This window comes from Calliphora vicina, chromosome 3, assembly GCF_958450345.1.
Source record: "Calliphora vicina chromosome 3, idCalVici1.1, whole genome shotgun sequence".
Lineage (NCBI taxonomy): Eukaryota > Metazoa > Arthropoda > Insecta > Diptera > Calliphoridae > Calliphora > Calliphora vicina.
In genome coordinates this window covers 90,554,949-90,627,037 of record NC_088782.1, presented here as the reverse complement: position 1 = coordinate 90,627,037, position 72,089 = coordinate 90,554,949, and positions in this window count along the sequence as shown.

Below are 72,089 nucleotides of genomic sequence, written 5' to 3'. Positions count from 1 at the left end.
TAAGGATGCAAAACTAATGCAGAAGATTCATACAACGAAAAATATTTAACCCAAATAGACCAATAACAAGTTATTAGCCTATTTGGTATTAAAAAAAACTCGTGAATGTTCTGGGCTGTCACAGAATTCGATCGAAAGTTGAATTATTATAGTATGTATTTTTCATTTTCATAAAGAGTAAAACGAAATTATTTTTAATAAAACCACCTTCCGTTGAATTGAATTTTGTTAAATATTATTGAGTTTTCTTCAAGTTTTAATTAACATCTTTACTTAATTTTTGATTTAAAATCAATGATATTTTGTAGCTTTTTAACCAAGTATTTAAATTTTTAAACTTGTTTATTTTATCAAACTCATATACATATTTCCCGAATTCCTGGGATTTTGTTTTAAAGAAAATTTTAAAAATATCGGAAAATTAAAAACCCTAATTATATAAAAAAATTATATTTATATTTCTTATATAATTATGTTTGAAAATGCGTAGTATATAAAATTTTGGTAAATTAAATCCATTTGACTTTTATTCACCATTTATCTATCTAGTTATAAATTAATACGGAATTAAGATGAAATTTTAAAATAACAAAAAAAAGAGAAACAATAAAATAAAAATAAATTTATACGTAGGCCCAGCCAGTCTATTGAAACAATGACTTTCGTTATCGTTTAATTTGTAGTATTTGTATTTGTCGTAGGAATTTCTTTCACTCCATAATGTATTAAAATGTTTTTATTGTAATTTATTACACAAAACACATCGTATTTTTAACACACTTAATTTAAATGCTTTCAACAGTCGCATCCAACATTGAATCCCATTCATCAGAGATACCAAGGTCCATTTATTTCTATTTTGATTATTAAAAGAAATTTTGTTTTAAAAATTTAATAAAAATAGACATCCAATGAGAAAATCTAATAAAATATGTGTGCAGGGATGAGCACTAAAATAGCACCTTGTCGTTTGTACTATTATTAATTATTTATTTTAAAATGTTCAGTAGAAGCAAAAAACAATTTTTTTTCAATACATTACAATGAAACAACTCTACGGATACAACTGTATTTTTTGGCGAAAAAGTAGAGAAAATGATAGCAGATTTTTACAGTGGGTAGATATGACCACTGCACATCGATTTCTTGCAAAAAGTGAAAATTTAAAAATTTTGAGTTGACGCTCTTTAAAGGAACCAGTGCGATATGTACATACATTTTTTTGCTTAGTATCAAGTTGTAATGAATTAACGATGTCAAATATTTTGAAATATTTTTGAAAAAATAAATTGCTAATTCTATGCTCAAAACTGTAGGTTGAGTAGGCTTCTTCTGTGCATGTTGCCACAGTAGAGTGTGGCTGTTGTTTATGTGTTGAAGGTGTGCACTCCTATTGTGCGATAGAAAAGCATCACCTGTTCTTAATTCTACTTTAAGTGATTCCAACGAAATATTTAAGATGTTTTTTCCACGAACACACACACGCATACACAAAACTCCATGTGAGATACCCTAAAAAATATATAAAATAAAATGTATACAAAAGTTACAAAAAAAAATAATGAAAAAATAAAAAAGCAAATAAAAGATAGAAAAATTTGAAAATCCTCAAAAACAAATAACTAACTGCACACTTCGTGGTTGTATCTTAAAATGCATTCATATCTAAAATACAAATCTTGCTCATACATATAAATTTGAAGAGCTACAAATGTGCTCTTTTGTGTTTGTGGATAAAATTTTAATAAAAAAAAAATAAAAGAAAAGGAACAAAACAACACATGAATCTACAAAAAAAAGAGAAGAAATAAATTTATTTAAGATACTTATCGGTTTGAAGTCAATGAAAACAAAAAAAATAGGGAAAGGCAACAAACAGTAAAAGTATAATTCTTTTTGATTCTCGTACTCTCTACCAAACGTTTAAAAATCCACAGAATGTTCACCTCTACATAAATTCGTACCCAGTAGACATTGTGGGTTGTTAAGTCGTTTTAACGTTAAACTCTTTTCGAAGTGATAATCTGATCGCCATCAATCAACTCAAAATAAAAAGGGAAATTTTTGATTTAGCTTTAATAATGGTTATTTCTTTAAATGTCCCAAAATCACTTCATAGTGATTTTAAACAAATTACTTTAACATATCCTAGAATTACATATTTAACTTCAATAAGGTTAGGACAAAACATATCGTAGTTTAAAAAACATTTTACATTACAACAAAAAATTATTTAAAAAAGAACAATAAGAACGATTTTTTTTAAATCAAGGTATTTATAGACGGCAATACTGAGTATTAATATTTATCAAAAACTCAAGCAAATTTGTATTAGATTTTCAAAAAATACGAATGATGTTTTGAATTACGGTCGGTATTTAAAATTTATTTAAAACAATTCAAAAACTTTTTATTTTGGGTATGTATCGGGTATGTATGTATTTTTAAATATAAATAAGGCAAACACAAATGTCAAGAAAACATAAAATTAAAATAAAATTTTTCAGAAAAATATCAATCAACAGAGAAATAAAATATTTGTAATACTATAGTGTAAACAAGAAATGTTTTTTAGAGACGATTTTTTGAAATACCGAATGATTTCAATAATATTTTAAATTTGAAAAGTGTTAATACTCAGTATTACCGTCTATAAACATTTTAAATATCGGAAATCTATGCACTTATTATATTTTCATTCTAAGTACTTAAGGCCGTATTCATAAACAAATTTTAAATTTAAACAACGCACAGTGGTATGAGAAAAACAAGAGGGAAATAAACCTGTAACTTCTAATCCCTTAGTCCGATTTGAATGAAAGAGGCAGTGTAGTCGAGTTTATGTTTTGAATTTGGACCTCATGAGCCCACTAGGAGCGGGACCAGGGGTCTCCAAAGTAGGACACCTCGGGTATGTTCAATTTTAAAAATGATCCTATTTCTTCGTTTGTGTTCCGAAAAAAATTACACATATAGAATCTTCTCGCCGAGCACTACATAAAATCTCGTCGTAGCTAGCTGTAATCGAAAGACTGTCATTATCTTTAATTATTTGTCGAATTTCAGAAACAATACAGTTATTGTAAGTGATTATTACTTTTTTATATTTGGAATTATGAAAAATTTAAACCAATTTAAATATGTAAATACATTTATTTATTGATTGTACTCATATTAATCTTATCTCATATTAAATAGCTACGAAGAGTTTATGTGAAGTTACAAAATATTTGGGTATGAAATCTCATATATAATGAAACTACAACGAACGACATATACTGTACCTATTAATATAAAATATATAATTTTTTTTGTAACTAAATATTTACTGGGGACTAGAGAAAAATGTTGCCCGATTTTTACAATACTTTTCAGTATAATTTCAGAGTACCTAGAACTAATTTGCGCAAAATTTGATTGAACATATTTATGACGCTTAAACAGTATTCCGGGGGGACATTTGTGTGGGGGCTAGGTGAAATCATGGACCGATATTGCCAAATACGAGAGTATTTGTGTACAATATACAGTTTTTAATATTCAGACAATTAACACGCATTTTGGATGCTATTTCTATAACAAATTCGACAAAAAACTTTTTTTTTAACAATATATGACCATCGAAGGCAAAATATTATATTTTTGTTAAAAATTGGTAAAATATGCATTTTGAAGACAAATATAACAAAATATGCATTATCAATAAAATATGCAAAAATATGCCCTAACAAACCGATGCCATTTTACTGCAAAATGTGTGATTCGGATAAATAATTAGTCTACATAGTATTTGGACGTTCGAGAAAAAACACCCATTTGCATATAAATCCGCCCCCTACACATAAGTATATATCTACCCAGTAGATCTAGGATACTGGGTTACACTTAACTATCATTTAGGGAGACAACTAGTTACATACATAAATAGCTACGGGACTAGTTATTTTAACATGTGCGTGTCCTACCATAGATTATAAATAGACTGTGTAATAGCTAGTCAGAAGTAGTCAACGCATTGGATTCACATATCACTTACATAGAGTTAGTTATCTTACTAGAACCTATCTGGTAACATGATCACCTACATAACTAGTTTTTTTTAACATGTACTGCTGCTAATTGACCTCAAATCGTCAGTTACAAAGACATCTTATGGACAGTCCAATAACCGACTGATTGTAAAGAAATCTTCCTCCGACAATATATTACTTCTGGTGGGTAATATAACTACTTTCTAAAGTGAATTATAAACGTTTAAAGTGGCTACACTCTAGATTACTTAGATACACTTAAGTGGCAATTCACTTCACGCTAGTTTTCCTGGAATGTATAAAAATACTACAAAGAGCATATATGTACGTGTCAAATGTCAAGTGAATAGACATTAGTGACAATAAGTGCGTGTAAGGGATACATTGTCTATTTGATTAACTTCTGGGTATCTATGTATCTATTTAATTGTGTCTGTGTGTATATTTTATTATGGATACTCGTGTATCGCCAGCAATTATTTTATACAAAAATACAATGGAGTTAATTTTTCGTTAACCTGTCGACACCGTTGTTTCTTTTTTTACATCATTATCATCACATTGTGCTAATTTGAATCACTATCTTGACTTTGAAAATATATCGGTTTCAAATACAGAAAATAATTATAAACTTCGTTATATGTTAGAAATGTTACAAATTATAAATGTACCAAAAAATCTACGAATTAATTTTAAGGCAGATACAGATAATGTTGCTCAAAACTACAGACACTTAGTTTATAAAAACGGAAACAGAAATTAAATACTGTTCTAATATTTTAAATTTTTCCTGAAGATGTGTTAGGTCATCTAAGTTCAACTAACTAAATAAAATTAATAAATAAATTATTTTACAACATATATACATATGGTCAATTCACAAGGTCTCATATCAGTCTTATTGTCATAATGTCCTAATATATCACAACTCGGCGGCGCGGCTTAACCGACTCTTAGGCATTCGGCACAGGTGTCTTATGGTTGGTTAAGATAACACAATAAACATAACATACAGAGTAGTATTATTTTAGGACATTTTTTCCTTGAAAAGCAGTCAAAACCATTGTGAAATATTAGGACATTATGACAATATGACATGATAAGAGACCTTGTGAATTGACCAAATGTATTACATATGTATCTTAACTTTTTTTGGAAAGGTATTGCTACGAATTTGCATTAGCGATTTGAATTTAACGGTATGTAGCAACTGTCAGCAACATCCATCATGTTTATAGTAGAAGATGAGTCTAATTTGAAGTATCGTTAAATAAAGGCATCAATTGCATTGTCAGTGTATACTTGTACATTATAAAGTGTGTGTGTATTTCTGCGAATTTATAAACGTATATAAAAGCACTGAGTAACTATGTAACGTATCCGGTTTATTTAACGGAAATAGACCTTAGTTTTTAATAGGTAAAAACGTAACAAATTGGTGTCAGAAGTGGGATTGCAAAATAATAAGCATGAGTTTGAAGAGCTTAAAGTAGAACAACTCAAGAGACAATACTGCAAGTTAATTTACAAAAGTTCAAAATTGGGAATAACTGTTGTATGGGAAAATACGAAAAGCGATTTAACGAATGGACCTAATGCCTGTAAAATGGACCTAATGCATCTAGCTGTCTAAAACCATCTTCACAGAATTGCCTTTCTAATGAATGGATGGTTGGATGGATGGTTTCAGAGTCTATAACGGACATAGGTATAAAAATTGTTTGTGTTTCATATACATATACATATATATGTATAGATAAATCTATCTTTAAGATTTATTTTCTGTTTAAATGTAAAAATAAACATAATTTTTTGGTGTGATTTGAAATGTAGGTTTATAAAAAATACACATATTCTAATACAGTATGTGTAAATTTGAAATATAAAATAATAATGTTTCTCTTGTTTGAGGGCTCATATATTTTCAAGTGTAAGTAGATCTTGTGATAACTGAAAGATGACGAAGAGGGCAAGTAGGACAAAGAAGAAGAAAACATAGAGGAAAGAACAAATTTGAAATATGTATTCCCAGCATTCATATACTTAAATATAAATACATAGACATAATTATTTATGTCACTTCATTTTCACCGTGTTTTGTGTTTTTGTCTTGTATTTTGTTCTTGGTAATTTTTTTAATTTTAGTTTGGTTTAGCTCGTATATTTTTATGTTCAACAATTTATTTAAGCCTAATGGTCAAATATGTACTTTGAAAATTTAGCGTTCTTGTTGTTGGCTTCTTTTCTCCTTAATGTTTTTTCTTCATTCCCTTGATCTTTAGCTTGTAAAACAAGATGTGATGAATACTCGAAGCAAAGCAAACATTAAAGAATGCATGTCGTTTGCATCCAAAAGTCATTTTTAACAATTGGACACGAGATTTAAGATAAAAAGCAAAGACGTCGTCCATCCATCGTCGACTATAGCTAAAAAAGAAAGATACTCGTACTTGTAACCGATAACAATCAGAGTTAGTTTGTGAACAAGCGACCGACATTCATTCCATGAATGTTTCTTGTGTATTTGTTTTTTTTTTCATCATTTACTTATTATGTATTTTGTCGTTGTTGTTGCTGTGTATTTGTAGTTGGCTTGTTATATTGTGGTTTTATTGGCGTTATAACATCCCAACAGTTAAGCAAGCAGTCAATGTATCCCTTATAGACAGTAATTGTCACCAATGTCTGATTACTTGGCTGACTCTAATTTATATGACATATAAGTATGTGATCTTTGTAGTGCATAGAGGAATCAATTGGTTACTTTGTACATTCCATTTTTTTGTCACTTAAGTCACTCTAAGTAAACTAGAGTGTAGTTACTTTAAACGGTTATTTTGTACTGCACTTTTATGTGAGTAATTCGTACAAATTATGTTGATATAATTCTCATACAATTTATTTTCCTATAGCTTAAGTGTACTGATATCCCATGTTCCACATCGTGAAGTCAATTGCCACTTTAGTGTCTCTAAGTAACCTAGAGTGCCACTTTAGTGTCTCTAAGTAACCTAGAGTGTAGTCACATTAAACGTTTATTTTGTATTGCACTTTAGAAAGTAGTTATTTTATCCACCAGAAGTAATCTATTACAGAGTTGACGAAGGAGTTTGTTTACAAGCAATCGGGTTTTGGACTGTCTATGAGATCAAATAAATAGTTATGTAGCTGACCAAGTAACCAGTTAGGTAGCTAGTAGGGTATTCAAATTATTCGAGTTTTCTCTTGTTCGAATAAGACGAATAAGAGATTTTAAATTGTTCGAATAATTCGATCACACGTTTAAAATTAATCGAATTATTCGAATAATTTAAATTTTTTTAAAAAAGTTGTCGGTTTTTTAAAATTTGATTGTTAAAGAAAAACAAAAAATTACATTAAAGTTAACAATTCAAGTATTGATAAGGTTAAAAAACATTCAAAAATAAAGTCCATCATTAAATTTGCATCAGAAATATTCTGATTAGATTCCCTTCCGAACAATCTACAAAACAATTGACTAGTAAAGTCTTTAGTTTCCGTTTTGGAGCTATGTTTTAAACAATTTGAGCTAATTGGACATGATCCTGAATTCAAGTACAATATAAACGTATTAAGAACTTTTTAATGGCGTTAATTAATTCGGGTTTTAAGATGAGTAACTAATTCTTTAGTAAATGAATTATTCACATTTTCTAAATTATCTATAACTAATTGTATCAACGTTACCGAATATTTGTAATTTCCTATAGGGAATTACACAAATCTGTCCAAAGTTTGAAATCATTGCACAGTGTAAGATATTGCTAATCTAGCTGGACAAAGTTTGAGTTTCAATTTGAGTAAATATTTTTATCAAATATGAAAGAGCACTTGTTATAAAATAAGAAAATGAAAAAACTTTGCCTAATTTGTCAACAATAACAATATAACGGTACTTTAAACTCTTATTTTTGAGTGAATTGAAATCAACAAAAACACTTGAAATTGCTGATTTTTAAAAGCGTGTAACTTTTTATTGGAATGAAATTGTTTAACGATTCTTTTTTTGTTTTGAAGCTCAACTTATTCGCTGTTAACATCATCAGAATTTATTTTTAGAATATAGAAAATTCTTTTAGTACTATTTCACTTAAAAAATTACTATTTTCGTAAAGTTAGGAAAAAAAAACTAAATTCTATAATCGATAAATTCTTTTCAGTATATTTTTAAACGATCGTATGAAGTACCTACTTTAAGGCACATATAAAATTATCGGCCGAAATTTGCCGATTAAAAAAAACAAATAATGAGTGATAAGACCACATACCACGAAATTTAAATGATATATGGCTTAAAACACCCGAAAATGAGAGACTTGACCGTTCCGTAAATCATATTTGCGGAAAAATAAGCAGTAGTAAGTAGTTCTAATTCTGATATTGATTATGAACAAGTACAAATTTTTGTTAAAAATGTGTAAATTAGTTTTAAGTAAGCTAAGGTGGAATGCGTGATTTTGTGATTTTTTTTGCCTGGTTAAGCAAATTTCGCAAATTATTTATAAAAAACTCGCCGCTTTTTTACTTTTTGATTATCCAACGCGAATAATATCAGATTTGAATTTTTCCAGTTTTATGGTAGGTGGGCGTGGCAGTGGTCCAATTTCGCCCATTTTTTGACAATGGTACATATTGGCCTAGTAACACCTTGTACCAAAATTCATAAGTCTAGCTTAATTTTTTTCCAAGACATTTAACTTTGTCTCCCTAGAATGGCTAAATCTTACACTGTGCATTGTCAGTGAACTTGGCTAATTTGAAGTCAAACAGTGCTTGATTGACGCATTTATAAATACGCAAAGAGTTTATTACCATGTTAGACAAAGGTGTCCTACGATGTTTAATATCATGTATGAGACGAAATCCATGTTAATAACATCACTTACACAGAGAAAACAGATTCGTAATCACAACCGAATTTGTCGCCAATCGAATTTGGTCGGTTGCATGTACTAGCATATAAATTGGTTGTAATTGCCGAATATTTCGATCACTGACAACATATTTTGAGAACACAAAACTGTAGTTGTAACCATATTTTCAGTTAAAGTCATCGAATTTTAGTATAAATATGGTACACGTAACCATTTAAAAATCTAATTCGGCGATAAAGACCGTAAATATTAGTATTATGGACCAATTAAAATAAATGTATTTATTTATAATCATTTTCATAGAATTTTATGATTTATTTTATGTTTTTATTTGCATATAATATAAAAAACAAATTTCTAAGACATCCAAGACATGAAAACTGATACTTATTGCATTTTTGATCGCATTTGATGTTGGAATGGATTTTTTGAGAGAATTCATTTTATTTCTTGGTGGTTGGACCGATATTGTCAATGGCATTCTACTTCATTTACATATATATTGCTATATTAACAATCTGTACCGCAAACTTAGAGACATAAGTGCGAATGTTGTCGTAGGCAATTGCTGTCCTGTCTGAAATAAAAGAAAGATGTTTCTAATATACAACATATTTTGTAAGCAGAAATGGAACAAAACTTACATAAATAGTCCTAGGCAATTAGGAAATTAAATTTAATCCAGTTCCTTCTCCATTCACCGTAACAGAAGCAGCTTTGTCACACGTACGCATAAAGAGGGGAATATTTCATGATTCAAAGCATAACACTTTTAGTTTTCGGGTTCTTGCAGAAAAAACATTTTTCCTTTGCATTTTTCCGATTATCATGAAAATATTTTTGATCATGCTTGTCAAAAATATTTATAATATAAAACTTACTCTCTTATGATGCTGATGTAGATCAGTAAATTCAGTATATTAACGCATTTTATTATACCCTTCAGCTTCGTGAGAAGCTGAAGGGTTTTGTTTCTTTTGGCGTTGTTGTTGTTTTTTATACAACTAAACGGTTGTTTGGTTGTGTGTTGGTTTTTTTTTACAAAAAAGCAACAAAACGTAGGCTTGGATGTGCAGGCTTTGCGTATTTTGTTTTTTTTTGTGTTTTGTTTCTTTTGGCGTTGTTGTTGTTTTTTATACAATTAAACGTATGTTTGGATGTGTGTTGGTTTCATTGGCTTGCGTATTTTGTTTTTTCTTTGGTGTTTTGTTTCGTTTGGCATTGTTGTTGTTTTTTGTGTTCTTGATAAATTTAGGATGCTGTACGCTGAAAGTGGGCAATGTACATACATATATACTAATTATAAAAAATAATAATGCATCCACAACAAAGGTGAAGGGTATATAAGATTCGGCATAGCCGAATATAGCACTCTTACTTGTTTTATATTTAAGTTGTTAAAAATATACATATTTGGGACCTATTAGGTCGTATTGTTATAATGTCCTAAAATATTTTTTTAGTTTAAACAAATTTTTGTTGGGTTTCAAATATGTTTATTGGTTTGTCATAAAATATTACTTTTTTTGTTTGCAGCACATCAATAATTAGTTTAAACCAAAAAAATATTTTAGGCCATTATGACAATACGACCTAATAGGAGACCGTTTGAATACCCCAATTGTTTCAGAATTATTAGAAATTTATAAACAAATATAGTTTATTTCAAATTTTCATGTAAATGTGAAAATATTTTTTTCTAAAATGTCAGAACTAATATACCATTTTTTCGATTGCTATCACCGAATTTAATTTTCTTTTTTCACAACCGAATTTTTAAAATCATCATACTAGTAAAGTGATTACTGTAACTGAATATATATTTTTATTAAAAACATGATGATGATAAAATTTATTTCGATTGTAATCATCAACATTTAGTTTAGAAAACTATTATTCAGAATTAAATTCTGGAGAGTTCATCAAATATCAATTAAAGTTCGGTATATATACATATAACTACATTTTCATAATTTCAACCAATTTTTAACCAATCTGTTTTCTGTGTGTATGTATACAGTCACAAAGATAATAGTACGTACCCCTTAAAAATTCTTTAGTTTTAGAAAAATTGGTGATATTTAGAAAAAGTACACAGAAAAAACTAAATTTCATATTCAAACACAAAATTTATTAAATCAAACAAATATTTTACTGAAATAGGACCTATCACAAAATCAAACACTACATTTCGTAATATTTTTATTGAAAAAAAATATTTTTTTTCTTATTAAAATATTGTTACTATTAATAAAATATAATATTTGAATATCCTCCAAATATCAAAAAAAATTTTAATAAAACAATAAAAACAAATAATTGGTTTTGAGTACAAATTCAAACAATTTTATATTTAAATCAATAAAAATATTCATAAAAAATACAATTAAAAATTAGTAAAACTTTTATAGAAAATACTGTTATAAATAACATTTTCTATAGAAAATACTGTTTTAACAACATTTTCTATAGAAAATACTGTTTTAACAACATTTTCTATAGAAAATACTGTTTTAACAACATTTTCTATAGAAAATACTGTTTTAACAACATGTTAAAACAGTATTTTCTATAGAAAATGTTATTTATAACAGTTATTATAACATTTTCTATAGAAAATACTGTTATAAATAATGTTTTCTATAGAAAATGCTGCTAAAAATAATATTTTCTATAGAAAATACACAATATTTTGAATAATACAATGTTTTTAAAATAAAATAATTTTATAGACATTTTTAATAGAAAATATCCAGGAATGAATGCGTGAGATGTCAGCCAAACTTGCGCACTTTCCATATAACGGGAATCCAATAACACTGAATATTCTTCACCTAGAGAAGATAGAGAAAAATTCATTATGAACTGTATTTATTAGCATATTTGTATTATTAATTGATAATCAAGCGTACTTACCATTTATTAAGTATTATCGCAAGTAGAATAGCCGGAATAGGCACCCAATCATCTCGAAATCATACATACCGAACGTTAAGCATGAACTCCAATATTATCGACGTCATTCAGTTCAACAATACCCGGTCTGGACAATGCAGGCCACAAAATGGACAAACATTTAAACCCATTTACATAAAAATGTTATATTTGTTTAATATTTATTTCTCCAACTATCTGTCAAATTACATAAATTTGTTTTTGTTTCATAGTAAACAAAAAAAAATATAATGTCATTTCAAAAAAATGTTCGATTCTATTAAAATGTTTCTTAAAACCAAATAAAATATTTGTGAAGAAAAAAAGTTGTTTGTGTAAAAGTGTTGCCTATGGTTTAACAAATTATAAAAATATTTTGTAATATAAAAACGTTCTTGATTTGCAGTACAATAAATAAAGAAAATTTATGAATAAATATGTGTTTTTGATTATTTAAAAAGTTGTCAGCATTGTTAAAAACAAAATTTAAAATCAATAAAACCAAATAAAAATAATACTAAAATATAAATTTTATTTCAAACAAGCGTTTGTTTGGAAATATTTCATTCATAGTTTTTTCTGTGTAAATAAACCAAACAATTTTAAATGAACACAAATATTGATTTCAATATTTAAATTTAAAATTAAATACTTCACTTTTATAAAAAAAACACAAAAACCTATTTCATAGCACACATAGAAAACAGATTCGTGATAGCAACCGAATTTGTTACCAATCGAATTCGGTTGCTATCACGAATCTGTTTTCTCTGTGCACAGATAATTGTACGTACTCTAACAAAAATATTAATGTACAATAATAACTTCAGGTATATATTATTTTATTGGACCTCCTTTTGTCTCATTTACTGCTCTCGATCGATTACTCATTGAAAATACCTGTGTTTTTGTTGTCTCAGACGTTATTTGATTCCACTTTGTTCCTGTAAGTTTTTTTTCGAATGCGCCGTTTCAATTCATCTCCTAAAGGCTGGGATTCAGGTCTGCTGATTGGGGAGGCGAATTGAGTTGTTTCGGAATGTTAAAGAGCAGCCATTCTTTGACAACATGTGAAGTGTGCCTTGGGTCGTTGTACTGCTGGAAATACCAGGCACCACTAAGATCCAAAACACTTGCGGAATATTTCAAACTGCTTTTCAAAATGTCTAAATGAAAAATCCGCCATATTTGTTTCACAAATCGAAATTTTCCAACTCCATTCGCCGACATGCAGTCCCAAACCATCACTGAACCACCACCATGCTTAACTGTTGGAAAAAGGTTCTTCGGAGGCATCTGTTCATTAGGTTTGTGAAAAAATTTCTGTTTCCCTTCACAACTGAATAAATTGTACTTGCTTTCATCACTAAAAAGCTTATTCGCCCAGAAATCTTCTGATTTGTCCGCACATGTGTGAAGTCGAGTCGCTTTTTTTCTATTTATTTCGCTTATTAATGTTTTTTTTTCTTGGTACGCGGCTAGGAATACGCTTTTTTGGAAAATACTTCGCACTGTTTCTGAATGAACATTAATATTGTACACATTTTCCAAAGCGTTTTGAATTTCCACGGCTGTTGTTTTAGGATTTTTATTAAAAACGCTTTTTATAAATCACTCAAATCTAGGGGAAATTTTGGGTGGACGTTCAGTTTTTGGCTTGCTTTCTAGGGATTGAAACTCAGACCAATTTTTTTTACAGTCTGCACTGTTTACTTGCAATTTTAGCAATTGAACTCAAGGAATTCCCACCTCTCTTCAATTTTAAAATGTTTTCATGCATTTCGATACAAGTGTCCTTTGTTTTCTTACCCATTTTAACAAAAATGTAATTTTTTTTTAATTTGCTGTTGTCTTAAATTTTTCATCGTTTTTGCTCAATAACTGGATTACAAATCCAATTATGGACTGATCACCATGAAATTAGGTCGTGTGATTTGTGTCTATATGAAAGTTATTTATCATGAATTTTGTATGCATACCATAATTTTTAACATATTTATTCACTTTAAAGTGATTTTCGGAAGCGGGTCTTATATGGGAGCTATGAAAAATTTTTTGACATGAATTTTGTATATGGGGCATTTCACGTCAAGTGAACCAACTTTTGAAATCGATGTCTTCCGATCGCGATGAAATTTGCACCAATGTTAGTTCTATTGTATAGTAATTCGGACACCATTTTTCAACAAGATCGCTCAAGAACTCTCTGAGTTATAGGAGGTCAAAATTTGACATTTTGGCCAAACAGGTGTTTTTTTTGTTGACTTTTTTTAAAAAAATGGACCCATTTTTTAATTTTTTTTTTGCTCAGAAGAAAGCTTATGTGTTTTCCTTTAACACCCTTTTTGTCGCTTAGCGGGATGCGAGTGGGATATCTATAAAAAAAATGTTTTGTAACTCAAGACATACAATTTTTTACTTTTTTTTAAAAAATCAAAAACCTTTTTGAATTTTTTTTTCCAAAATGGACTCTTTTTTTATTAATTTTTTCTTCTCAAAAGAAAGCTTAGGTCTTTTCCTTTAAAACCTTTTTGGTCGCTTAGCGGGATGCGAGTGGGATATCTATCAAAATAAATGTTTTGTAACTCAAGACAAATGTTTTTAAATTGATTTTTTTCATATTTGTGTGTAAGTGTTTCTAAAACCTTAAAAATAAAAACCACAACAACTGAGCGATAATAGCCACTGGAGGGGTGCAATATGAGGCCGACCGCTATTAATTTTCCACCCCCAAAATTTGTCTGAGTTTTGTATCTTGCGGCTTTTTTAGTCAATCCTAGAGGTAGTTTTCAGCGCACGTGATTTTCATTGTTAAAATATCAGGTGCCCCAGAAACAAATTTTTGGAATCAGGTGGAAATATTTTATGGCCCTTCTCCGAAGTACCAGTTTATTTATTATTTTATGACATTTGACTTTAAGAAGTGGGTGGAGAGGTAGAAGTTGACAGGTAGGTTATTTATATGGTGGTTTATTTTTATTATTTTTTGTAACATTTGGTTAAACTAGGTACTTTAGTATGTAAGCCCTTCTTGACACTAATAAAATATTTTAGACTCATTCATTAAAACGTACTACCTATATGATCTTAAAAAACTATTTATTGTCATTCTGAAGACATACGGAAATCAGTTTTTTGAAACAGCGTTAAAGTTAAGACGTGTGTTATTTACATAAATACTTACAAAATTCAAAATGTCTACGACTTCTAAAAAGGCTAAGGTTGAAAATGAAATTTATTCGTCTTTTTGTTTTAATCCCTTTAACAAAATGAAGCACAGATCATCAGATATGCGAAATATTTCCGACGGTTTATTAAAAAAATTCCCTAAGCTGTCAAAACGATTGAAAATTTGTGGATCATGCAGGAAAGAGCTCGGAAAGTTGAACGAATTACCGAATTTGAATAGTAATGAGCCTTGCGTTGAAGTTATTCCAGATGAAGACAAAAGTAATTCCGAGAATGAAGACAGAACTGTTGATGATGATGGTTATTCTAACTTTTCAAATTCAACGAATGAGTGTCGAAACCAATACCATAAGGATGCAGTAGAAGTTCTTGAACAAATAAAAGAGAAATACAAAACGTCACAGAGTGAAGCTGAAAGAATTCAACTTCTCACGCTTGCTCCAAGAACATGGAGTTCTGCAAAAACAATGACTGAGTTTGGAACGTCTCAACGAAAAGCAAGAATTGCTAAACAATTGGTTGCTGAGCATGGGATTCTCACACTCCCAAACAAAAAGAAGGGAAAAACTTTGGAGTGCGATACTAAATCTCTAATAACTCAGTTTTATCAGCGAGATGATATGAGTCGCCTGATGCCAGGGATGAAAGACTGGATGTCTGTACGAATCGATGGCAAGAAAGTTCAAATGCAGAAGAGAATGGTTCTCTGTAACCTGAATGAATTATTCGCAATATTTCAATCTGAATACGAGGATGTCAAAATTGGATTCACAAAATTTACACAACATTGCGTTTTGGCAGGAAGCAGCGGAACTCACACAGTATGTGTTTGTATTTACCATGAAAATGTTAAATTGATGTTGAAGGAAATCAACTTAAATTACCTAAAAGATGATTCATCAGAAGATTTACACCATTACCGCGATTGCCTTAAATTGACTATGTGCCCTAAAGCTACAACTTCTTGCCACTTAGGTGAATGTTCGAATTGCCCGGAAACCACATCCATCAAAGAAAATTTAATCAACTCTTTTGATCGAGAATGTATTGAGGAGTTAAAATTTGAATCTTGGCTTCAGACTGAAAGATGCACACTGAAAACCATAATTTTAAATGTGGATGATTTTGTGGAAGAACTGTGTAGAGGATTGCTAAATTTGAGAACCCATGACTTTTTAGTCAAAGAGCAGTGGTCATTCTTCAAGGACTTGAAAACACATTTGAAGTCTGGTGAATTCATTATTTCATTTGATTTCGCAGAGAACTATAAATATGTTCTTCAGGATTCCATACAAGCATTCCACTTCAATAACGACCAAGCAACTATATTCACAGTAGTTATTTACTACATGAAAGAAGAAAACCTGGAACACAAAAGTATGGCAATCATATCCGACGATTTAAAACATGACACCGTTGCAGTTTATGAGTACCAGAAGATAATACTAAATTATCTAAAATCAAAATTTACAGTAGAAAAGGTATACTACGTTTCGGACGGAGCTCGTCAACATTTTAAAAACAAAAGATTTTGGAATGCCAGCTGAGTGGCATTTTCATCCTACTGCTCATGGTAAAGGAGCATGTGATGGTATTGGAACAAACCTCAAAAGAAATTCAGCGAAGTATAGCCTCCAGTGCTCTCATCAAGATCGCATCTTAGATGCGACTGCTTTATTCCATTGGGCAAAGAATTATTGTAAAGAAACTAAAATAGTTTTTAGTAGCAAAGAGGATCATGAGGAAACATTGAAAACACTAAAGAGCAGATTCGATGCTGCGGTAACAATCGATGGCACTGCTCAATACCATGCTTTCATACCGCTTGTCGATGGAAGACTCAAATTAAAAAAGTTTTCTGCATCTACTCAATGCGATTTCTTTCCAAAGCCAAAAAAGAAGCCAGCAGCGAAATCAGTAGCTGAATCTAATAACGCCAAGAAAGGATTGACAAAAAAAAGCAGCTAATAAAGGTGACAAATAAGGAGGATAAAAGTATGGATATTTGAAAATTTAAAAACTTCATAAATTAAGTGTAAAAATAGTTATTATATAAATTGATCTATTGTGATTAAGATTAAATTTTACTAAATTATTCATCTTTTTATTATTATTATTATTATATATTAAATTAATTATTATTACAAATAAATAACAAAATTAAATTATTCAACATTTCCATAGAAAAAAAGTGATTTTTATGCCTGAGGTTAACATATTATGGGTATTACAGTATCGAGGCTATGAAATTTTAGTTGGGTATGTTACATACCATCGGAAAGGCTAATGTGTCTAGTTTCTCTGCGTAAGTTTAATTTTTAAGGTTTACACACAAATATGAAAAAAATTAAAATAGTGCAAATTTAAAAACCTTTGTCTTGAGTTACAAAACATTTATTTTGATAGATATCCCACTCGCATCCCACTAAGAGACCAAAAAGGTTTTAAAGGAAAAGACCTAAGCTTTCATTTGAGAAAAAACAATTAATAAAAAGAGTCCATTTTGGAAAAAAAAAGTCAAAAAGGTTTTTGATTTTTCAAAAAAAAGTAAAAAATTGTATGTCTTGAGTTACAAAACATTTTTTTATAGATATCCCACTCGCATCCCACTAAGGGACAAAAAGGGTGTTAAAGGAAAACACATAAGCTTTCTTCTGAGCAAAAAAAAAAAATTAAAAAATGGGTTCATTTTTTTAAAAAAAGTCAACAAAGTTTTTGATTTTGCAAAAAAATTCAAAAATTTTAAATCTTGAGTTACAAAATATTTTTTTTGATAGATATCCCACTCGCATCCCACTAAGCGACCATATAGGTCGCTTAGGAAAAGACCTAAGCTTTCTTAAATGAAAAATCCGCCATATTTGTTTCACAAATCGAAATTTTCCAACTCCATTCGCCGACATGCAGTCCCAAACCATCACTGAACCACCACCATGCTTAACTGTTGGAAAAAGGTTCTTCGGAGGCATCTGTTCATTAGGTTTGTGAAAAAATTTCTGTTTCCCTTCACAACTGAATAAATTGTACTTGCTTTCATCACTAAAAAGCTTATTCGCCCAGAAATCTTCTGATTTGTCCGCACATGTGTGAAGTCGAGTCGCTTTTTTTCTATTTATTTCGCTTATTAATGTTTTTTTTTCTTGGTACGCGGCTAGGAATACGCTTTTTTGGAAAATACTTCGCACTGTTTCTGAATGAACATTAATATTGTACACATTTTCCAAAGCGTTTTGAATTTCCACGGCTGTTGTTTTAGGATTTTTATTAAAAACGCTTTTTATAAATCACTCAAATCTAGGGGAAATTTTGGGTGGACGTTCAGTTTTTGGCTTGCTTTCTAGGGATTGAAACTCAGACCAATTTTTTTTACAGTCTGCACTGTTTACTTGCAATTTTAGCAATTGAACTCAAGGAATTCCCACCTCTCTTCAATTTTAAAATGTTTTCATGCATTTCGATACAAGTGTCCTTTGTTTTCTTACCCATTTTAACAAAAATGTAATTTTTTTTTAATTTGCTGTTGTCTTAAATTTTTCATCGTTTTTGCTCAATAACTGGATTACAAATCCAATTATGGACTGATCACCATGAAATTAGGTCGTGTGATTTGTGTCTATATGAAAGTTATTTATCATGAATTTTGTATGCATACCATAATTTTTAACATATTTATTCACTTTAAAGTGATTTTCGGAAGCGGGTCTTATATGGGAGCTATGAAAAATTTTTTGACATGAATTTTGTATATGGGGCATTTCACGATGCTGCGGTAACAATCGATGGCACTGCTCAATACCATGCTTTCATACCGCTTGTCGATGGAAGACTCAAATTAAAAAAGTTTTCTGCATCTACTCAATGCGATTTCTTTCCAAAGCCAAAAAAGAAGCCAGCAGCGAAATCAGTAGCTGAATCTAATAACGCCAAGAAAGGATTGACAAAAAAAAGCAGCTAATAAAGGTGACAAATAAGGAGGATAAAAGTATGGATATTTGAAAATTTAAAAACTTCATAAATTAAGTGTAAAAATAGTTATTATATAAATTGATCTATTGTGATTAAGATTAAATTTTACTAAATTATTCATCTTTTTATTATTATTATTATTATTATTATTATTATATATTAAATTAATTATTATTACAAATAAATAACAAAATTAAATTATTCAACATTTCCATAGAAAAAAGTGATTTTTATGCCTGAGGTTAACATATTATGGGTATTACAGTATCGAGGCTATGAAATTTTAGTTGGGTATGTTACATACCATCGGAAAGGCTAATGTGTCTAGTTTCTCTGCGTAAGTTTAATTTTTAAGGTTTACACACAAATATGAAAAAAATTAAAATAGTGCAAATTTAAAAACCTTTGTCTTGAGTTACAAAACATTTATTTTGATAGATATCCCACTCGCATCCCACTAAGAGACCAAAAAGGTTTTAAAGGAAAAGACCTAAGCTTTCATTTGAGAAAAAACAATTAATAAAAAAAGAGTCCATTTTGGAAAAAAAAAGTCAAAAAGGTTTTTGATTTTTCAAAAAAAAGTAAAAAATTGTATGTCTTGAGTTACAAAACATTTTTTTATAGATATCCCACTCGCATCCCACTAAGGGACAAAAAGGGTGTTAAAGGAAAACACATAAGCTTTCTTCTGAGCAAAAAAAAAAAATTAAAAAATGGGTTCATTTTTTTAAAAAAAGTCAACAAAGTTTTTGATTTTGCAAAAAAATTCAAAAATTTTAAATCTTGAGTTACAAAATATTTTTTTTGATAGATATCCCACTCGCATCCCACTAAGCGACCATATAGGTCGCTTAGGAAAAGACCTAAGCTTTCTTAAAAAAAATAATAAAAAAAAATAAAAAGGGCCCATTTTGAAAAAAAAGTCAAAAATATTTTTGATTTAAAAAAAAAAATCAAAAATATTTTATTAAATTTTTTTAATTTTTTTTTTCGAAAGATTGCATAAATAGCTATCTAAACTATTTGGGGCACATTTTGCTAAGAACAATAGGTAATAAGTTATATGGATAAAAAAAAACACCTGTTTGGCCAAAATGTCAAATTTTGACCTCCTATAACTCAGAGAGTTCTTGACCGATCTTGTTGAAAAATGGTGTCCGAATTACTATCCAATAGAACTAACATTGGTGCAAATTTCATCGCGATCGGAAGACATCGATTTCAAAAGTTGGTTCACTTGACGTGAAATGTCCCATATATAAAACTGATTTTGAGCGAACTTTGTGTAGATACATATATAAATTAAACATTTATGACCGATAAAGTCCAATTTCGGGAGGACATTTGTATGGGGGCTAGGTGAAATAATGAACCGATTTCAGCCAATTTCAACAGGCTGCGTCCTTGGGCCGAATAACTTATATGTACCAAATTATTTTATGATCGGTCCATAATTAGTCATAGCTCCCATATAAGACGCTCTTCCGAAAATCACTTTAAAGTGCATAAATCTATAAAAAATTATGGTATACGTGCAAAATTCATGATAAATAACTTTCATATCACACGACCTAATTTCATGGTAATCGGTCCATAATTGGATTTGTAATCCAGTTATTGAGCAAAAAAGGTGAAAAATTGGTAAAAAGAAATTAAAAAATGAGCATTTTTGCGATTTTTAAGGCTCTGGATGCACCTTTTTCGGGTAGGTATGTTCCATACTTTTTTTCTACTATTCAATATCTACAAAAGAGATATTACGTATGATGAAAAAAAATTCGTATGGCCATTAAATTATTACGGCAGTCAACTTGACAAAACTAATGATGCAGAAGTTCTTATTTTTGGTTCTACTTTCACATGCAATTGTAAGAATTGAGTCCTAAAATCATGTGTTGTACTGTGTAAGCTTACAAACTAAAGCTTTTTAACACTTTCCGTATATTATTTTCGCTTTATATCTACTTATTTTGTGCTTCCAGATTAAGTTTTAACTGTAAAAGTACAATAACCGGAAAGTTAACCGGACTTTTAGTTAGTTTTTGATAGTGTGTCCATGCCTTGTAAAAGCAAGCAAAAATATCGATCAGAAACCTAGGATTATTCTTAAACTCCAATTTTAGAACGGGTACATACTAATCTGTGTGACTGTATTTTAAGATCATGGCCTTCGTCTATTTCAACGTAATCATCATAAATGTCATCCTCAATATCACTCTTCACAACCGTTTCAAAATCACTAAGTTAATATTTTGATTACACTATACAACAAAATCAAATTTTTTCCAAAATTACAAGGTCAGACCAATAAATTTTGATAGAGGAGACAAAAAAAAGACACGTGTATCGGCGTTTGAAAGTTTACATCTGAATTTCATTTGAGGGGGAGTTAAAGTTTTCCAACTTTGGCACATTCTTATTGTTAATCGGCATAAGAAACCATGTGATCCTTACATTTGAGGTATAAAATGTGTTCAGCAAATTTATGTAAAATATTACGGAGAACATTTTTGTACAATATTTTAACCCTCTAAATCCTCAAGGCATGGATCTTTTCTGTCCTTCTTCAGTATATTTTATTGTCATGGGTTCAAGTCCTAAATTAAACATTTTGATTTCTTTAGAATTGTAACTCTTGCAGTAACATTTATATATTTATAGAAGCAGCTATCGGACCACAGTGATCGATGATTAAAGGGGATTTATTACTTTATCCCCCATTTTCTCAATATCTGGTTATTATCGAGACGAAAATCAATTTTTCAAAAACTTAATTTCAAAAATCAAATGATGCAGTTTTGCAGAGAAATGTTTAAACATGAACACTTATAGTTTTAAGAAAAATTTTATTTTATTTTTAAAAAATTGAAGTAAAGTTCATGCAAGGGTGTTAATCAAAAATGAAATAACCCCCCACAAAATAATCCCCCAAAAATAAAATTAAATAACCCACTAAAAATTAGTACAGAGAGCAACAACAACGATTTTTGGGGAGTTATTTCATTTTTTGGGGTATTATTTAATTTATTTAATTGGGGGGTTATTTCATATGAAATAATACCCCAAAAAAATCATGAAATAAGTTTTATGTTTTTAGATTATGTTCCAATATATTAACAACTTGTATTTATCATTCACAAAAAAATGTGATATCAGTGTAAAGAAAGATGTAAAGAATAAGAATTAATTTTGAAATTGAAACTGGGTTCAGAATGACTTTTTTACAAGTAAATAAGAGTACAGGAATAAAACTTGCAAGGCATGAGTGAATATGATAATAGCTGGTAACTGCTTACTTGCCAAGAATTATGTTGAACACAACCACAAGAACGAAAAAGAATTGTATAAGGAGTAAATGGCTCTGAATATAATTAGGGACGAATGCGAAGATCTTGCAGGAATATTATGAGGCTATAATACCTCTGCAATGAGCTTAATAAGATCTTCTTTCCGTAATATTTGTGAAACTTAAGTTGTATGTTAGTAAGTTAAAAAATATTGTTCTTATTTTCTCTAAATTTCTAATGGTGTTTGAAAATACTTTCCGAGAAAGCAGTTCAATTTATTTCCTCATATTTAAATAAATAAAAAAAATTTTAATTTTAAAAAAAGGTCTACTTTTTCATAGGATATGTGTATATTTAGTCTGCTTTAACTTTTTTAATAAGAGCTATAAGGTTTAATTTAAAACCAGTTTAGTTGAAATATTGTTTTGTAAATTACTGTAATGTTTTGCAACCAAGCGCCGCAGTCGAAAAATTGTGCAAAAAATTAAAAAATTGGACGATTTTACACTACACTAATTCAAAATATATTTACAATTCAATATTTTAACAAATCTCATTAAACCCAAATATATTTCGTATTCAAATACAGTTTTTATTTCATCCAAAACTCTTAAAAGTGATTTCAATACAAAATGAGAAAGCTACAAGCATTGGCCCACTAAAGTCGGTTCTTTTTAAAAACAACTTTAAAATAAAAACCTGCTTTTTATTAATTTGCTGAACAGCTGACATACAAAATTAAAAAAAAAATCACAAAAACGTAAACAATAAAAGTAACCGGGACATCTAAAGAAAGAAAGTTGTTTGTTGTTAATTAATATCATAATTACGATATTTTGCTACTAATTTTATTGATAACTGTTCAATAATTGCAAAATCTCTACCAATATCTTGTAACTTAAACATTTTTTACTTTGTGGCGAACTTTTTTACTCGGCGAAGAACAGCTGATGCTGTTGCTAAACGAGTTATAAACAACTTTAGCTAGTTTTATATTTAGAGTCGACTTCAGCGTCAGAAGTATACTTTAACTTGTCCATGATAGACCTAAAGTCCACTCTAAAGTAAAGTCGAGTTTAATTCTCTTAAAATATACTTTATTTTTGACTATGATTATGGGCCATTGTTTTTATTCCGTGCAAACATCTCAAAATATGCAGTTAATGCGATATGAAGTTAATGGCAGATGCTATTTCAAATGTCTCCCAAAATTGCAACTGTCCATGTTGTTGGATTACAGTTCAGCGAAAATAATCGGTAAAATTTAATTCGGAATATCTCTTAACGATAATTATACTCTGCTACAAAATGACACTTTTTGTCAGAACTTGAAAAGCCACCTAATGTAGTTTGTAGGCCTAGGCGAGGACATACTAAAACCGTTTTCAAAGATTTTAAACCACCTTCAAAATCTTGAGTTATTTTGAAAAAACGGTTTTAGTGTAGGTCGTAGTACTTTATTATCTCTAACTCACACAGTTTTAGACCAATTTCAAAATTTTAAACAACTAAATTAGGTAAAGAATTAAGCTTTAATAAAATGTATGTATAAAATCTTTTTTCCTAGAAATTGTGTAAGTTTTTATAAATAGTTTCGCTTTCTTTTTTATTTTTTTTCGTAATTTTTCAAATTCAACAATAGTTATTTAAATTTTTTTCCATGAAAACCTATTTTTCTGTGCAAAATTTTTTAAAGACAATTTTATATACAAAAATTAAAATTGGTTTATACTTGCAAAAGTTATTAAACTTTTTCGAAAAACGTTCCATAAAATTTACCTTGTAAATTAAAAATTGTACAACAATTTTTTTTTATATATGTCCAATTCACAACGTAGTTGTATGTTGTACGTTGTATGATACAACTATTGTGGTTGTGAACACAGATTTAGCAAAGTCGTATGTTTACCTTGTCAAGCCTTTAAAATGCCAAAGGAAACAGATCAAAACAAAACATTCCACAGTCTATTAATATGTAAAATTAATAGTGCAGCGAACAATAGCAAACTAATGTCTGAATTGTGTAAAAATGCAAACAATTGAAAAATTTTTAAAACAATTTATCGTTTTTCATAAATTAAATAAATCAACTGATTTCAGTGTTACCGTTTGGTTGTTATTATACCCTTCACCATGAGTGGCAAGGGTATATATAAGTTTGTCATTCCGTTTGTAATTTCCACATTTTTCATTTGCGACCCCATAAAGTATATATATTCTGGATCGTTATAGATAGCGGAATCGATATAGCCATGTCCGTCTGTCCGTCTGTCCGTCTGTGTGTTGAAATCAACTTTCCGAAGCCCCCAAATAACATACATCCATGATTCATATATCAATATCTCCGGAATTCTTCCGGCTCGGTTGCTATTTAAAATCGAGAAAATCGGTCCACAAATGGCTGAGATATAAGGAAAAAACCAGGACAACCTCGATTTTTTACCTATTTTTGACCTATATCTGGATTACTAAGTCATTAATATAGACAATATGGATATCTAATGATAGATATTTCAAAGACCTTTGCATCGACGTATATAAGACCATAGTAAGTTGGACCTGGGCTGAGATATAACCATAAAACCAAAACACAATGTAATTTGTTATTGTTTTCAATGATGTCATGCAAATATATGTATAATAACAAACAAAGCTTTATTTGTATGTATATATGTATGTGTTTTTTTGTCAATCTTCAGCAATGCGAATTTATATACCAGGTGGTGTCGATTCTACAACAAGTACAACATTTACAAAAACCACTTGCAATTTGTTTTTGTTTATGTGGTTTAAGCTGTCAAAGTTTGCTTGTTGTTTTTGTTACTTTTACGTTTGTTGTAGCATTCGCCGCAACAATTATAGGATAATTGACAGCTCAAACATCAAAACAACATTATCAACACCACCTGGTATATAAATTCGCCTTGAGAGAGAGCTTTTTATAATGTGTTCTCAAAAGAGCAACTCTCTCACGCGTATACAGAACCAGTGTTGCTATATATTTTTTGAAGAAAACTTTTTATTTCTAAGTACATACTAAAATTACAAAACCCAATTCGTACATATATGTAATCAAACTGAGATAATTTATGTGAATTTAGTGCTGGAGACACTTTCGATTTATTCAAATCAATCTTCCCATTTAGTGAATGAATTGGGGGACTATCATTTTGAAATCATCGGTTCAACTTATTGATATCAATTTTCCAAAAAAAACTTTATTTTTTAAAAATAAAACTTTTTGCGTCTCAAAAACCTTGCTAAAAAGGGAAAAATTGACACATGGTAACACTGCACAGAACACATATTGTACAAAAACAACAACCACGTTGTTTGAGCACGTTGCTTTTGCGCTTATTTCATTTTTGTTGTTGTATGTTGCTATTGTCAACAAATAATTGAGCAACGCACCACTCCCAGCAAGGCGAATCTATAGGTGACGACAGAACTACAACATGTACAAAAACAACAGGTACTTTGTTTTTGTTAAAAGTTACTGGAACTGTCAAAGTTGCCTGTTGTTGTGTTTGCTTTTGGGTTTGTTGTATTTTTCGCCACAACAATCACAAGTGAATTGACAGTTCACTTGTCTAAACAATTCGCCTTGACTCCCATATTGTTATTCTATTTTTTTAGCCGTTTTTAAAGATGAAAGTAAATAACAAACATTTCAGTAAAAGCTTTTTGTTCGATTGTTGTGTTTAATTCTTTTAATACCCTTCATCATATGTATATGTAAGTTTGTCATTCCGTTTGCAATTTCTATAAAATTTTATGAAATTTCAACAGATTATGTAAACGATTCTATATTGGATTTGCTGTTACGGTTCCATATGTGTTCTCCTATTTTAAGATTTTCTTTTCTTTAAATCTTATATACAGGGATGGAAAATTATATTTTTGTTTCGTATTAAAATAGTATTAAAAAATTACTTTCTTCATCACCAGAGTACTTAAAATTTTAATATTACTGTAGCTTTATGTTGTAAACAGTCGTCTGTTATCACAAAATTGTCTATAGAAAGTGCTGTTGAATACGAGATTTTCTATAGAAAATGCTATTATAATAGACAAGATTTTTAAAGAAAATGCTGTTTTTCATACGATTTTCTATAGAAAATACTGTTATACACAACATGTCCAAAAAATATAGTTATAGACAAGATTTTCTATAGAAAATTATTTTATTTTCTATAGAAAAATGTTACACTCAAGATTTTCAACAGAAAATATAGTTATACTTAAGATTTTCTACAGCAAATATTGTTATACACAAGATTGTTTATAGAAAATATTGTTCTACGCAAGATTTTCTATAGAAAATATTGTTCTACACAAGATTTTCTATAGAAAATATAGTTCTACACAAGATTTTCTATAGAAAATATAGTTCTATACAAGATTTTCTATAGAAAATATTGTTCTACACAAGATTTTCTATAGAAAATATTGTTCTACACAAGATTTTCTATAGAAAATATTGTTCTACACAAGATTTTCTATAGAAAATATTGTTCTACACAAGATTTTCTATAGAAAATATTGTTCTACACAAGATTTTCTATAGAAAATATTGTTCTACACAAGATTTTCTATAGAAAATATTGTTCTACACAAGATTTTCTATAGAAAATATTGTTCTACACAAGATTTTCTATAGAAAAAATCGTCATACACAAGATTTTCTACAGAAAATATTTTCTATAGAAAATATTGTTCTACACAAGATTTTCTATAGAAAATATTGTTCTACACAAGATTTTCTATAGAAAATATTGTTCGACACAAGATTTTCTATAGAAAATATTGTTCTACACAAGATTTTCTATAGAAAATATTGTTCTACACAAGATTTTCTATAGAAAATGTTGTCCTACAGAAGATTTTCTATAGAAAAAATCGTCATACAGAAGATTTTCTATAGAAAAAATCGTCATATACAAGATTTTCTATAGAAAAAATCGTCATATACAAGATTTTCTATAGAAAATATTGTTCTACACAAGATTTACTATAGAAAATGTTGTCCTACAGAAGATTTTCTATAGAAAATGTTGTCCTACAGAAGATTTTCTATAGAAAATGTTGGCATACAGAGGATTTTCTATAGAAAATGTTGTCCTACAGAAGATTTTCTATAGAAAATCTTGTCCTACAGAAGATTTTCTATAGAAAAAATCCTCATACACAAGATTTTCTACAGAAAATATTTTCTATAGAAAATATTGTTCTACACAAGATTTTCTATAGAAAATATTGTTCTACACAAGATTTTCTATAGAAAATATTGTTCTACACAAGATTTTCTATAGAAAATATTGTTATAGGCAAGATTTTCTACTGAAAATATTGTTATAGACAAGATTTTCTATAGAAAATATTGTTCTACACAAGATTTTCTATAGAAAATATTGTTCTACACAAGATTTTCTATAGAAAATATTGTTCTACACAAGATTTTCTATAGAAAATATTGTTCTACACAAGATTTTCTATAGAAAATATTGTTCTACACAAGATTTTCTATAGAAAATATTGTTCTACACAAGATTTTCTATAGAAAATGTTGTCCTACAGAAGATTTTCTATAGAAAAAATCGTCATATACAATATTTTCTATAGAAAATATTGTTCTACACAAGATTTTCTATAGAAAATATTGTTCTACACAAGATTTTCTATAGAAAATATTGTTCTACACAAGATTTTCTATAGAAAATATTGTTCTACACAAGATTTTCTATAGAAAATATTGTTCTACACAAGATTTTCTATAGAAAATATTGTTCTACACAAGATTTTCTATAGAAAATATTGTTCTACACAAGATTTTCTACTGAAAATATTGTTATAGACAAGATTTTCTATAGAAAATATTGTTCTACACAAGATTTTCTATAGAAAATATTGTTCTACACAAGATTTTCTATAGAAAATATTGTTCTACACAAGATTTTCTATAGAAAATATTGTTCTACACAAGATTTTCTATAGAAAATGTTGTCCTACAGAAGATTTTCTATAGAAAAAATCGTCATACAGAAGATTTTCTATAGAAAAAATCGTCATATACAAGATTTTCTATAGAAAAAATCGTCATATACAAGATTTTCTATAGAAAATATTGTTCTACACAAGATTTTCTATAGAAAATGTTGTCCTACAGAAGATTTTCTATAGAAAATGTTGTCCTACAGAAGATTTTCTATAGAAAATGTTGTCATACAGAAGATTTTCTATAGAAAATGTTGTCCTACAGAAGATTTTCTATAGAAAATGTTGTCCTACAGAAGATTTTCTATAGAAAAAATCCTCATACACAAGATTTTCTACAGAAAATATTTTCTATAGAAAATATTGTTCTACACAAGATTTTCTATAGAAAATATTGTTCTACACAAGATTTTCTATAGAAAATATTGTTCTACACAAGATTTTCTATAGAAAATATTGTTCTACACAAGATTTTCTATAGAAAATATTGTTCTACACAAGATTTTCTATAGAAAATATTGTTCTACACAAGATTTTCTATAGAAAATATTGTTCTACACAAGATTTTCTATAGAAAATATTGTTCTACACAAGATTTTCTATAGAAAATATTGTTCTACACAAGATTTTCTATAGAAAATATTGTTCTACACAAGATTTTCTATAGAAAATATTGTTCTACACAAGATTTTCTATAGAAAATATTGTTCTACACAAGATTTTCTATAGAAAATGTTGTCCTACAGAAGATTTTCTATAGAAAATGTTGTCCTACAGAAGATTTTCTATAGAAAATGTTGGCATACAGAGGATTTTCTATAGAAAATGTTGGCATACAGAGGATTTTCTATAGAAAATGTTGTCCTACAGAAGATTTTCTATAGAAAATCTTGTCCTACAGAAGATTTTCTATAGAAAAAATCCTCATACACAAGATTTTCTACAGAAAATATTTTCTATAGAAAATATTGTTCAACACAAGATTTTCTATAGAAAATATTGTTCTACACAAGATTTTCTATAGAAAATATTGTTCTACACAAGATTTTCTATAGAAAATATTGTTCTACACAAGATTTTCTATAGAAAATATTGTTCTACACAAGATTTTCTATAGAAAATATTGTTCTACACAAGATTTTCTATAGAAAATATTGTTATAGGCAAGATTTTCTACTGAAAATATTGTTATAGACAAGATTTTCTATAGAAAATATTGTTCTACACAAGATTTTCTATAGAAAATATTGTTCTACACAAGATTTTCTATAGAAAATATTGTTCTACACAAGATTTTCTATAGAAAATATTGTTCTACACAAGATTTTCTATAGAAAATGTTGTCCTACAGAAGATTTTCTATAGAAAAAATCGTCATACAGAAGATTTTCTATAGAAAAAATCGTCATATACAATATTTTCTATAGAAAATATTGTTCTACACAAGATTTTCTATAGAAAATATTGTTCTACACAAGATTTTCTATAGAAAATATTGTTCTACACAAGATTTTCTATAGAAAATATTGTTCTACACAAGATTTTCTATAGAAAATATTGTTCTACACAAGATTTTCTATAGAAAATATTGTTCTACACAAGATTTTCTATAGAAAATATTGTTCTACACAAGATTTTCTATAGAAAATATTGTTCTACACAAGATTTTCTATAGAAAATATTGTTATAGGCAAGATTTTCTACTGAAAATATTGTTATAGACAAGATTTTCTATAGAAAATATTGTTCTACACAAGATTTTCTATAGAAAATATTGTTCTACACAAGATTTTCTATAGAAAATATTGTTCTACACAAGATTTTCTATAGAAAATATTGTTCTACACAAGATTTTCTATAGAAAATATTGTTCTACACAAGATTTTCTATAGAAAATATTGTTCTACACAAGATTTTCTATAGAAAATGTTGTCCTACAGAAGATTTTCTATAGAAAAAATCGTCATACAGAAGATTTTCTATAGAAAAAATCGTCATATACAAGATTTTCTATAGAAAAAATCGTCATATACAAGATTTTCTATAGAAAATATTGTTCTACACAAGATTTTCTATAGAAAATGTTGTCCTACAGAAGATTTTCTATAGAAAATGTTGTCCTACAGAAGATTTTCTATAGAAAATGTTGTCATATAGAAGATTTTCTATAGAAAATGTTGTCCTACAGAAGATTTTCTATAGAAAATGTTGTCCTACAGAAGATTTTCTATAGAAAAAATCCTCATACACAAGATTTTCTACAGAAAATATTTTCTATAGAAAATATTGTTCTACACAAGATTTTCTATAGAAAATATTGTTCTACACAAGATTTTCTATAGAAAATATTGTTCTACACAAGATTTTCTATAGAAAATATTGTTCTACACAAGATTTTCTATAGAAAATATTGTTCTACACAAGATTTTCTATAGAAAATATTGTTCTACACAAGATTTTCTATAGAAAATATTGTTCTACACAAGATTTTCTATAGAAAATATTGTTCTACACAAGATTTTCTATAGAAAATATTGTTCTACACAAGATTTTCTATAGAAAATATTGTTCTACACAAGATTTTCTATAGAAAATATTGTTCTACACAAGATTTTCTATAGAAAATATTGTTCTACACAAGATTTTCTAGGCAAGATTTTCTATAGAAAATATTGTTCTAGGCAAGATTTTCTACTGAAAATATTGTTATAGACAAGATTTTCTATAGAAAATATTGTTCTACACAAGATTTTCTACTGAAAATATTGTTATAGACAAGATTTTCTATAGAAAATATTGTTATAGACAAGATTTTCTATAGAAAATATTGTTCTACACAAGATTTTCTACTGAAAATATTGTTATAGACAAGATTTTCTACTGAAAATATTGTTATAGACAAGATTTTCTACTGAAAATATTGTTATAGACAAGATTTTCTACAGAAAATATTGTTATAGACAAGATTTTCTACAGAAAATATTGTTATAGACAAGATTTTCTACAGAAAATATTGTTATAGACAAGATTTTCTACAGAAAATATTGTTATAGACAAGATTTTCTACAGAAAATATTGTTATAGACAAGATTTTCTACAGAAAATATTGTTATAGACAAGATTTTCTACAGAAAATATTGTTATAGACAAGATTTTCTACAGAAAATGTTGTTATAGACAAGATTTTCTACAGAAAATATTGTTATAGACAAGATTTTCTACAGAAAATATTGTTATAGACAAGATTTTCTACAGAAAATATTGTTATAGACAAGATTTTCTACAGAAAATATTGTTATAGACAAGATTTTCTACAGAAAATATTGTTATAGACAAGATTTTCTACAGAAAATATTGTTATAGACAAGATTTTCTACAGAAAATATTGTTATAGACAAGATTTTCTACAGAAAATATTGTTATAGACAAGATTTTCTACAGAAAATATTGTTATAGACAAGATTTTCTACAGAAAATATTGTTATAGACAAGATTTTCTACAGAAAATATTGGTATACTCAAGATTTTGACCTATATCTGTATTATGGATATCTAATGATAGATATTTCAAAGACCTTTGCAACGACGTACATCAGACCATTGTAAGTTGGACCTACAATGGGTCAAAAATCGAAAAAATATTTTTTAACCCAAATTTTTTTTTCACTAAATTTAAAAAAAAAAATAAAAAACAATTTCGAAAAAAAAATTCCAAAAAATTGGAAAAATAAAATTGAATTTGTGTTTATCTAAAAATATTTCAAATTTTTATTTTAAAGTATAATTTGGTGAAGGGTATTTAAGATTCGGCACAGCCGAATATAGCTCTCTTACTTGTTTTACACTAAAATTATCAAATTTTTTTGTTTATGTATAAATATAAACTTTTGGTAACACTTAAATTTTCATACAACATTCGAAAAACATATGTAAAAATGTTGTAGGTGTTGTACAAAATATTTATATAGAAATTATCAACAATATTTGTACAACTATTGTACATTCAGACGACTTACAACTCATACGACTGTAAAACGTCAGTTGTGAATTGAACAATAGTTTTATGTTTTTTTTTATTCATATGGGCTGGGGGAGAAAATACTATAAAAGGTGTTAATGAAAAGTTGAATAACATTTACAATTTTCATCCGATTTAAATAATTAAAACTATAGTTTGTTAAGAACTAAAACCTAAATATATTGGTATAAATTTGTATAAGCTTCCATATAAAAATAAGCAATGAAAAGCGACTAAAATCAAAAAAGTTGATAAATTTTGTTTTTCTTTTAGATATTCTTAACAAAAACAATACTTATGACTTACAAATGTATCAAAGAATGCACGTCATTTTAAAGCGCATTCAGTTTTCGTTCCAACCCCGTTAAAATTTAAAGTCGGACAGAGATTGACTGAGTTACAAATCGATAAGTTGACGAATTTGAGGGTGTTTCTGAAATTCTTTGACACAATTTCTAATGTACTCGGCAAGCCCTATAACCCACGATAGGTCGTTTTCCAAGTTTTTTTCCATCGTAGCACCGTGTTATTGGTAACTAACGAATTTTGATTACTTAACGACAAAATTTTGTCGTTAAAAAGTTACAGAATTGCGGTACATGAAACTATACAAGTATTAACAAAAATTCAAACGGACTGCTATTAAGTTATATGGTCATAACGTTGGAAAGCTATTTAACTGGTCGAACTTTTAAGGTTAAATAGGGAAACTTTTTATGTACTGCACATCCCATTGAAGCTGGAGTCCCCCAAGGCAGTATCCTGGGACCTTTTTTATATTTGATATATTCGTCTGATATGCCAACTAACGACATAACTAACACACATAACATTTACATTGCGTAGAGAATCATGCCCCCTATTCATATCAATAACCAAACAATAATTCAACAATCGGAAGTGAAATACCTCGGAATACATCTCGATAGTCGCCTTACATGGAAAAGTCATATAGATGCAAAGTTGACTCAAATGAAATTGAAATCATTTCAAATTAATTGGCTTATTGGCAGAAACTCTACGCTTAGTTTAGATTGTAAACTTCTACTTTATAACATGATCATAAAACCGATATGGTGTTATGGCATACGGTTCAGCGTCAAATGTAGAAAAGATCCAAAGACGCCAAAACAAGTTTCTAAGAATGATTACAGTTGCCCCCAAAAACGCGAATATTCACAAAGAGCTAATCGTGCTCATTGTAAAAACTGAAATCTCGAAAAATGTACAAAAATATTTTAAAAAAACTTGAAGTTCACCCAAACCCGCTGGCCCGCAACATATTAGATAACCGTGGCCACACTCGGTTAAGAAGGAGGGATACAGCAGACCTAATCTAGAAGGAAGAATGCCAATTTAACCAAAACAACCATGAATACAAAATTTTTTCGTCCGGCACTGGCTGGACTAATTAAATATCGCATTAACTGCAATAATTATTAGATATAAGATTTGAACCATTTATTGTTAGTTCATTAAATAGTGAAGATACAATAAATAAATGATGAAAAAAAAATAACGTCCTAATATATAATGTAGTTTAAACAAATTGTTGTTGTACTTCAAACAAAAAAAGTGTTATTTTATGATAAAACAATAAAAATAGTTCAAAAATTCTTATAAGTTTAAAACTTTTTTGTTTGAAATGTTTGAATTATGACAATATGACCCAATCGCAGACCGTTTGTAACCCCCAATTGTTTTTGATCACCTTCACTGTGTTTGGGGACTTATTTCATTTTAAAAATTGGGGTTCTATTTCATATGAAATAAGACCCAATAATGGGGTGTTATTTCATTTCGTTGGGGTATTATTTCATTTTCATATGAAATAAGGCCCCAAATTTTGGTGGGTTTTTTCATTTCATGCGGTCAATTCAGTGGTTTATATATGTATAAATTTCCTAATAATACCAATTAACTTTAACATATTTTAAAAATATAACATTTCTCCATAAATAAAAAAATATTATGGGGATTTCTTAAACCGTTAAGAAGATATGTCCAAATCTATAAGTCTTTAAAAATTATTTTATTTTTGATTTTCCATGGAAAAAAAATGTAGCCCCACTTTCCCCCAAGCTATTTTTTTTAATAAAATGAAAGGTGGAAGTGTCTTGTTTCGATTAAAAAAAAATAGTTTTCGGAAGTTTTCGGAAAAGGATGAAAACTTAAATTTTTTTGTCGAATAATAAACGAAATATCAAAAAAATTCTTATCTATGTATGGGTTTCGTTGGCGGTGGCGTGACCGATTTTATTGAAACTCGGCATGCGTTCTTCTTGTTTCAGAAAATATATGTACCAAATTTCTAGTCTTTTACTTGGATAGGAAAAATTTGATGCAAAAAAAATCTAAGTGGATTGTATGGGCAGTGGGCGTTGGTCGATTTTGATAAAATTTTATTTTTTTCTTAGTTTAGTCCATATAATTCTCGGTGTCAAATTTCAATGCTCTACGACCACTACTTATAATTTTTGCACAAAAATGTATTGCATTTGGATTGCATTGGCGGTATGCGGTGAGCATAGCCGATTTTATTGAAACTCGGCATACGTTCTACGTACCAAATTTCTAGACTTTTACTTGGATAGGGAAAAATTTTATGCGAAAAAATCTATTTGGATTGTTTGGGCAGTGGGCGTGGTCGATATTGATAAAATTTTATTTTTTTTTTAGTTTGGTCCATATAATTCTCGGTGCCAAATTTCTACGACTCCACCTTATAATTTTTGCTAAAAAATGTATGAAGCCATCCATCATCTGTGCGATATACTAAAAAAAATGTTAATTGGAAGTATATCGTTACGAAAAACGATATTGGGAAAATGGAGGTATGTGTTTTTTGTTTGATAAATGAAAGTGTAAAAGCAATAAAATTATGTATTAATAAAAATTTGTTTTATTTCAGACTTCATCCCATTGGCATATTTAGCCCATGGGTGTGTATAATAAGAAGAGATAGGCAAGATTGAAACAAGTAAAACAAAAGTAAGAAACAAGAACAAATATAAGAATATCTTTTTTGGTTTCATATGGTCCCCCATCTACCCAACGTGTTGAAATAAGTAGCAACGTAACTTTTTATGTAACTAAGTGTGACCCTAAGTGATAGTGATAAATTCACTAGTGCTAGGACCTTTAAGTAAAACAAAAATTTAAAGATGTATTTAATCAAATCCTTGAAGTAGTTTTCTCAAAGTTTTATATGCATTTTATAGAAACAATCAGTTTCCTTATCCAGTAAGGTTTCTCACATATGTTTAACGACCTTCTCGATACATTTCAAACTGACTTACCAGCATTCTATGTAAATATAATAGACATTATATAAATTAATTAAATCGTGGCATTATAAAAGGATTTTTGTAAGACGTTTTTGTATACACTCCGTAATATATATTTCTGTGTTTATCGGACCTGATGTCACAAATGATTGGCTTCTTTTGCCAAAACTGCAAATGGTTTGCCACACAAGAAACTTCTTGGGGAATTTTGTTTGTTTTTTATCCGGTTATATTCTTGAAAATTACCTAGTCAGTCCATCAGCCGCATAAAAATCTTGACCTGGAAGTTGTCAAAAGTCTACGAGTACATAAGTTTCATCATCCATCACACAACAGGTGTTTCTTTTTTATGAAATATTAAATCAATTTTGTCACTCGTTCTTTTGCTTCTAAGTTCTTTAACGCATTTTTCGGTTATCATTTTGGCCGAAATAAGAGTTGTAAATGAATGATTTAGAAAAGATAATATCTGACATATTTTTAAAACCTAACGTGATTTATAGTTAACCAAAATTAAAAAAAATGTTTTAATTTATTAGCGAATGGCTAATAAATTATGAAATTGGATAGCAATTCAGACACAAATTTTCAACAAAATCGGTCAAGAACACTCTGAGTTAGATGGGGTCAAAGTTTGACATTTTGATCTAACAGGTGTTTTTTTCATCCATGTAACTTATTACCTAATGTCCTTAGCAAAATGTCTTCCAAATAGTTTAGATATATATTTCTTCAATCTTTCAAAAAAAAATGTTTGACATTTATTTTCTAAAATCAAAAACTTATTTTACTTTTTTCTTAAAATGGACCATTTTTATTTTTTTTTTGTCTCAAAAGAAAATTAAAAAAGGCCCATTTTAAAAACAAAGTCAACAAAGTTTTAGATTTTGAGAAAAAACATCTGTTTGTCAAAAATCTCAAATTTTGACCCCCTCTAACCCAGAGAGTTCTTGACCCATCTTGTTGGAAAATTGTGTCTAAATTACTATCCTGAACTAGTGATTTTACCTACCATTTAGGGTAACAACTAGTTACATAACAAGCTACGTGAGTAGTTATATTATGAGTGCCCCGATAGACCAGTAGACAGTGTGCTGGAATATTAATCTGAGGGTTGCGGGTTCGATTCCCCGTCAGAGACTCTGGGTGTATCTGCAGACAAGCAAAATGCTTCGCAGTTTGTGTTTGTTAAAAAAAAAATATTTTATGATTCTGCTTAAAAATATAAGTCCAAAAAAGAAAAAAAAATTATCAACTTATTTCGCTTTTCATTGATTTTTTTGATATAGAAGCTTATAATAATTTATACCAATGTATAAAGGAAATTTAGTTCTTAACAAAACATGGTTCTAATTATTCAAATCGGATGAAAATTGTAAAAGTTATTCAACTTTTTATTTACACCTATTTTAGTATTTTCTCCCCCAGTGAATATGAATAAAAAAAAAACAGAAAACTATACAAAAAAAATAATTAACTTTTGCAAATATAAACCGATTTTAACAATTGGTATGTGATGAAAAACGATTTAGCTGCAAAAAAAGATTTCAAAACGACAAAAGCTGTGATGTGTTTGTTTGAATCGTTTTGTCATATTAGTTTCAAATTCCAATTTGTTTCAAAGGGGATTTATTGAAATTAAATGTTCACATTAATTAAGGTAAACAAATGCAGAATTGCTTATTTTGTTGTTTTTTGGTACAAAAATGATACGGAATGAAACAAAAATGAAATGTGAAATCAATCGAAATTCATCACACCTAAATCGTTTTTGAGATTGATTTCAGTTTTGAAAACGATAATTTTTATCACATGCCTGAATGTCTCATTTTTGTCTATATAGAAAATAGTCTTTAAAACACTGTGCAAAAAAAGTGTTAGAAAAAGTAGAGGTACTAAAGTACTACGACCTACCCTGAAACAGTTTTTTTAAAAATAACTCAAAATTTTGAGGATGTTTCAAAATCATTGAAAACAGTTTTAGTATGTCCTCACCTAGGCCTACAACCCCCAATAGGTCGCTTTTCAAGTTCTGACAAAAAGTATTATTTTGTAGTAGAGTGTAACTATTAGTCATTAAGAAAATGAGGTTGTTTTTTTTTCAAACAAAATGTATACAACTTTTTGTATATAATTTCCTTGCAATTATAAGGTCAGATAGTTTTCTAACTATTAACGTTTACTCTCAATGACAGCAAAAAAACACAGTAAATCTTATTTAATTAAATTTTAAGGTTTAAATATATGCAAATTTAAATATTATAAATTTGAATGCAATTATATGTATTTAAAATCCGAGTAATACAAGCTGAATCTGTATCTTACAAACACACGTAAATTCTCATTATGTGCATGTTATTATCAAAAACTATTAAAATGCCATTTAAAAAGTTATAGTTTTTTTCTATAATCCATTTTATAAATTGTATTTCTATTACCCTCAATAACATCTGGTCTCACCTTGATAATTTGCATATTCAAGTTGAACAAAATGAAATGTTTTTCTATGGAAAGGAGAACACACACATCCAAATGTATAAATGTATGTTTACGAATGCAATTTGGATTATAGTTTTTAGATTATTCAAGTTACGCTTGACTTGAAAAGGAAAAATTGTATAAAGTGAGAATGGATAAAATTAAATTTATTACCTTTTCCATAAAATGGATATTTGAATTTCGGGGGTTGTTGTTTGTAGTAGTAGCACATGGAATTTGACAAATTTGAAATGTTCCAGCATCTGATAATCAGCTGTACGTACAAATGTAAAAACAAAATTCACACAGGGTAAATATATAATAGAAATACCCTTAATTCACACGAAGGCCGGAAATACATTCAATATCAAATTGTTTAACTTTTATATAAAAAATGAAATCAATAAACAATAAAAAGTAACATTTAATAATGCACCCCTTAGTGGTAAAATAACGAAAGTCATTGGAATTATTGTTGTCACAGTCTACCACATATTTGGGTTTTCCATTTGTGGCTACAACATGTTTCTCCCAACAGTTGTCTTGAAGCGCCAAAGTGTCTGTAGCTTCATCGTCGGCTGCGTCGACAATCAAAGAAGAACATTTACAGTGTACAACAAAATGTACAGAATTAATATATGTGAAATATTGTGCTTGAATCCATGGTTTTGTTAAACAATAATTTGTGGTTGTAATTACATTTTAACCCATTAGTTATAAAACAAATGATTACTACACATTTCCTTCCCTTGTCCACGACATCAACTAATGTGTTTATACTTATTGGTAGTTTATTTGGAAACATCGACTTTTTGCCTTTAGTTATTCAGTAATATCCGTATATTTCTTTTTGTGGAAGTAGAATTTATGTAAGTTAGTAACAGTAGATACTATTTATTATTACTTATTACTTTTGAACACGTATCTAATCAACTAATGACTAAAGTTTCTAATATTGAATTTAATAGTTTAGGTATAACTTTCACCAGTTAAAGTGATGTCTACATCAGCTCAATGCACATTGTGGTTCCAAATTCAAAACTAGCTGAACAAAGTGATTTAGAAGCCTTTTTTGGATGGATTTGGGATCTCTAAATCTAAAAAATATTTTTAAAAAGCTTTGCATAACGTTTTTTTCTAGTAACATTAGGGTCTAGACCAGGCGCGGATCCAGAGGGGGTGAAATAGGAAATCCCCCCGCCCAAAACCGACATTTTTTATATAAAAAAAGAAAAATGTAGAACAAATTTGCATTTTCCCCCACCCCAAATGGTTGACCTGGATCCGCGCCTGGATATAAAAAACTTCTAACTTAAAATATATCTTTTTAATGCCAAAATTATGGTTTATCGAAAACTAGTTTCAAAAATATTGTTATCTACACTTCATTTAAGTAGAAATTTTGCAGAAAAATCATTTCCGTGAAAATGGGAAATAACAAAAGGATGAAGAATGTGGGACATAGAATTTTAATGGACTTCGACAGTCCATTTAATAATTTTAATAAACTATTAAAAATCTGTTTTATTTGATATACTACTTTAAGGGTCTAAAATAAAAAAAATAATTTAAATGAAATATACGTTGCATAAAAGCTAACTTCAATGTTTATTTATTTACATTATGTGACAACAAGTTGTTATTCGATATGTTCTGAAGACACAAATTATATAATTTTTTCCAGCTAGATTTGAAATTGGAACCACAGTGCAATACTAATAAATAACATATTTAATTTATGGGCATTGGATTAATTATACGAGTAATTAATCGTTCCATTTATTTAAATTTGGTTAAAAGTTGGAGTTATGTCCCAAAAATTATTTTTAGGCTATGAATACTAATGTAGTCATTAGATTTTAGTTTAAGAAATGATATAGAAATTTACATATCAAATAGATCTTTTCAATTAAAGTTTCGTGTTTGCTTAAAACCCAAACCGCAAACCGACCGTTATAAAAGCAGACTTAACAGTGGATAACAAGATTTTAGATCCAAATTCTTCTAATTAAACTCCAGCATATACTGTGAAAAAATGCGATTCCATTCCGATAGAAAGTTGATTTTTATTGTTTTTTCAGAAAAAGTAAAACGAAAATATTTGTCTGAATGAACCCCCTTCCAAATCGGAGGGGGTTCTGCTTATTTCAATTGAGTTTTGTTAGATAACTTACAAAAAATGATGAAAACTGATTTTCCAGGATCCTACTGAAGGAAAACCAAAAATATTTCTTTCCTTTATTTACTATGTTGTAGCTGAAGCTGAGCTTAACAACTTTGCTAAACATCAATTTGCGATATTCGGACACTTAGACGGTCAAAATGTATGACAAAATCACAGAAAAAATACAATTTCTAATATAGAATACTTACTAACTTCAAATCGATATATCTCGATTCCTAGATCTGACCCATCGAAACGGCGGGATTATATAACTTTTTTTACCTATATAACTTTTCACAGTAAGTAGAACCCGCGCCGATCACTGGCCTTTACCATTTGTCGCATAGTGATATACAGTGAGCCTCAAAAGTGAGTATACACAAAAAATTATATGATTTTTTTTAAGATAATGAAAATCCTAAAATTTTTCTATCGATTAAAAATTAAAAGTTTCGGTTTGTTGGAGAATGGGTTGAATTATTGATTCTATAACTATAATGATTTAAAAAAATCATAAAACTTCGCTGGTGTTTACTCACTTTTAAGGCTCACTGTAAATAGGTAAAATAAGTACATATTTGCTATAAAATGTATGGCATTTGTTGAGTATTTTCATTAATATTAAAAAAGTATTTCAGTCAATTATCGATTAAAATTAAAAACTAACAGCCTATTTTAATAAAATAACTTGTGTGTAAACGAACGAATCGTGTACAAATTCTTTTAAAACATTTCGCTACGAAAGAAATGTTAACACTTCTATTTACAGCCCCAAACGATTTCGTTACAAATTTAATTTTTTTAAAGTACAAAAGTTTGTTTTTCATGTCAAAGAATGTCGTTTGGAAATATAAAAAATCATTTAATAAAGTCGAAAAGAAACTTTCCTTCAATATAGTATCGACTTCAATGAGCTAAAAGTTTTTATTAAAACAGACTGTAATTGTTCCATAAAAATTGTACATATTATAGAAAAACGTATAGAATGAAACATTATTGACAAACAGTTTTCTAATACTTTTGAAAATAAAAAAACGATCAAAATTAAAATACATATGTATGTACATTAGGGATATAGCTACATATTGACATTTTTTGCAAATATGCAAATTGGCATAGCATAGTCGAATAGAGCATTAAAAAATATGAAAAACCACGGTATTATTTTTTCGCGGTTGTTAAAAAAGTTCACGCACCAAACGCAATAAAAATTTTCAATTATTTTGAAATACAATATATTTTATTCTAACAATAACTGCGGACATACTTCAAAAGATAATTTTTAAATAAGGGAAGTATCCCTCACATTTGCCAAAAAAAAAAAAAATTATTTATATAATTTTTCAGAGAAAAAATCATTTTGGTTAATTTTAGAAATCGGTGTTGGTGCATGATGTTTTTGATTCCAAATGACGTAAAAAAATGATTTTCATTACTTATACAATATTGCCCATCACGTTGTGGTATGCCAAAAATTTCGCCAAAATTAGTTATATCCCTAATGAACATAAATATATACATATGTATTAAGGTGGAGCGATAATGTATGAATTTTTGTTTTGTTTTTTTTTGTTTTCAATGGAATAGCGATATAAAGTTGCCTTTTAATGAGTAAAGGTAGGGTCACACATGACAAATATTTGACGAAAAAGACGTAACCACTAAATAAAATATATTTGAATTCTTTTATTTATTTCAAAAACTTATTTTACTTAGGATGATTCAAAACAAAAAATTTAGTTTTATTTTATTTGATGCTGTTTGATTTTACAAAACTCTTGTAAGAGTAAACACGTCAAACGAATTTGTGCTAAAAGAAGTGGTTACGCTTTTTTGAGCAAATATTTGCGGTATGTGACCCTACCTTAGGTTAAACGTACGAAAGATTACTTACCTATTTTGATGTTTTGAGGTGCCCCAACACAATTGAAAATCAAAAATTGCCTATTTTTCGTATGGTCGTTAAACAACCTTATACTTTATAAACTTTTGTTTATGTTGAATATAAATATTTTTATGTATTGTTAGGTCAATATAATTATATCCAATAATTAAAAAAACACATTTTTACTTGAAAAACTAAATTCATATTTCATACGTTTTCAAACCCACATATGCCGAAGTGGGTATTTTTATACCCAATCCACAAAATCGCACTTGTAGCTTAGGAAAGTGGGCCTAATCTCTTGGTTATTTTTTGTTACTGATAGAGATCATCCAGGGCTACTAGACATAAGGAGGGCATTGGCGACTTCCACTCCCCCTGTTTTCTAGAGCCGTTTAGTTTTGTATTATTATTATGATGTGGGGTCACCTCTATATATACGATCCACCAAAAGACATTTTTTGTGTATATTTAGGAGTTAAAAAAGCCACTTTTAACAGGTATTCCAAAGCGATTACGAAAAAAAAAAATAAAAATCGCTCCACCCTATTATGTGTGTTTCTGCATTAAAAAAAACGTATGGTGGCCCATATCCATACCAAACTACATCCCTTTACTTTTACTTTTATACATATTTCTAAGGTTTTCGTCGAATTTGTTTACCTCGATTCTTTGTTATTGTTTTTGTTTGATCTTCTATTTGTTGATTTAAATGTACGATGTTATTTACTGCGTGTGTATTTACTCGAGTACATGTGTGTGGTTGGTGGTTTACGACTTCGATAGAACCGAAAGAAAACCATTCTAAATTGATGATAATTTCGGCATCTATAGAAGAATTACTATCGCACATTTGGTGAGTGTAGGAATTTAACTCGTTGTTTATTAATTTTTGGTAACATCTTATCAATACTTGTGTTTAAATGTTTATCCTCTTTTACGTTTTTTTAGGTTAAAATCAATATCGTAAATTGTTTATATAATATTTTTTGTTTAAGTTTTGTGGATAATGAGTAAACAAGCCAACAATTCATATCACACACTATAAATGATCAATAATGATAAAGTATTTTAAGGTTTGTATTGTGTACATATACATATATTTGTACATTATATAGACGGTACAAAGGTGAAAAGAGGCATTCTGAAGGGCCCTATTTTAGTAACATTTAACATACATTTGCTGAACACATTTTATACTTAAAATGTAAGGATGACATGGTTTCTTATGCCGATTTTTTTTTAACGTTTATTTATTTATCGAATCTGCCTTACTTAGGCCTGACAATAAGTAATAAAATCTTATAACTAAAATTTAAAACTAAATGCTCTCTGACGGGAGCGTTGATGTTCATATGGGCCACATCTTAGCGGGGCGGTAGATCGGCTCTACGAAGCCTTGATCTTGTTTGGGTCTGTGTGAGATGTCTTGCAAGCGGGTTCGGGTGGTTCCACAATTTCATGATGTATTTCTCACGGACATTCCTGAATTCATCTTTAACCAACGGTACTTGTAGGTCTCTATGGATGTTCTCATTTCTTATGTACCAAGGTGCACCTGTCATTGTCCTAAGAATTCTCGATTGGGCCCTCTGTATAAGTTCAATACTGGAATCACTGGCCGTTCCCCACAATTGGATTCAATATGTCCAGATTGGTTTTAAAACACATTTATACAGGATGACTTTATAGTCAAGGCTTAATTTTGATTGGTGATTGAGTAACCAGTAGGGTATTCAATTAATCGGGTCTCTGGTTTAATCGGTTAATCGAGCAAATAATTAACCGGGGTTTAGATTTATTCGGTTAATTTAAAATTATTCGATTAACCGAATAATTTCTATTTTCATTTTAAATTGAAAATACAACAACGAATTTTGTGTACAAAAACATAAAAAACACCAAATAAGGTATTTGAGATCATTTTTGTAAACATATCGCCTATTTGCTGCAACAACGTCATAACTCAAAATCCGTGTTTTATAAACTGAGTAATACAAAATATGCGCTTATCTATAATCTTTCATATAGTTTTCAAAAAAGTCAATTATTTTTTGTGTGAAAGTTTTTTTTTTTGTTGTAAACATCAAAATTAAAATTCAAGTTTTCTCGTATATTTCATAAGTAAAAATTTGGGTTAAATACAGATTAGAAAGATATTAACATCTTCTATTTATATTTCTGAAATCGCACGATTTGTTGAAAATTTATATAAGAAATAGTAAAATGTCATAAAATATTCAAAGACATTTTTTGGAAACGACTTTTTTTAATTATTACGTTGTTGCAGCAAATGAGCGATATGTGAGTTTTTTAAGAATATATGTAATTTAAACGATTTTTTTCTTCAGAGTTAATAAAACTTTTCTTGGAAAAAACTCTCTCGCAGATTGTATATGTTGGAGAAATCAAAAGCATGATAAAGAATATTCCTTTTTGGATTGTTTTAGATTTCACACTAGGCAATTTAGTTGATACCAGAGGTAATGTCGGGTTGAGGAGAAGAAAATTTTGCATGCTTTTTTGTTGTTGGGCAAGAGACTTGCGCAACTAAATTTCCTAGTGTGAAAGGGGTCTTAGTTATGATAAAAGACTCAATTCAAAAAAGTTTAGTCTATACATGTAAATACAAACAAAGTTTCAAAACATGTAAATTAAATATGTCAGCTGTTATACATACTCACTAATCATGTTTATTGGATGTTCCAAAAAATATCTAATTTTAATTTGTATTTGAATTGAAACGGAAAAATAAATACCAAAAAAATTTTTAAAGTGCAAAAAAAAGGAATTTCGGTTAATCGGTTAATCGACACAAATTAATCGGTTTATTTGTTATTTGAAAATCGGCAATTTCAAATTATTCGAACAGTTAACCGTCCAAAATTAATAGGTTAACCGATTAACGGTTAATCGATTGAATACCCTAGTAACCAGTGAAGGCTAGAGGCTCTTAACTTCATGTGAAGTCTCTTGGCTTCTATATGACGACGCCAAGTAAGTCGTCTATCCAAGTGAATACCAAGGTATGTAACAGTATCTGTATGTGGAATGTTTATGTTATTTACGGCCATTCTCACAATGTACGATTAAAAGTTAACGTGAACCTTAACCGCAAGTTAGGCTAATTTGAATTTCACAATGTACGATTAATTCTTAATTGATAATATTTAACAACAAAGTTGCTGTTAAATATAACCGAACAAATTTCGCCGGTCAGCATCTTAATTGCAAGAAATATAATAAAAGAACATGGAAAAACATTTATATTTTTGTAATATTTATAATTTTTAAAAGTGTAAAGCGAAGAAAAGTAAATTTTGCACGGGGTGATCCATATACCACCCGGATATTGCACTTACAAACCAAACAACAAATGTGCACTTTTGCTTGTTGGTTTTCAGTAATTGTTGTTCAGTTTGTTCTGTAAATTTTACAGTTAGGTACCTTAATATTTTTGAGTTTTATACGTTTTTTTATTATACCACTAAGAAAACACAAACTATTATTTTTTATGCCGTCTTTTAGACAATTTTTTTATATTTCAATCTTTCATTACACTATTTTTCGTAAACAAATGTATGCATTATTGCCATACTTTCTACTGAATGCTTTGGTTAAGTAATCAAATGATGGTGAAACGTAAATCGGTAACCGTTGGTTAAATGGTCCCCGTTAAACAAACCGACAATTAGTTAATTTTCCGGTTAAAATGAAATAATCGTACATTGTGAAAATGGCCGTTAGTGTGATAGGTGGACAATCACCCCTTCTGAGAGTAAATGTGATGTGTTTACTTTTGAGTTCATTTAGTCGTATTCTCCAGTTATTCAACCATATCTCCACGAGTCTCAGATAATTGGCCAATTTCGTAGAAGCTACCTGCGGATCTGCATGTGAGCTAAGTATTGCCGTATCATCAGCGAATGTTGATATGGTAAGTCTATCACACACAGGCAAGTCAGAAGTATATATCAAATAAAGTGTTGGTCCGTGAACAATTCCCTGTGGAACACCAGCTTTAATTTCATAATTTCCTGTTACATAATCGCAATATTTCACTCTAAAAACTCGGTCTGATATGTATGACTCCAGCAATCGATGCGTACTTGGTGGCAGTAGATACTTAATTTTGTGAATTAACCCCTTATGCAACACCTTGTCGAAGGCCTGGGCGATGTCCAAAAAGATAGCACAGCAGTATTTTTATTTTCAAAAGATTTTCTGATCTCTCCAGTCAAACGATTAACTTGTTTAATGGTTCCATGTTGTTCACGAAAACCAAATTGATGAACTGGGATAATATTTTGGTTATTTAAGTATGGCATAATTTTACATTGCAATACTTTCTATGCCGATTAACAATAAGAATGTGCCAGAGTTGGTAAACTTTAACCCCCCCTCAAATGAAATTCAGATGTAGACTTTCAAAACGCCGATACAAGTGTCTTTTTTTGTCTCCTCTATCAAAATTTATTGGTCGGACCTCGTAATTTTTGTTTGTGTTGTATATAATTGTGTTCGCGTACTTGATAATTTGTAATAATTTGTACAAATTATCACTGGAAGTTACGGGATTCCGTTCGTTTACATTTAAAAACTTGTAACGAGAGAGCAAGAGAGTGGTAAAAGTGACAGTTCGTAGATAGAGAACATGATATTGTCCAGTAAAAAATATCAACATAAAAAATATGTTAAAACATTGTTGCAAATGTAAACAAAACAAAAAAGTTGAAAATGAACACAATTTACAAGTCTTGCAAAGAAAAAAAGTAAAATAACACAAACAAACTGTTTAAACTTATTTACAATAAAATACAACTTACGGCCATTTACACAATGTACGATTATTTCATTTTAACCGGAAAATTAACTAACTGTCGGTTTGTTTAACGGGGACCATTTAACCAACGGTTACCGATTTACGTTTCACCATCATTTGATTACTTAACCAAAGCATTCAGTAGAAAGTATGGCAATAATGCATACATTTGTTTACGAAAAATAGTGTAATGAAAGATTGAAATATAAAAAATTGTCTAAAAGTCGGCATAAAAAATAATAATTTGTGTTTTCTTAGAGGTATAATAAAAAAACGTATAAAACTCAAAAATATTAAGGTACCTAACTGTAAAATTTACAGAACAAACTGAACAACAATTACTGAAAACCAATAAGGAAAAGTGCACATTTGTTGTTTGGTTTGTAAGTGCAATATCCGGGTGGTATATGGATCACCTCGTGCAAAATTTACTTTTCTTCGCTTTACACTTTTAAAAATTATAAATATTACAAAAATATAAATGTTTTTCCATGTTCTTTTATTATATTTCTTACAATTAAGATGCTAACCGGCGAAATTTATTCGGTTATATTTAACAGCAACTTTGTTGTTAAATAGTATCAATTAAGAATTAATCGTACATTGTGAAATTCAAATTAGCCTAACTTGCGGTTAAAGTTCACGTTAACTTTTAATCGTACATTGTGAAAATGGCCGTTACAGTGTAAGACAAAAATGTGTAAATGATGGTCATATATTTACACTTTGTGACACCATTTTTAAAGTGCAATGTTTATAAAGAAACGTTTTGTGTTTTTTTAAACAATATTTATTAAGGATATTTTAGGACTAAATAAATAAAATATTTCCTTAATTATACTCCAGTAATCTAAAAAAAATAACTGCAACCCATTTACACACTTTTGGCGCAGATTACTAAAGTAACTTTTTTAGTACTTCGAATAACCTGCTTTCGCGTCAATGGCAGCCTGAATTCTGGAGGGCATACTCTCCACCAGTTTGCGACACTCTTCTTGCATTATAGATCCCTAGATATCATGGGAGCGCTCCTAGAGCTGAGTTGTGTTTCTAAATGCATTTTGATAATTATAAACGCGACGTTTTAGAATTCGCACCAAATTCTCAATCGGATTTAAATTCTGAGATTGTGGGAGTCAATCTAGCAATGTAATTTTGGCGGTTTTTAAAAAATTAAGCGTCTTTTTAGACTTATGTTTGTTGTCGTTATCTTGTAGTATCACAGTGTTTTCAATTTGTCCACGCCAATCATTCAGACTATCCACATCTGTTGTCTTGATAATGTCTATATACATTTCTGCATTCATATTACTACCAATTTTATGGAGTTTTCCTACACATTTCGCAGAAAAACAACCACAAAATGGCAATATTCCACCACCATATTTCATAATCGTCATAAAATCACGGTCTTTTAATGGCGCATTTCGTTTTTGGTAGTCATATTTTGGTCCATCAGTTCTAAAATGGTTAATTTTCGATTCATCTGTACAGATAACTTTTTCCCAATCATCAAAGGTCCATTTCTTAAAAAAATTTACAAATGTTAGTCGAAGAGACTTGTGTCTTTCAGTTAAACGAGGTTTTTTAACAATCTTTATTGCATAAAAAGCACATCTTTTGATTTCTCTAAGAGATGCACGTTTTGAAATCTTAATTTGGTAGCATGAAGATAGTTTTGGTTGTACCTCACGGGGACTATTTTCTTCTCCTGATGCAACTAGACGTTATACAGTGAGACCATCTTTTAACAATAGAATTGAATTCCGTCCACAAATTGGTGCTGGAAAAGCCAAACCACATATATTCGCTATGTTCTCAACAGATTAAAAGAAATATTGAATTTGGTGGATATTTTTCGATGGGAGATACCATTTTTCAGCTGCTCGGTAACAGAATTTGCAACTTCGGTGATAATCTTCTTCATATTCAATATTCCTTAAAGAATTGTAAATTGTTAACTAGTAACATGTTTTAACTAACTGTCATTAATGAAATTGATTAAAATTGTTCTTTTTCTAAATAATAATAACAAGTTTATTTAACTTTAAAGAAAATGCGACAAAATTGTGTAATTCAGTTTTTAACTTTTTGATATCCTGGTATTTAAATGCCATTACTTGAAATTAATTTTTTTGTATTGCTATACTTCACTAATCATGATCTTCATATTGTGTAAAAAATATTGTCAGATTGGTAAATGTTGAGCATAAAAATTCAAATTATAGATATTTCCAAATTTATTTACACATTTGTGTCTCGTACTGTATTTTTACAAATTGTTGTTCGCGTACTTTTTTTGATATTTTTTATATTGAGAGTAAATGTATTTTTACTCTCTAAATTAAAGTTACTGGATAATTTTTACTGGAAAGTACGCAAACACACTTATTATGTTGTTATATGTAATACCCATGCGATAGGGATGCCAATCCCGAAATCCGGGATTTGTGAAAAAGAATCCCGGGATTTTTCGGGATTAACAAATCCCGAAATTTTATGAGATTTTTGATATTTTAGGAAGATTTATAAAGCACCCAAAATACTTAGAAAGCTAAATTTCAGCATATTTATAATACTAATCTCGATTCAAATCCAAACGCAGCCAGATTTTTTCATTTCAATCAGGAAGCAGCACGTATCCCTTGCATTGACAGGCTTTTACACAATTTACACTTTTACGAAATTTATGTTCAAGTTATTTTTCAAGTTATTTCTAGGGGAAATCATGGACCATTTATTTTAATTTAATGCATTAGTTTTTGATTTATATTTTTACTTAAATATATTAATGAAATTAATAGTTTTTATTGTTGAATTTGATGTTTTTGACGTTTAACTAAAATCCCGAAGTCCCGAAAAATCCCGGGATCCCGGGATTTACATTTCTAAAATCCCGAATCCCGGGATTTGTTAAATCCAGTCCCGTTTGGCATCCCTACCATGCGATGATAAAAAAATTCTGAAATTTGTTTAACAATATTTTTAAAAATTTGAAATTGGAGTTTTGAAACTGCCATTAAAAAAATTAAATTGTTTGGTTATACCTGCGAATGGGTTAACGGTATCCTACGAAGACACAAACTCACATACAAGTAAATATTGATATATTCTAAGGAAAAATAAGCTTTTATTTTAATATTTTTCAAAATATGTTAATTTTGTTTCTACATTTCTTGTTCTAGTGGCCTGAGACACGTTAATGGTTTCCCGAATTTTTAATAACTTTAACATTTTTTGACCAATTTTTGTCTTTTATATCTTATTAGAATGAAAATTACGTACACATTTCGATTATTTTAAATTAAATTGCAAAAGTAATTATTTAATGGCAAAATTTTCACAAAAACTGAAAAAATGCATTTTTCCCCTTGCCCTTCTTAGAAGGGCAAGTGGTATTTGGTGGTATTTTAGATCAATACGAAAGTTTTCAGCGGGTATGCGTAAAAAAAACTGATATCGAAAAATAAGGGACACCCTAATGTATATGTGGAGCCGCAGAACCATTTGTTCAAAATTTTTTTTTTGGTATTTTTATATTTGGGTTGAAATCTACTAGAAACAATCAAGTTAGCAAAATTTTTTTTATTTTTTTTACTAAGTAAATGGGTTATAAAAAATTTGTACTTAACAGAACGTACAACACTAGTATAAAAAGAAAAACAATATTTAATTTCAATGTCTAATTTGTTTATAGTATATTAGATCGTTTAAAAAAAACGCATAAGAAACATACTTTTTAATTTTGTTTTTAACAAATTGTAATTTTTTTCTTTATTTTTTAACAAAAGGTTATTTTTAAGATATTAAAATGTTTTTATATCAAACATCCTTAACATTTATTGTGGTGACTTATGGTAGTTAGATGTATATATTGATAACTAAGAAACTTGTTACCATTTCCAGGTTCATGCAGATTTTTAAGGGGGCGAAATAAATAAAACTCAATTTCCCAAAAATTTTAAATGTGCAAAAAAGTACCTTGTTCATATATACATTGTATAATATACATACATAATATAATATATAATATACATATTATGTGTGTATGCTATTTTGTGTGTAATATATATTAATTGCTAAATAAAAAATTTGCTTTCCATTTTAAAGACATAATTATGTACATGTGGCCCAAAGTTGAAATTTTGATAAAAATAGGTCAAATTCTTAAGGGCGATATAGGGTCGATATATTCAAAAATAGGACAAAACGTTCTCCGTAAAGATAACTTACAGAAAATATAAAATTGTAATATGTTCTTAAATAATGTTTTTTTTTAATAAAAAGAGTTAGCATAATTGAATTCATAATTGATAGTGCTCTGAAGTCTTTTGTATATTAATGATCATTTAGGTGTCTAATTAACAAAAGAAATTCGAGTCCATTCGGTCGGAAATTACGCCCTATATTTTTAAAAAAGTGGACTAAGGTATGGCAAAATTTTTAAATTTTATTTATTTCCACAAAATTTTGATTCTGCCCCACTGTGCATTCCAAAGAAATGTTTTAAATTATCAATTAATATTATAAATAAATTGTTTAGCTTTTCTGAAAAATAAATATTTTTTCCATGTTTTTTGTTTGTGTACTTCGCAATTCGTTATGAATTGCTTATTTTTTGTTATATTATTATGTTTTTTTATAAATTATACTTTCAGAAATAATACCTTATGTATTTTTAATATGTATTTGCATACTAAAATACACTTTAAAGTTAGTATCTACTACATAGTTCAAGAACAAGCTTGACAACTATAGATCCGTTAAATCGAAAACTACAACTAGGTTATCCAAATTATTCGATTTAGTCGAATAAGAGAAAATGTATTTAAATAATTTTATAACTATATCACGTCAGTAAAATTGTTGCATTTAAAAATTTTCACCGACCCTTTGTCAATACTATTTTATAGACAAAAATACCCAATTCACGCAATAAACCAAACTATTCTGTATAGTCCTGTGGATGTGCTGGATTGGTTTTTAAATCTATCATACTCTCATTTATATATGTTAACATTCAAAAAATTAAAATAAATCATTTCAAAATTTAACAAGTAAGAGAGCTATATTCGGCTGTGCCGAATCTTATATACCCTTCAAATATTTTTATTTAAACAAAATTACAATTTTTTTAATTTTTTAAAAAAAATATTTTTCCAGTTTTTTTAAATTTTTCTAAAATTTTTTTAATTAAAAAAAAAAAATTTATGACAAAAAAAATTTTTTTTATGAAAAAAAAAATTCGGGTTAAAAAATATTTTTCCCGATTTTGTACCATTGTAGGTCCAACTTACTATAGCCTTATATACATCGTTGCAATGGACTTTGAAATATCTATAATTGGATATCCACATTGTCTATATTAATGAATTAGTTATCCAGATATTCAAAAATAGGCCAAAAATCGAGGTTTTCCCGTTTTTTTCCCAATATCTCAGCCATGGGCCGATTTTGTCGATTTTAAATAGCAACCGAGCCGGAAGAATTCCCGATATATTTATGTATGAATCATATATCGTCACCTAAAATGCAAAACAACGTATCATCAAAAAATTCGAAATAGATTTTATTATCGATTACGATTCACTACATCATATTACATATGTGTACAAAATTTTAAACTTTTACTATCAAAAGTAAACAAGTTATAACCAAAATTGAAACTAAATTATCATCAAGTACATGATTATCTTAAACAAAATAACGTATACGCTTTGAGTAATTAATTAATAAATCGTTTTTACCTTATTTTAGGTAGTATCCTAATTTTTTTTAATAAATTATGTTGCAATTGAATATTTTTTGCTGTCTTTATGAAAATTTAAGTTTAGTTTTAAAAAGTAGTTGTTGGTAATTAAAATAAAAAAACATAAAAAATTTAAAAATGTATATATAAAATGCTTTTATTTAAAATAAAAAAATATTTTTATTTAAGTTTTTATTTTTTCATAAAAAATTATATTGATGATACGTTTTTTTGTTTCAGAAAACAACAATTCAAAAAAACGTAAGCCACATATCATAAAGTGTGCTTTGAAAATATTATTCTTTTTTTCATAAAATATATTTCTAGAGTCATTGTAATTCAGATATGAAAATTTTGTTTCGTTATCTCAAGTAGTTTTCATTTTATATCGTTTTTTGCTTCTTCTATAAACTTATGAAAAGTGATGTTACGTTATTTTGCATTTTAAGTGACGATATGTAAGTTATTTGGGGGCTTCGGAAAGTTGATTTCAACATACAGACGGACATGGATATATCGACTTCGCTATATATAACGATTCAGAATATATATACTTTGTGGGGTCGCAAATGAAAAATTTAAAAATTACAAACGGAATGACAAACTTATATACATATACCCTTGCCACTCATGGCGAAGGGTATAAAAATAATTGTGTTCGCGTACTTGATATTTTGTAATAATTTGCACAAATTATCACCGGAAGTTGCGAGATTCTGTTCGTTTACTTTTAAAAACTTGCAAGAGAGTGTTAAAAGTGACAGTTCGTAGATAGAGAACATGAAATATGTTTAAAACATGTGATTGCAAATGTAAACAAAACTAAAAAGTTAAATATTAATACAATTTACAAGTTTTGCAAAAAAAGAAGTAAAGTAACACAAAACAAACGTTTTAAATTGATTTATAATAAAATATGTACAACTTATTTTTTATAAATTGTTGTTTGCGTACTTTTTTTTTTGTTTTTTTCAAATTGAGAGTAATTTATTATATATAGTTTTTACTGGAAAGTACGCGAACATACCTATTATCTGTTACACAATTCGTTTATACAACTCCAAACCCAAAAGTTGAAATTTGTGGTAAAAAAAGTAAAAAATATGTTCATTTCAATATCTTTTTTATTTTTTAACTTTTCCAAACTATAACTAATTTGCGATATTGTCAAAATCATAAACACTTAAGAAGAAATTTACAATTAAAGTCGATTTCATAGATTTTAAACGTAATTTTTTTGCCCATATACTTTATGAGGTAGCAAATGAGAAAATTACTAACTCATTATGAAGGGTATAATTATAACGGAATAGTGTAAACATTTTTATGTACTTACTTAAGTACAGAATTGCGATCAATTGTAAAAAAAATTATAAATTGAAACAAATGTTTTAATTCATTATTATATACAGAGATTTATGTACATGTGTATATGTTTTTCAATTAAATGTTAATCATAATTTTGTCCAATAAAATATGGAAACAAATTAGAAGAGTTATAGAGAGCTTCTAGAAATACTTGCAATGATGTCGTTCTAGAATGTGAACTGCATCATGGTATATATGTAAGTCTTCATGAAGGCCTATGCACTTTCACCGCTGGATAACCACAAAATGTATGTACATACGTTGATCATATAAACATTAGTCATTTATGGTAACGTAAACTTTTACAATGTGTATTTGTAAATATTTGTAGAAATATTTGAAATGCACATACTTATGCAGTATGACTATACAATTTATTACCTTAGAAGAGTGTGTGTGTGGGGTTTATAATAGATTTTTATGATAGTTTTTAAATTTTTCGATTATTTCCTCATTTTGTTATTTTTATTATTGATTTAAATGCATGAATAAAATATGTAAATCTAAATAAATATTTGTACATACGGACACATCAACAATTCATGCATACACACATATTTATTCATTTAATTCAACAACATGATTATCAATTGTTTTTTCTTTAAATTAAATTTTTAAAAGAACTTATTTTTATATTTAAATTAACATATTGTTGCAGGTGTACGTACGACCTTTACTGTTGTTGCTTAAAAATATTACAGTCATTCATGTTTTTATTCTGTTCTATCAAGTATTATTTTTATTTTTTAAATTCAATTTTTATCGTTTGAAGCATAAACAATTTGGGTAAAACGGTTAACATTTTAAAACTGAAAAATTACATATTTTATATAGTACTTTTGCAGTGAAAAATTCGAATCAGAACTTGCCAAAATTTGTATTTGAAATTTGGCTAAAATAAAATAAGGGCATATATATATCTATATATTCTTGTTGAATCTATATATGGTATATCCCATCAGTTAAGCAAGTAGTCAATGTATCCTTTATAGACAGTAGTAATTGTCACTAAATTCTCATCACTTGGCTAACTCCAAGTGATATATTTTGGGTAATTTGACGCGTATGTGCTCAAAGTGCAGAGAGAACTCAATAGTAGAGTATACAAAACCGAAAATCGGTCAACCGGTTTTTTCATCTTTGTAAACTCCACCGGTTTCGTTTTTTTTTTAACTTTTCGGTTTTATGACAAACCGATTTTAATGAAATATATTTTCTGAAGCACATTCAAACATATTAATGAAAAACGTTGATACCATTTTTAAAAATATTGATTTATTTTATAGAAAACTATAGCCATAGAGAAACATAGAGCGGAAACTAGAAAATAAACTCAATCAAAAAAATTTCAACTAATACATTCTCACCACTTAGGTTTCTGACAACTGAGTTAGGTCTTTGACAGCAGAGTTTCCGCTCTATGTCTATTCTCTATGACTATAGCATTTGACAATATTTCGTAATAAATATAAAATATCTAGCTTTAGACAATTCTTAACACATTTCCAATTAGCGTCGAGAAATAAAAATAAATTTAAGGAGACCTTTTTCATGTTAAACAAAGCTTTAATATAAACCGGTTAACCGTTTTTTTAAGGCAAAAACCGAAACAGTTTAACCGGTTTTTTTAAAAGACAATAATCATAACCGATTTTTTTCAAAAACACACTATTTCGGTTAAACCGGAAACCGTTTTTTTAAATTTTCCGGTTTTTTGGACACTCTACTCAATAGGCTATGTTATACATCTCATATATTCTGGTGTAAAGTCAATTGTTACTTAAGTGTATCTAAGTAATATAGAATGTAGTCACTTTAAGCGTTTATTTCATGCAGCACTTTAATCCAAAATGGCTTAGGATATGCGCGTGATATGACGAACTTCAATATCGAATTATTTGTCCATATGAGGACTATAGATAGTATGTACTTGGATTCAATCAAACAACAATATGAAATCGTCGTAAATATTGATAAACTTTAAAAATAATAATGATTAATTTTTTTTTTTTAAAACGTTTATTTATTTATCGAATCTGCCTTACTTACTCCTGACAACAAGTAGTAAAATCTTATAACTAAAACTTAAAACTAAATGCTCTCTGACGGGTGGTAGATCGGCTCTACGAAGCATTGATCGTGTTTGGGTCTGTGTGAGAAGTCTTGCAAGCGGGTTCGGGTGGTTCCGTAATTTCATGATGTATTTCTCACGGATATTCTTGAATCCATCTTTAACTAACGGTACTTGTAGGTCTCTATGGATGTTCTCATTTCTGGCCATTCCCCACAATTGGATTCCATATGTCCAGATTGGTTTTAAAACACATTTATACAGGATGACTTTATAGTCAAGTCTTAATTTTGATTGTTCATTGATTAACCAGTGAAGGCTAGAGGCTCTTAACTTCATGTGAAGTCTCTTGGCTTCTAAATGACGACGCCAAGTAAGTCGTCTATCCAAGTGAATACCAAGGTATGTAACAGTATCTGTCTGTGGAATGTTTATGTTATTTAGTGTAATGGGTGGACAGTCACCCCTTCTGAGAATAAATGTGATGTATTTACTTTTGAGTTCATTTACTCGTATTCTCCAGTTATTCAACCATATCTCCACGAGTCTGAGATAATTGGCTAATTCCGTAGAAGCTACCTGCGGATCTGCATGGGAGCTAAGTATTGCCGTATCATCAGCGAATGTTGATATAAGTCTATCACACACAGGAAAATCAGAGTATATATCAAATAAAGTGTTGCTCTGAGAACACTTCCCTGTGGAACACCAACCATAATTTCCTGTTACATAATCGCAATATTTCACTCTAAAAACTCGTTCTGATATGTATGACTCCAGCAATCGAAGCGTATTTGGTGGCAGTAGACACTTAATTTTGTGAATTAACCCTTTATACAATAACTTGTCGAAGGCCTGGGCGATGTCCAAAAAGATAGCACAGCAGTATTTTTTATTTTCAAAAGATTTTCTGATCTCTCCTGTCAATCGATTAACTTGTTCAATGGTTCCATGTTGTTCACGAAACCCTAATTGATGAAATGGGATAATATTTTGGTTATTTAAATATGGCATAATTTAACATAGCAATATTTTCTCAAATTACTTTGATATGCAGGGCAGTAGACTTATAGCTCTGTATGAAGACGGCATTGCTAAATCTTTTCCTGGCTTAGGAATCATTATGATCTGAGCAATTTTCCAATTTGTTGGGAAAACGCTTAGTCTAATCGCAGAAAACAATACAGATATCACGATTATAGCTATATTCGGTAAGTTTTTAATCATGGATTACGTAATTTTGTCATATCCTGGAGATTTGTTTGTATTTATGTTATTTTTGATAACTTTTCGATCGTCCCACAGTGGTATGAGAAAAAAAAGAGGGAAATAAATCTGTAACTTCTAAACTCTTAGTTTGAAACGAAATTTTACACGCGCAAAGAGGAAGTGTAGTAGAATTTAAGTTTTGAACTCGGACCTCATGACCACACCATGAGCGGGACCATGGTCCCTAAAGTAGGACACCTCGGGTATGTTCAATTTTAAAAATGATCCTATTTCTTCGTTTGTGTTCCGATTCAAAAAACTTACATATATAGAATCTTCTCATCGAGCACTACATCAATTATCTTTTATAGCTTAGGACGGACGGACGGACATCGTTTAATCGACTCAGAAAGTGATTCTAAGTCGATCGGTATACTTTAAGGTGGGTGTTAGACCAATATTTTTGGGCGTTACAAACATCTGCACAAACGCATAATACCCTCCACTATGGTGGTGTAGGGTATAAAAATAAAAAATGTATCATATTTTATTCAATAAAAGAGCTACCAAATAATTACATCCGGCATCTCATAAAAACAAGAATTTTCCGTAACTAATGTGACATATAAACAGTGAGTTAGTTAATTGCAAATAATTTTTATTTGCGAATAGGCTACGTATAAACGTAGTAACAGATAATTTACCTAACATAGAAATTCATAAAAAAGCATGTTGCCTACATAACAACATTTGTATGAATGTAAATAACAGTGCTAGGTAAAATCTCAGAGAGTTGTTAGGTTTTCCCTAATTAATCTGCCACGTAAAATACATAATGTAGACATGTTTTACGTAGTGCTCCTCGTCGTAGCTACGACGAGGTTTTATGTAGTGCTCGATGAGATGATTCTATATATGTAAGTTTTTTGAAATCGGAACACAAACGAAGAAATAAGATCCTTTTTAAAATTGAACATACCCGAGGTGTCCTACTTTAGGGACCCCTGGTCCCGCTCGTGGTGGGATCATGAGGTCCAAATTCAAAACTTAAACTCGACAGCACTTCCTCTTTGCGCATGTGAAATTGGACTAAGGTTTTAGAAGTTACAGATTTATTTCCATCTTTTTTTTTTCCGTCCTCGGGACTTACTCTGATATGATCATACGCTGTCTCATGAACAGGAGGATTTTCCAGTACAAAATCATTGTTGGGTGGATTTGGCTTAAATACATTACGTAGCTGCTCGGCAAAACTTAATGGTTTGTCCTTAGCATTTCTCTTTTCGAGAAGTAATCGTTCAATATCTGAATTGGAAATATGCATTTTTGGCTTTGTAGGGATCTCGATCCTTGAATGAACCACAACGCATTGACGCATTCGTTTATCTCTCCCTCACACTGTATATTTGGATTTGTGTCGATATGGCTACTGATGAACTTCCTGTATTTAAGCCAATTTGTCTTGTAAAACAGAATATTTGAAGGAAATTTTTTTCCATAATAGGTGACTATTACAGGTGAATGGTCGGAAGATAAATCAAAAGATATTTCCGTAGATATTGAATTTCTGGATATGACATCCAGGCGATTATTACTGTCAACTAGGACTTTGTAAAGCTGTCTTCCTCTAGGGTTAATTAACCGCGAACCCCAGTATGTGTGTTTCGCATTGTAATCACCACATGCCAAGAAACGATCTCCTAGAGTTTCAAAGAATTCTTCAAACTTGTCCTTAGTCATAGGAAATCGTGGGGGACAATATATTGAACTCACTGTCAAATCTCCAAATAAACAATCCAGTCGAATGGAAGTTGCTTGCATATATTCTTTTGAGAATTCATCTAGGGCATAATGTTTTAAACGGCTTTTAATCAAAATACCAGTACCACCATGAGCTTTTCCGTCGAGATGATTAGTGTTATGGAATGAAAATCCTGGAATATTAAAGTCGTAGCTATTTGTAATGTGAGTCTCAGAAATTAACATCACATCGATGTCTTTACTTATCATGAAATTATAAACCTCATATTTATGTTGGTTCAAACCGTTAGCATTCCAAAAACGAACTTTCAAGAAACTAATTTTTTTGATAGGAGGATTTGAAGCATTTGGTTCTGCGCTCTCAAAAGCTCTTGTATTGTGTTTTGCATGGTTGACATTATGTTAGTCATGTTTTGATTAAGAGAGGTAATATTTTGTGTAAGCGCTTGTAGCTGGTTTTCTATCCCTCCCATATTTTGGGGTACATTACTGCTTATTTTCCGACTTCAAAACACCAGCGTAAGAGATGATTAAATACAGATTATTGAAAATTACAAGATGATCATTTTACACTATCGGCGGCATATTTCTCTGTTTTTTGTTTCAATACGAAGAGAATAGAGTAGCGGGTAACACTGTAAAGTAAATTTTTTTGTTTATCGGTCTGTGGACGTGGAAAGATAAATTTTTATTCTATACCGCCAATGAAATAAAAAAATTTCCAAAAAAATTATCATATTTTATAGATAGTCAGTGCTTGTAGTAAAAAAATGTTTGACAAAAAACAATAAATTTATAAAAAAAAATTTTGTCGAACAAATAAATTTGTCAAAAAAAATTAATTTTGTCCCAAAAATATTTTTTTCTTAATACAATAAATTTGTCTACAAAAAAAATCGTTTCGTTGCTTAACATCATCATGCTAAAAATTTCAATTTACAGTGGTGTACTCTGAAGCGAATGATTTGGTGTAAGCGAAGAATGTAATGCATTCCACAACATGTCCGGTACTATTTAAAAAAAATATTTTGAATAACTCACCACATTCCACTTTTAATAAAAAATAACGATTTATTCAAATAAAATTTGTTTTCATTTAGTCCCTGACTGCATTTGATAAAGTTTGCGTTAATTGCAATATTGTGTTGATCAGTTAAAATGCTATAAGTTAAATCAAATTAGTAAGTAACAAGTGTTTTGAAACTTTTTACAAGAATAAAATTGAGGAGTTAATAAAGGCTTTTTATATAAGTGTTAAAAACCTTAGGACTTGAAGATTGATATTTTAGTAAAATTAAATAATTTTATAAATTTTTGGGACGCCATTTACCTTAAAAACTTAAAAAATTATAATATGGGGATTTTCCGTGAATAAAAATATAAAATTTTATTTAATGTAAAATTGTAAAGGTTAAAGATATCATACACACAAAAAATCCATAGGTTATATTTCCTAAGAATATAGTATAAATTTAACTAAGCGCAAGGGTAGAATGGCATTTACAAAGTTTCTTAGTTAATATAACTAAAATTTTAGATAATTTCATACATACCCTTTTGTACCAAAAATATTTTCAATTGACAATAAAATAAACAAAAAAAACATCGAAAAAGATACCAAACATCAAATAACTAATTCCAATAGTTATATTAACATAGTTTTTAGGTAAAGTGTATTGTTTGAATTACCTATTGGCATAGATAATAAAACTTAGATTTTAGTTTTCATATAAAAAGAAATTAACTAATTAAGCTTAGTTAATATAGCCTCGATTATTTTTTGTGCGTAACAAAATTTGGAACTGATATAATATATACTATATATATATTTATAATTTTTTGACATTTTTTATTTTCAAAAACCGAAATTCTGAAGCCGGGGTAAATGTGTTCCAAAAACTGAGTTTTTTTTAGAGAAGTGCCTACTGTGACGTTAATTACCGTGTGATAGGAAAAAACACTTTGTATATATTTAAGAAGCATGATTATATGATTATACAAATATGAAGCTTTTTTTTTATTTAAATCTAAATTTTTTTTAAAAAAATTTGCCAAGTTTTGATAGGTCTGGAGAAAAAATATATGGGCCTTTTTGGGAAAAAACTTAAAAAATACGGCACTTTTTACATGTTCCAACATTGGATGCGTTTCATTTTTTATAGGGACAAGTTAGCCAGTTTTTTTTTATTTTATTTAGAATTTTATCGCCAATATGGATGATATTTAAAAAAAATGTTAACCTTCTGTATGCCCGCCACATCTAAAAAAATCATAAAGAGATCGAGAAAAATTAAAAATAAATAAACCTAAATATCTCTTCAACTAATAGAGATAACCTACACATATAAGCATATTTTTTGCGGATCTTCTTAAGCACTATTTATATTATAAATTTCAGATCATTCGGAACAAAAAAGGGATTTTTGGCGAAATTTGAGACCCGTGGTGACTATTGTTCTGAAAAAATCGTTGTTCAGATATGGCCATATCGTTTTCAGATTAGGACCATATAAGTTACGGATGTTATTGTGGTTCAATGTCTATCATTTTTAGATATTTATGTAGGTTAATTTGTTTTTAGAAAGTACTCTTTATATGGAAGCAGTGACCAATAATGGACCGATTCTAATTATGAATGGATACTGTTTCAACATCATGTGAATTGCGCTTATAATTTTTCAATTTGTGCAGAAATTATTGAAATTCTATTGTCATAAATTAATACATATATTTTTTTTATAAATTTGTAAAAATCTTTGATTTCTTCTATACTATACGACCAATGAATAATGATTGAGCTAATTAAGAGATGGGACGTGTGTAGTTTTAACAATTTTTGGAAAGAAATGTTTTTCCAAAATAATTGTTGTACAAAAACAGGTTCAAAATTTTAAATACACCTTGTAATATGCACTTACATTTACACTAACGCATTATACATATAAACATTAGGGTGGCCCCAAAAAAATATTGTAAAGTAAAGTATCCCAATTAAACTCAAAGTTTAATTAATTCTAAGATACGGTTTTCCAAATTTTTTCTTGGCGTCAGTATTTGTTTCCGTATTTTAGATAAACTAAAATAATTATTTTATAACATTATAAATTATAAAGTATTATATAAATAATTCTATGTCAAATTAATTAATAATATTGAACTAACACGATACATTTCAAAGACCTTTCAATTTATACCAATATTTCATATGTTTCCTTTATGAACGATCATTTGTTTTTATCCATTGATCCAGCTAACTAAATACAGACAGCAGGACAAACATTTTGAGAAATGGTCTGCTCAGAAAAACGAAATTCTAATTTAGTTGGGAAATTCGACATCTTATTTTCCCCTATACAAAAGGGGGTCACCCTAATATACATACGTACATATTGTACACTGTATGAGTAAATTGAATATGGAAAAATAAAAATTCATTCTAGCTCGGTAACAAGTTCGTATGTGTACATATGTATATATGTACATATATACAATTATACATCTATAGGTAAAAATGTTATCAATAATTTTATTAATTAATAAAAAAGAAAAAAAAATGTTGTCATGCATATTTAATGGAATACATATTTGTAGTCGTTTGAGTATGAATGACTTTAAACTTTTAATGTAACGGTGAAATTAAATTCGGAAGTTCCTCTTCCATTAATCACATTAACGTCAATATTCTCTATAAATTAATAGATAATTACGTTATTAGTACTTAATGTACATGTTAATTGGCATTATTATCAACATTCATTAATGTACATATCGTCACACAAAATGCAAAGGACTCTAACCACACTTTCTTCTTTTTTACAGGGAAAACAAAATCCCAGTTTGAAAAACAAGAACCAAATTATTTATAAATGAAAGAATATAAAGATCCGTAACAAGAGATTTTGTTATACAGAAGACATATCAAAAATGTTTGAGAATTTGACAAAATCAGATTTTATTTTTTTTTCTTATGACATGAACACCATTTTTAGTAGTAGTAGTAGTAGCTCTAGAGGTCGATGCTTAACCATGCGCAGAAGTAATATTTGTTTATAGTTTAAAATTTAAAAAAATCTTAAAACTACAGATCAGCTTAATATTCAAGTTATACCAATTCAAAGAACTCCACAGCAAAAACTTACATTGAAATGTAATGAGTTAAAATAACTACTCTTCACGGTGATGTCATTGGAGGCAAGTACTTACTACCTTCACTTACAAATAGGGAGTTAAATAAGTCATTGCCACGTTCACTTACAAATAGGTATAACATACAAAATATTATTTTTCATCTCATTCATATCGCATGTGCATATTTTTTTTTAAATATTTGAAAGTTTTCAAGAAGGCATCAATTTGTATTAGGTTTTAATCAACTAAAATTTAATCAATAAAACGTTAAAAGCGTTTTGTTATGAAATAATTATGAATTTCGTAAATCAGCTCATAAACAAGTACTTATGTATCAGATTATATGCCAGCCATTACTAAACTACTTATATCTAATGCAGGTGGTATGAAGTAGTCATTGAAAAGTAAGCTGTTCAGTAATTGCAAGTCATTACCAAGTTTTTGCTGGGTCTCTATGAAATATCAATGTGAGTTAACATATTTATTCCGTATTTAATAATTTTTAAAATACACTGAAAATAAATGTTTCTAATTTTTGCACGAATTCGTCAATAGCTAGAAGAGTTAGTTGCATGCATCTCTTTCCAGAAGGAAGAGGCAAATTATAATGAATAGTAAGTTTTATAAAAACTTTTCTTTTGCTAACAATTTTGTTACATATATTGATTTTGTCATATATGTATTTTTATATATTTTATAAAAATATTGCTAAGACAATCATTCTATGCCTGTCCGTCTTTTGATAAGTTGAAAAAACATTCTTATTGGTTTATTTCTTATCCACAATGTAAGGAAGTACAAGAGTTCTTACATTTCGTGAAAATTTTTATGGAATTCCATTATTTCTTAAAATGTTGATTCTTATTAATATTTTCGTATTTTGATTGCCGATTTTTATTATAATTTTTTCTCATTATGGACAAATATGTCTATACAAATACATTCATATTTCAAACACAATTTTTTTAACTTCCGATGTTCTCCAATTTTCAGTTGTATTTTTTGGAAATATTTTCCTCGCAAAATTTTAAATTTTTTCAAATGGTCTTAAAAAGTGTTAAACTACCTATTAAAAATTTGTTGTTACGTGAAGTCCTACTAGTTTCAATAGTTTTTTATAAAATGCTATAAAATATAAGAAAAACAATACCTCTTATTTTTAATTTTGCCTAAAATTAAAATCACGGAAATGTTCAAATGTCTCTAAAGAGTATGTGTTCACTGAATTCATGATTTTTGGGTTGGTGCAATATGCGGCAATGATATTGATTACAAGATACTAGGGATGTCAATCCCGATTTTTCGGGATTAGCAAATCCTGCGATTTTCGAAAAAAAAAATTGCGGGATATTTTGGAATATTTTTGAAGATAATAAAGTACATATAAAGCAAAATTTTAGCATATGTACTTATAATACATTTGAGAACGGCTAGATCGATTTGGAAACTTTTTTTTAAATGTTCGGGTTTTACCACGCCATTGTAGTAATTCAATTTATGTTTTTACTGAAAGAAAAATTGACACGACCACTTTTTTTCGATATATCTAAAATTGCAGAACGCCTGGACCGATTTGTGTATTTTTTTAAGTGTTCGCAATAGTCCACAAAAGTTTTTTACAGAAAGAAAAATTTTCCACGCTCACTAATACTTACGCCCACTTATTAAATATACATATCTGCAAATGTATATGCAAAGGCAGTGACATGGCTGAGTTAGTGCGGAGAAAGTCGGATCGGTAATCATAATGTCTCGAAATATAAACCAACCGACTTGCAGTTAAAAACCTGATGAATAACGTCATCGAAGCAACAATACCACGGATCCCAATGGCTACTACCGATATACCATTCGATTTTCGGTACGGCTTGCATTCGCAATGGCAATTATCAAATTTCAAGGGAAGTAATTGCGTGTTTGCGGCAATAACCTTGAAAATCCCGTGTCGGAACACCATCAGCATTATTTGATCAAGCCAGACAACAAAACAAAAAATGCCTTCAGTGAACGAAATTATGATATCGGAAAAAGTATTTCTTTATTTTAATTGGTTAAATTAAATGTAAATCAAACATACTCCAAACCTATATGAATAAAAATTATCATTCAAAAATTAGTTATTTTGTCTTTTTAACTATTTTTACACAGCTTCTCAAAAATTTAGAAATCAAACACAAATTTTTAATTTGGACAGGAATATGAATATAAAAATATCTATGAATTTTATTATTTTTTGTTATAAAGGGCGTGTAGCAAAGTATGAGGGAAAGTAAATTTTGGATAGATATGAGGTGAATACAATTTCCTTAGCTCATAGGGCTACACAAATTTTTGACAAACGAATAGAAATTTTGACAAACTTAAAATAAATAAAAAAAATATACAAACTAAAATATGATAAGATATGATGTAAATTTGTGTTATTTTATGTTTATTTAATTTGTAAATCCTATATAAAATGCAAACATATTTAAATAGACTGGAAACAGTATAAATTCTTGGTATGTATTTTGAATTTTCTAGACAGTTGTCAGAATTTATCAGAGTCAAAAGATATTTCATTTGGCACAGCAGAATTATAAAATTTTCTCACCATAGGAAAATTATAATTTACCATAGTACTTTGCTACCGTTTGGCACACGCTCAAAATAAAACTATGCTTTTTATTTCATTTTAAATACATAACTGTCTTTAGTTTCACTTTTGTACCAACACAGCGTCCTATGCGGGAAGTTTTGCTTTACTTCTTTAATTTAAATAGATATTGCCGCTGAAGAACACCGATTGTTCATCGAAGCTTATGGTGAATGTGTTCTATCGGTTTCAACATGCGAGAGATGGTTTATGCTGTTCAGAAGTGATGATTTTGACTAGGAAGACAAAAATCGACCGGGCTAAAAAAATACGAACACCAAGACTTGGAGGCATTACTCCATGAACAGTGTTGTCGGGCTCATGAAGAGCATGCGAAATCATTGGGAGCTACTCAATCAGCAATTTAAAAAGTTTTCATGCAGCAGGATTCATCCAAATGCAGGGAAATTGGTTGCCATAGGAATTGAAGATGAGAGACCTTAAAATACGATCATCTAGGTCCGAATGATTCTTGAACGCTATAAAAGAAAATAATTTTTGCACCGAACAATTACTTGGTATGAAAAATGGATCCATTGCGATAATCCGAATCCGTATGTGAAGCCCGGCCAACCATCCGAATCGACACCAAAGCCAAATATCCATGGCGCTAAGGTAATGTCCTGTATTTGGTGGGAGCAAAAGGGTCCTATCTATTATGAGCTGCTGAAATCTGGCAAGACCATCACAGGGAACCTGTACCGAACGCAACTGATTCGTTTGAAGCGATCATTGGTCGAAAAAGTTTGAAGTTTTGCCTCACCCGCTTTATAGTCCGGACCTTACCCAGCCGGACTACTATTTGTTTAGATAGAAGCAGAATGCTCTCACTGAATTACGCTTCACTTTGGAACAGAGTATCCGATATTGGCTTCGTTCTTGGCCTCAAAAGATGAGTAGTTATTTTGGCTCGGAATCCATATATTGCCACAAAAATGGGAAAAGGTCATAGCTAATAATGGCCAAATTATAAATTTGAATAAATTTATATTTTACAAATGTTTTAAAATAAAAGCTAAAAATTCCGAATTTTTTTAGTAATATGCCCAATATTTTCCAATATATATTTTTTTATATCTAGTTAAAGTAGCAAATAAACGAACAAAACAGTTACGTATTTTTTATAGAGGACAAAATTTTCTTTAATTTAACTTTATTATAAGATTTATGGACCGTTGTTGACTTCGTATTTAAATACTTATTTGGTTCATATTTACTTAAAATTAATTGATATTTAAATACAGTTTGAGTTTTTCAGTGCTATATAATATTTCTTATTTAAATAAGATAAAAGTACGGTAGCACTACTAAATATCAAAAAATTATCGATAGTTTTGAAATTTGTATGTTATTATGAATTGTTAACCCTCTAACGCCCAAGCATATCATCGCAAAAATGCCAATAAATGCAAATATAACTGATTTTCAAAAACTCATGTAACAGTTGCTAAAAAACGCACTTAAATTATTTTAAAAAGCTTTCAAAGTATTTGAAATGAAATACAGTAGTTTTGACATACCTGCCTTTCACTTAAGAGCATTTTGCATATAAGTGCACAAAACTTGTGTTTTGTATATTTATTTACCAAACTCCATATAAATTCGTTAATTTAAGTCATTGTTCATACCTGCACATTTAAGATAAGTGCATAATACTTTTGGAAGCTATAACTGGTTTTCATGAAAAAAATTTAATTTAGCTGACTAATACAAAATTAAATCAAAACAAATAAGAAAAAAACGATTTTGAATGAAAAAATATGTTGTACACTTCTTAATAATTTTAAAAGTAGCTAAAATATCAATTTGACGTTATTTTTAGACGGAAAAATCACAAAGCTTCGTGTAAATTATTTGCCGTTAGCTGCTTTTTTGGGCAGTAAACTGAAAATGCACTTACCAGCATCAATGAGCAGGTAAGTGCATTGAGGTTAACTGCATTTTTAACTTACCTGCACAAAATATCGTGCAAAGTTGATTGTGCAGGTAAGTCAAAATTACTGTATCACTTATATTTGCATTTATTTTCATTAAAGTGTTAAATTAACAAAAAATCCGATTTTCGCTACGCATCATTATTATTTTCCGTACAAATTATATATATTAAAACGAAAAAAAAACAGTTGTGTGCACTAAAACAATTATTTTCATATACATACAGTATAGAACAATTACGCGTTATTACTTAAGTAAATAGTCAATGGTATTTCAGAACCTTTAAACAACTAAATTACCTAAAATTAACCACGATCTGCTATCATTTCCAGACTATAAACGGGACTGAGTTTTATAAATACCCTAAAATTTTTGTTTCACATCAAAGTTAACAATGAAAACTATTTATTTCATAAATACATATGTATATATAAGTAAAAAAGTAAAAATCTATATATATAAAATACAAAAAATGTTTCTACCTATGTCCGTTATAGACTCTGAGACCATCCAACCGATTAGCTCCAAACTGGTATCATTGGAAAGGAAATTTTCTGAATATGGACACCTAAAATACTACATTAGGTCCATTCGGTGATTTCGTAAAGAAGATTTTCGAATTTTCTTATACAAACATTTTTCATCTATATATATAAAAATGGATGTATGTTCCGAATGAACTCAAAAACGGCTGGACCGATTTTAATAAAATTTCAAGGGAATTCGGTCTGTGGGCGGAGGGGCGTGTAAACTCAAAAATGGCTGGACCGATTTCAAAAATGGCTGGACCGATTGTGATATAATTTTCACAGAATCTTCAGAAAAGCCTTTTGGGTAACAGTGTATAGTCAGATTTTTGATTTTCGCTCTGTGATAAACAATTTTGATTACTCTTGCATATTAGGTGCATGAATAAGAAATTTCCATATGAAATCCACTTTTAATCAAAAAATTATGATGTTAACAAGCTCGATGACCAAATACAATTGAAAGTGTCTGGCGAAACAATAAAATACAAATCGATTGACACAGTAATGAACGAAGAACAAGTCGTCAATTGTCCTACTTAATTTTTGAATTCATTGGAACCAGCCGAAATGCCAACACATGTATTAACATTGAAGCTTGGATTACCGGCTTTTTCCGACACTCTATATTAAAATCGAGATCGAGATTGAATATAAAACAGATGTTTTCTAAAGGCCAGCAACGCGGACCGGGTTCAGCTAGTATAAAATAAAACAAAAACTATTGGGTGTGTGACTTAAAAATGCGATTTTGTTGATTTTGCAAGCTCTTGTGAAACACATTCACCATAAGCTTCGGTGAACAATCGAAGTAAAGCTAAACTTCCCGCATATGACGCTTTATTTGCACAAATTCGACATTTTCGAAGCAAAAAAAAATATGTTGTTTCCACTATGTTCAATAACTAAGTGTGGACAAATTTCAGATAGTATGTACCCTTGATTTTGCAAGCTCTTGTGAAACACATTCACCATAAGCTTCGGTGAACAATCGAAGTAAAGCTAAACTTCCCGCATATGACGCTTTATTTGCACAAATTCTACATTTTCGAAGCAAAAAAATATGTTGTTTACACTATGTTCAATAACTAAGTGTGGACAAATTTCAGATAGTATGTACCCTTCAAAATGACATATAAGTTATTAAAAACAAGAACCCGGTTCAAAAGATACACCATCTATTGTATTGAATTGAAATAAATTTGACACAAAAGATATTTCATAGTTATCCCAGTTAGTTTTATTTTTTCAAAAAGTGGTAAAATTTCAAAATTTCTAAGGGCCAATTTTTGACTTCGTATTTATTAATTATATTTAAGTTATATTTAAATACGAAAACGAGTTTATCAGTGCTTATTTAAATGATACATAAATATGCCATTTAAATTCTATTTAAGTTTCATAAACTACCATTTGTTTTTGACAGCTGACTTTTGTTATCGGTTTTTTTTCAATCTATTGTAGCACTCAAGGTATATTAATTATATATATAATTATTATATAATTAATATACCTTGGTAGCACTGTATTTTTTTACAGCATCTAACAAAAACTACACTTCCGATGCTGTTAAATAGCTTCTTTTGTGAATTTTCCTACCAATAATTATATTGTTTAATAACTTTTTTTCTTATTGAGCAAAATGTATCAATTTTTGTTTTGGTTGAACATCTATTTTATGCAAAACTATCGATAATTTTTTGATATTTAGTAGTGCTACCGTACTTTTATCTTATTTAAATAAGAAATATTATATAGCACTGAAAAACTCAAACTGTATTTAAATACCAATTAATTTTAAGTAAATATGAACCAAATAAGTATTTAAATACGAAGTCAACAACGGTCCATAAATCTTATAATAAAGTTAAATTAAAGAAAATTTTGTCCTCTATAAAAAATACGTAACTGTTTTGTTCGTTTATTTGCTACTTTAACTAGATATAAAAAAATATATATTGGAAAATATTGGGCATATTACTAAAAAAATTCGGAATTTTTAGCTTTTATTTTAAAACATTTGTAAAATATAAATTTATTCAAATTTATTCAAATTTATATTTTACAAATGTTTTAAAATAAAAGCTAAAAATTCCGAATTTTTTTAGTAATATGCCCAATTTTTTTTTTAATTGGTATTTAAATACAGTTTGAGTTTTTCAGTGCTATATAATATTTCTTATTTAAATAAGATAAAAGTACGGTAGCACTACTAAATATCAAAAAATTATCGATAGTTTTGCATAAAATAGATGTTCAACCAAAACAAAAATTGATACATTTTGCTCAATAAGAAAAAAAGTTATTAAACAATATAATTATTGGTAGGAAAATTCACAAAAGAAGCTATTTAACAGCATCGGAAGTGTAGTTTTTGTTAGATGCTGTAAAAAAATACAGTGCTACCAAGGTATATTAATTATATAATAATTATATATATAATTAATATACCTTGAGTGCTACAATAGATTGAAAAAAAACCGATAACAAAAGTCAGCTGTCAAAAACAAATGGTAGTTTATGAAACTTAAATAGAATTTAAATGGCATATTTATGTATCATTTAAATAAGCACTGATAAACTCGTTTTCGTATTTAAATATAACTTAAATATAATTAATAAATACGAAGTCAAAAATTGGCCCTTAGAAATTTTGAAATTTTACCACTTTTTGAAAAAATAAAACTAACTGGGATAACTATGAAATATCTTTTGTGTCAAATTTATTTCAATTCAATACAATAGATGGTGTATCTTTTGAACCGGGTTCTTGTTTTTAATAACTTATATGTCATTTTGAAGGGTACATACTATCTGAAATTTGTCCACACTTAGTTATTGAACATAGTGTAAACAACATATTTTTTTGCTTCGAAAATGTAGAATTTGTGCAAATAAAGCGTCATATGCGGGAAGTTTAGCTTTACTTCGATTGTTCACCGAAGCTTATGGTGAATGTGTTTCACAAGAGCTTGCAAAATCAAGGGTACATACTATCTGAAATTTGTCCACACTTAGTTATTGAACATAGTGGAAACAACATATTTTTTTTTGCTTCGAAAATGTCGAATTTGTGCAAATAAAGCGTCATATGCGGGAAGTTTAGCTTTACTTCGATTGTTCACCGAAGCTTATGGTGAATGTGTTTCACAAGAGCTTGCAAAATCAACAAAATCGCATTTTTAAGTCACACACCCAATAGTTTTTGTTTTATTTTATACTAGCTGAACCCGGTCCGCGTTGCTGGCCTTTAGAAAACATCTGTTTTATATTCAATCTCGATCTCGATTTTAATATAGAGTGTCGGAAAAAGCCGGTAATCCAAGCTTCAATGTTAATACATGTGTTGGCATTTCGGCTGGTTCCAATGAATTCAAAAATTAAGTAGGACAATTGACGACTTGTTCTTCGTTCATTACTGTGTCAATCGATTTGTATTTTATTGTTTCGCCAGACACTTTCAATTGTATTTGGTCATCGAGCTTGTTAACATCATAATTTTTTGATTAAAAGTGGATTTCATATGGAAATTTCTTATTCATGCACCTAATATGCAAGAGTAATCAAAATTGTTTATCACAGAGCGAAAATCAAAAATCTGACTATACACTGTTACCCAAAAGGCTTTTCTGAAGATTCTGTGAAAATTATATCACAATCGGTCCAGCCATTTTTGAAATCGGTCCAGCCATTTTTGAGTTTACACGCCCCTCCGCCCACAGACCGAATTCCCTTGAAATTTTATTAAAATCGGTC